The 60,948-nt window shown below is 41.0% G+C and overlaps 9 protein-coding genes across 12 annotated transcripts in view; 6 read left to right on the top strand and 3 right to left on the bottom strand.

Annotated features, from left to right (window-relative positions):
- Positions 1 to 4,745: 4,745 nt before the first annotated feature.
- On the bottom strand, positions 4,746 to 6,431 carry LOC134181618 (homeobox protein ceh-43-like). The gene is made up of 2 exons (XM_062648887.1): positions 5,843 to 6,431; positions 4,746 to 5,643 (listed from the first exon to the last, which is right to left on the bottom strand). Exons 1-2 carry the CDS (start codon positions 6,336 to 6,338, stop codon positions 5,045 to 5,047), a joined length of 1,095 nt encoding a protein of 364 aa, XP_062504871.1. The 5' UTR covers positions 6,339 to 6,431; the 3' UTR covers positions 4,746 to 5,044.
- A 645-nt stretch (positions 6,432 to 7,076) lies between these two features.
- LOC134181881 (prominin-1-A-like) lies at positions 7,077 to 20,574 on the top strand. The gene is made up of 21 exons (XM_062649164.1): positions 7,077 to 7,320; positions 8,178 to 8,535; positions 9,733 to 9,853; positions 9,911 to 9,977; positions 10,037 to 10,126; positions 10,183 to 10,397; positions 11,424 to 11,731; positions 13,783 to 13,935; positions 13,995 to 14,118; positions 14,324 to 14,418; positions 14,475 to 14,565; positions 14,620 to 14,853; positions 14,935 to 15,021; positions 15,081 to 15,134; positions 16,583 to 16,663; positions 17,893 to 17,961; positions 18,033 to 18,122; positions 18,182 to 18,306; positions 18,385 to 18,420; positions 20,007 to 20,063; positions 20,258 to 20,574. The coding sequence occupies exons 1-21, from the start codon at positions 7,077 to 7,079 to the stop codon at positions 20,301 to 20,303; spliced, it is 2,745 nt and encodes a 914-aa protein (XP_062505148.1). The 3' UTR covers positions 20,304 to 20,574.
- Positions 20,575 to 20,700: 126 nt separating this feature from the next.
- On the top strand, positions 20,701 to 25,737 carry LOC134193749 (V-type proton ATPase subunit B). Its single transcript, XM_062662586.1, has 16 exons — positions 20,701 to 20,816; positions 20,877 to 20,932; positions 20,992 to 21,090; positions 21,154 to 21,247; positions 21,313 to 21,390; positions 21,491 to 21,572; positions 22,503 to 22,560; positions 22,624 to 22,728; positions 22,788 to 22,885; positions 22,953 to 23,076; positions 23,132 to 23,282; positions 24,723 to 24,805; positions 25,082 to 25,186; positions 25,250 to 25,379; positions 25,434 to 25,570; positions 25,652 to 25,737. Exons 1-15 carry the CDS (start codon positions 20,711 to 20,713, stop codon positions 25,568 to 25,570), a joined length of 1,506 nt encoding a protein of 501 aa, XP_062518570.1. The 5' UTR covers positions 20,701 to 20,710; the 3' UTR covers positions 25,652 to 25,737.
- Positions 25,738 to 25,790: 53 nt separating this feature from the next.
- Positions 25,791 to 42,521, top strand: LOC134193728 (transforming acidic coiled-coil-containing protein 3-like). Of its 3 annotated transcripts, XR_009972102.1 has the most exons (18): positions 25,791 to 26,068; positions 26,137 to 26,298; positions 27,133 to 27,173; positions 27,241 to 27,323; positions 29,564 to 29,637; positions 29,698 to 29,767; positions 29,838 to 29,913; positions 29,976 to 30,072; positions 30,128 to 30,271; positions 30,333 to 30,425; positions 30,616 to 30,704; positions 30,760 to 30,803; positions 32,010 to 32,065; positions 32,123 to 32,215; positions 32,272 to 32,378; positions 35,165 to 35,285; positions 35,353 to 35,532; positions 42,512 to 42,521. XR_009972102.1 is itself a non-coding variant. In XM_062662576.1 (17 exons), exons 1-17 carry the CDS (start codon positions 25,868 to 25,870, stop codon positions 35,419 to 35,421), a joined length of 1,608 nt encoding a protein of 535 aa, XP_062518560.1. In that variant the 5' UTR covers positions 25,791 to 25,867; the 3' UTR covers positions 35,422 to 35,538. The 3 variants fall into 3 exon arrangements, 2 of the variants coding, with proteins under 2 accessions (XP_062518560.1, XP_062518550.1); XM_062662576.1 differs by lacking the exon at positions 42,512 to 42,521 and having other exon boundaries at positions 26,137 to 26,286; positions 35,353 to 35,538; XM_062662566.1 differs by lacking the exon at positions 42,512 to 42,521 and having other exon boundaries at positions 35,353 to 35,538.
- Positions 37,086 to 39,558, bottom strand: LOC134188230 (sideroflexin-5-like). 2 transcript variants are annotated; one of them, XM_062656429.1, is made up of 13 exons: positions 39,426 to 39,558; positions 39,123 to 39,191; positions 38,882 to 38,959; positions 38,792 to 38,818; positions 38,654 to 38,734; positions 38,537 to 38,590; positions 38,358 to 38,414; positions 38,236 to 38,301; positions 38,075 to 38,165; positions 37,902 to 38,017; positions 37,734 to 37,819; positions 37,558 to 37,675; positions 37,086 to 37,497 (listed from the first exon to the last, which is right to left on the bottom strand). In XM_062656429.1, exons 1-13 carry the CDS (start codon positions 39,471 to 39,473, stop codon positions 37,420 to 37,422), a joined length of 969 nt encoding a protein of 322 aa, XP_062512413.1. In that variant the 5' UTR covers positions 39,474 to 39,558; the 3' UTR covers positions 37,086 to 37,419. The 2 variants fall into 2 exon arrangements, with proteins under 2 accessions (XP_062512413.1, XP_062512419.1); XM_062656435.1 differs by lacking the exon at positions 39,426 to 39,558 and adding an exon at positions 39,262 to 39,309.
- Positions 41,992 to 43,612, bottom strand: LOC134193771 (ERI1 exoribonuclease 3-like). Its single transcript, XM_062662608.1, has 7 exons — positions 43,481 to 43,612; positions 43,298 to 43,414; positions 42,925 to 42,984; positions 42,754 to 42,845; positions 42,598 to 42,670; positions 42,423 to 42,522; positions 41,992 to 42,347 (listed from the first exon to the last, which is right to left on the bottom strand). Exons 1-7 carry the CDS (start codon positions 43,553 to 43,555, stop codon positions 42,238 to 42,240), a joined length of 627 nt encoding a protein of 208 aa, XP_062518592.1. The 5' UTR covers positions 43,556 to 43,612; the 3' UTR covers positions 41,992 to 42,237.
- On the top strand, positions 43,580 to 46,513 carry LOC134193759 (DENN domain-containing protein 10-like). Its single transcript, XM_062662597.1, has 7 exons — positions 43,580 to 43,653; positions 43,714 to 43,961; positions 44,879 to 45,186; positions 45,253 to 45,422; positions 45,474 to 45,512; positions 45,581 to 45,675; positions 46,266 to 46,513. The coding sequence occupies exons 1-7, from the start codon at positions 43,617 to 43,619 to the stop codon at positions 46,428 to 46,430; spliced, it is 1,062 nt and encodes a 353-aa protein (XP_062518581.1). The 5' UTR covers positions 43,580 to 43,616; the 3' UTR covers positions 46,431 to 46,513.
- A 95-nt stretch (positions 46,514 to 46,608) lies between these two features.
- LOC134184974 (mini-chromosome maintenance complex-binding protein-like) lies at positions 46,609 to 55,200 on the top strand. The gene is made up of 17 exons (XM_062652755.1): positions 46,609 to 46,686; positions 46,776 to 46,870; positions 47,865 to 48,005; positions 48,067 to 48,108; positions 48,244 to 48,342; positions 48,420 to 48,555; positions 48,668 to 48,798; positions 49,170 to 49,264; positions 50,174 to 50,346; positions 51,329 to 51,452; positions 51,515 to 51,629; positions 51,701 to 51,809; positions 52,439 to 52,590; positions 52,645 to 52,683; positions 54,499 to 54,657; positions 54,718 to 54,806; positions 54,868 to 55,200. Exons 1-17 carry the CDS (start codon positions 46,617 to 46,619, stop codon positions 54,992 to 54,994), a joined length of 1,896 nt encoding a protein of 631 aa, XP_062508739.1. The 5' UTR covers positions 46,609 to 46,616; the 3' UTR covers positions 54,995 to 55,200.
- A 2,487-nt stretch (positions 55,201 to 57,687) lies between these two features.
- The window catches only part of LOC134182659 (lactadherin-like), a 3,563-nt gene continuing 302 nt past the window's right edge, over positions 57,688 to 60,948 (top strand). Inside the window, exons 1-8 of the mRNA XM_062650096.1 lie at positions 57,688 to 57,895; positions 58,068 to 58,134; positions 58,887 to 59,206; positions 59,268 to 59,412; positions 59,717 to 60,030; positions 60,196 to 60,337; positions 60,408 to 60,721; positions 60,789 to 60,948. The exon at positions 60,789 to 60,948 is cut by the window's right edge and continues 302 nt beyond it. Coding sequence (XP_062506080.1) covers positions 57,788 to 57,895; positions 58,068 to 58,134; positions 58,887 to 59,206; positions 59,268 to 59,412; positions 59,717 to 60,030; positions 60,196 to 60,337; positions 60,408 to 60,721; positions 60,789 to 60,948 — 1,570 coding nt within the window. The 5' untranslated portion in view covers positions 57,688 to 57,787. The remainder of the gene's footprint in view (positions 57,896 to 58,067; positions 58,135 to 58,886; positions 59,207 to 59,267; positions 59,413 to 59,716; positions 60,031 to 60,195; positions 60,338 to 60,407; positions 60,722 to 60,788) is intronic.

The following is a 60,948-nucleotide window of genomic DNA, read 5'->3' as shown; positions in this document are numbered from 1 at the left end:
GTGGGCCAAGTCCAGAATTGTGACTTTTCCATGGCAAACCGTCTTTCTAGCCTATCCTGCGTAATTTTTTGTGGTGATTACGAAAATGATGTTTTTATTAGCATCAGAGAGTCCAAAGTTGACTAAAACGGCGTTTTCTTAAATTAAAAACGTTGTCATAGTAACCAATATGTAAATTTGAAAAGGGAAGTCGGATTTGCTATCAAAAACTTTTAGGTATGGTTGACAAGCTTTCTTAAAGCAGATATCAGATGTATTTAAAGAAGCTCATTTAGATGATGCTTATGCATGCGAAGAGATCTAGAGTCTCTCTGTGTTATCTAATAGTGACTGCTATAACTTCCAATTAAATATAGTCAGTAACACTGATGCTGTTTGCTGTCGCATCCAGTAAGGCACGCAACTTGGGAAGTGCTTTACACACATCTTGTAGCGACCAAGCAATATTTGTCACGCTGATGCGGCGCTTTTGATTTTTTGATTCTGTCTGCCATTTTAATCTGTGCCGGGATCTGATGTGCGCCCGAGCAGCTTGTCACTAAAACGTCACTATCTGGTGAACAGATGACAATATTATGTGAGATGCTCTTGTGTTTGCTGCATGGTTGGCGTGTAAAAATATTCGGATGTCATGCTTCTTCATAACTGCACATGCATCAAAGTGCTGGAATCAATTGGGCAGTGACAACTAGACCATCGATTTGTAATAAACCTTGAGCAGTTGCTGCGGTGACACACAAATACACACTTACCATCAAGGAGACGTGACTATTTTGGCAGCTGCATGTCATTCCTAGACAGAAAATCAACAAATGCTATTCTATTTGCTGCTGCTGCCATGAACCTTTTCTGTCACGAGGAAGCATCTGTGAGGATGCCGTACTATGATGAAACCAGGAGTGACAATTGATGCACCGCAATTTCTCTCCAAATTTTCAATTGGCAAATGCAGATAGCGATCAATCATGAAGTCAATTCGATTTCTGAAAGACGTGAAGAAGAGCCATTCCGTCAATTAAAGAAACTATACTATAGATAATAGTTAGATCAGATGATCCTGGTACAACAGGGTGATATATACAGGCCCGTAGGAAGCAAATAAAAAGTGGTACGGCCTAACGCACGCTAAAGGGCGTGGCTTTTAATTTAGTGCGCGTTAAAGCAAGAGACCAATGCTCCAATTAATAATGATTATTTAGTAAACTTTCCAAATAGTGATTCCCTGTGCTCAGACCCTGCTACGAACCTATTCCCAATCTCTGCTAAATCTAAATCATCAGTAAGGTCCTTGTGAACGTGCAGTACCATACAATTATTAAGCCTGATTTGGCTCATTGTGCTTCGAAGGTGAAACTGAATGGCAGTAGGCTGGTGAGGTGACTCACTTAAAGAAGGCGTTGATCTTGTATCGTTTTTCTTTCCAATAACAGGACATTGGCGGAGAAAGAAAGAAGCCGGATGAGGAGCTTTCGCCATTGTCAATAACGCGCGTTATCTGAGGCCAAGAAGAGGGTAGCCTCGTACCCAGGCCCTCTGTATGTCTACCTGTGTGTGTGTGTGTGTGTGTGTGTGTGTGTGTGTGTGTGTGTGTGTGTGTGTGTGTGTGTGTGTGTGTGTGTGTGTGTGTGTGTGTGTGTGTGTGTGTGTGTGTGTGTGTGTGTGTGTGTGTGTGTGTGTATGGTATATAGGTCGTCTGCAACCGTGTGGGCCATGCAATGCCTATGCCCCAATCTTCACTGCATTAGACTCCCTAGTGCTTTATATAATTTGTGAATTAATTAATATACTATACTAGTAATGCGCGTTTGGCCTCTATGCAAACCTCAAAAATTTCCTGCACCCCTATGCTTCACGACGTAAAAGTCGATCACGTACAGCTGTATTCTCGAAAAAGCCAGAAAATGACGCTTCCGGTAGTCAGTCAGTGCGTGGCGTAGCTGGGCTTCGCTGACTAGGGGGCACAAGTAAAGGCGCCATCTAGGATATAGTTGCAAACCTGTTGCGAACTATCACTTTCAGCTTTTACTAATTAAGTGTAAAATGCAACACTTTTGGTAATTGAATAAAAGCCTCTAATAGCGAAGAAGTCCACCTGCCATATTTCTCATGCGAACCTTTCTCTATCGTCTAGTTATCGTACAGTAGTGTACTAGCATTTTTATGTCTGTAAAAGTGTCATCTGCAACCGCATCATCTAGATTTTTTTCTGCCAAGTCTATTGGGACCGTCGGCTAACTTTTTTGATCTTGAATCATGCACAATCAGCTGTGACTAGATTTTGTGCACCTTGTGCCACGAGCCTGAAGACTGATTCACTCTGAGCACGCAACCTCGTAACGTAACGTATTTTATCAACGTAGGGCGATCTACGTCACGTAACGTAGCGTAACGTAACATGCCATTTAGATAGCATTACGTACAAACAGTTGCACGGACTATACTTGCGATCGTCGATATCCATCTTACAGCAGTAAAATGCGCATGCTCAGGAGAGACACCCACGCACTGCTCCGTGATTGGACAATTGCTTACGCTAGCTGGGAAAGTTGAATCCATCTCAACATCTTACCTTACGTTACGAAAATCACTAGGGTACAACAAATTTTGCCATTGTGAACGATCTTGTATAACGTAAAGTCGCCTTGTTGACGTTACGTTACGAGCTCGGCTAGTCACCGCGTGCTCGGCTAGTCTCCGCCTACATTCTTCCGGCGAGATAGGCGGGAAGGGTCTGCCACTCACGGAGTCTTCAGCGGAGGTTCCAACTGCTATCCAAACGGTAATTATATAGTGCATCAAATTATCGCACATATACGTATCTAAATGCATCATGATTATCGCACATAAGTCTATTTGCATGCCTCTATCTAATTCGTAGTGTAGTCTACGCGTACACTAATAAACTCTGCTTCGTACCTTGTTAGGGTGTTTAGTAATTAATTGTTGTAAGTTCTATTAATTTAATTTATGGTTGAATTTCATATCTAGATGAACAACTAGCCAATACGATCAGACTACACTTCATTGATTGCACGGTTTATGCTAATGCGCAGTTATTAGGAGCTATATATATTAAGTTAAAAGATAAAGCAGACAGGCTGTAGATTCTTGAGTCTCTTCCGTCTTTGGAGGACGGACGACAAGTGCATAGTTACACTCGCACAAGGAATTAATTAATTAAACCACAACCAGATACGTATATATATATATATATATATATATATATATATATATATATATATATATATCAAAAGCATTCCCGCGCGTGATACACAGCCAAGTAGAGGGGTTTCCGCGCACCCTCCATGGGTAAGTCTTTGAGGTAAAAGTACCAGTGTATATACGACTCGAGCTGCAAGACCAACAGAATTGGAACGGTATATATACGGGCACATTCGTCGCTGATTTGGCTGCGTCGCCAAACTTAGAGTTTGCAATCAATTTTATATTTAATTGCAACATTATTGACGGTACAGTTTAGATACACTTTATCTATAACACTATTACTGTGACTAATAGTCTATTTCTATACAGTCTACAAGGCGCGCAGCTGTTCTATTGAGAAAAATGAATCTCTAGGTATTGGCTTGATTTCTATTGGCTTGATTTCTACTAGCACGTAGTGACCGTAGAAACGAATCTCTCTACCTACAGCAATTTGGTTTTCGTGATCGCCATCATATAAATATTCTTCTCTTCTTACCATGCAAGTTGTGGTACCGCAGTCAGAAAGTATAGCTGCATGGATCGAGTGGTACGTCATTCTAGCGTTTACTAATTAGCTAACTAATATAATTTATCAGGTTACGATTGCAAGACTCGACTAGCAATGACACCGTCAATCTCTTTCAATCTATGTCCATGTTTGATAATAATGCAATGGGGGAACGTGTTCTCACTACAGGGACTGTAGGATATAATTATCTTTTAAGTTGTATCTACAATCTACGATCTAGACATGTTTAGAACTTATTATGTTTAGTTGGAAGCTTAAGACAAGTTAAACAATTCTTGCTAAACCTAGTTCAGAGGTACAGTGTAGTTACATTTGTAGTTATCACGTGATGATAACGCGCGTTCCGTTAACGGTGACTGCTGGAAGTGCTCTAATTAGATACACTCTTATGGGACAGTCTGGAAGAAAAGCGCCTCAGGCAGTCCGAGGAACGAAAGAGAGAGTTGCTGCAACGTAGGACACAGCGGTTTACTAGCAGGTCCCGTACACGTGAGAAAGAACCACAGCTAGCGCCACGGCAATTAAACAGTATCCGTTAGCGTGGGTAAGTATAATTAATTAATTGCGTCAATTAGCACCATCGAAGGACGCCATTTTTAGAAGGTCGCGTGGTCCTTTCACTCTAATAATAGAGCAAATATTCAAAGCATCGTTTACGGTACTGTACGTATTCACTTTTCGAACATTTTCAAGCAGAAAAAACAAGAGGGCAACGGCCATCACCAGTGTGAAAACAGGGTGACACGTACCGCACGCAACCGCATCAAACAAGCAGATGATCACGATGAGTGCTGGACAGACTGAGCAACTATACTACCGAGCGCCTTTTCCGTACCCATCAGCCTTGTAGACACACTTGTGTTGGATTTACAAGCGAGGTAGACCGTCAATTATGCGCATGATGATGATAATTTGTAGGCATTCTTAGCTACTGCTATTCTGGACTTGCGGTGGACACAATCCAGTAGTTCCAACTGCGTAATGAGCTCGTGCACCGATAATAGCGCTTCAACAATCTATTGTGGTCATGGTCATGCAAATACATCCAGTAGGTCTGATGCAAACTGAAAAATTGCGGTAAATCTACTGCAAATAAGTAAGTATAAGTGCCTGTCATTGATCTGTAGTTCAGACTAGTAACAGAATCTCACTATAATGCAAATATCTTGACAATGTTACTGCCAGTAACTATAGTCTGTAGTCGCAGAGGTTGAGTAAAAGAATTTGCGGTAGTCTAATAGCACGTGGAACATGCCCAACTGAAATTGTCTCTACTTTGTCGCACCTACCTTTCACAGGAACTCGACTTCAAAAAAGATGATCTGCACTCGAAGTTGGAACTGCCCTACTCGGGTAGCTGTGCAGTTGTGTTGGAATCGGTTGAGTCATTGCTGCTCCCACAGCTACATTGCTTGGCCTCCCTATATAGAATTGGTGGGGCACGAGTTGCTGTGGTTGTTCTGTTTGCATTGGCACCTGTTGTAGCTGCACCTGACTAGTAGGAATAGACGACATCTGCATCTGCTGCTGGTCGTGACGTAGAGACGGCTGCTGCGACTGGTAGTGTCCTTCTGGCTCCAAGTGTTGTTGCTGCTGCTGTTGGTGTTGCTGTGTTTGTTGATGTTGCTGTGCCTGCAGTTGTGCTTGACGCTCAGCCTCGGCTTCTCTCAGTCGCTTGGCCTTCGCTCGACGATTTTGAAACCAAATCTTCACTTGAGTTTCAGTAAGACCCAACTCTTTCGAAAACTCCGCTCTCTCCGTCACCGAAATGTACCGCTTGTCTCTGAACTTCTTCTCCAGCGAGACGAGTTGCGTGCTGCTGAAGGGAGTTCTAGGTTTTCTGTCTTTTCGCTGCTTTCTCAATCTACACACCGTCTGACCGAGTTTAGCCTGACAATCGAGAGCATCTAGAGAGAGAAAACATCGAGATGCAGCAAATTCACAAGGTGGTAATATGATATTGCAAATTGCTTCTCTATTGCGATAATTACCGTAAGTACAGCAACATGCTGCAGACCCCAACCAAAACATGCACACACAACAAAACTACAAGCGTCCGCGCACACACAAACACACGCACACGCACACACACACACACACACACACCACTTTCTAGAGCAAAAGCCGGTGTCGCGGCATAGTTCAGTGAATTGGCTGGCTGAAATTGAAGTGCAAGGTCGGCACGCTGCAGACCGTCGACGAAATGTCCGGCTGCAATCGGTGCGCCAACGCCCGCCGCCGTCTGCGGACGAAGAGGCACGGGTCGATGCGGCTCGGCGTAGCTGCCCGAGAAGTGGCCAAAACGCGGCTGAACGCGAAAACCTCCAACGCCGACTTGATGCGGTATCGGTATGGTACTCGGATATACATTGTACGGGTTGTCAACTGTTTGATGGTGATAAGGTATCGTAGCGTTTCCATACGCCGACGATGCGGACACGGGTTGAGAGGCGACGACGGCGCCGGCTCCGGCCATCAGCGACGTGATGCAGAACGGACTCGCAGTCGACGACGACATCACTCGACGAGTGTCGACGGCCAACTGGCTTGCGTTTCGCTGTCGAGTTCGATGTCTTTCCAGGGGTCCAGGCCCGCGGGGCATCGACACTAGTGGCTCGCGTGACAAGCGCGTAATAAACAAATAGACCAATAAATTAGCAACAATGTCGATTGCTGATCGGTTCTTTCTCTTGCGTTTGTTTACTCGCACGGTAAGATGCGATCTCCATCTGCTTACAATCTGCTGGTAATCGACGTCAAGAGTGCTGCTGGAAGCGCCGATCGCTTGACAGCCTACAGTTGTTTATTGCTTGCATGCAATCACCAATTAAGTGCTATTGGCTAGGCACGCCCCGAAACTAGCGAATTAGACACCTTACAAAGGCGCCGACACGACGATAGGTAACACCTGTGGTTAGCTACAGCACTTGACTCGCAAACGGACGGCTTTCTTCTCGTTCTTTTACAAAAAATCCGGTTTACTGTTTTATCTATCGAAACGAGCGCATAATTTACGAGCGCGCGGAAATGGTACGATTGCTTACGACTGAGTTCGCTAATTATTTATGATTGCTTGACCTCGTTTATCTCAAGTGGCATCTCGCACGTGCCGCGCTAGAGTTGCTCTTCGCTTCTCTGCCGTTCTGTCGGCTACCTCTAGAGACCGAAACGTTCCGATTCTATTTTCGAACTGCAATGAATGCGTCTACGTCCGTACGATTTGCATTCGAGCTTTTCGTCTTCGCAAGTTACCTCGCGATTGCAAATTGCCAATTTGTAGGTGTAAGACACGCCTCTAGGTTAATCCTGCGCATGCGTCTTGTCAGTCGGGTGTGACATAATGAAGGGTGGTGTCAGTCCGAGTTGTTTGACAGTCTTGACAGTCGCGACACTATTCGCGAGCGTCGTTCGTACGGTCACCGCTCAGGGTGAGACGATCGTCAACGGCAAGATCGAGTTCGGACCGCTGCCATCTCGTTCTCCTCCTCTCAGCAGCGCGACGTACGACGACGGCGGTCTGCAGCCGCTCGTCGACGTCGCAAACAGCTTCGTGAAGACGGTAAAGAGCGACGGACCTCCGTACGGTGAGTCAGACGCGAGAGAGGAAGCGTTGTCGCCTATCGGTATTTTGGAGTTTGTAGTTTCGTCACGTCGCCTTTCATTTCCGGGTAAACCGGCTGTACAGTAAGTACAGACAGTTGACGTAGGAAGAGAATCGCAATACAAAAATACGTACTGTACGGCCAACGTAGCTGCATACGTGTAGATTCCGTACGCTGTCTAGGTATGAAATGTGAGAAGGCTTGGTTGCTAGGGTTTTCCCATACGTGCATGTGTAAGTAAATTAACGCCCTGGAGTGTCGAGTGTCCTGATGTTTGGGTGGAGCGATACGAATCGGCTACTCGTTGCTAAAGTTTACTGTGAACCTGTTTTGTTTGGTTGAGTTGTGCAATGATCGTGGTGATTGGGGGTTTGGTGATTTCAGTGGACACACCTCTAGATGTTTATCTGTTTTTGTGGGTGTTGTAAGGTCTATGTACCTATAGTATACCTATAGTGATAGACTCTCTTTACAAAAACCATGAAAGACAATCTGTAAAGTTACTTGACTACATTACACTTTACAGGAGATACTAGTGATATTGTACAGTATCGTTTTACAGTAGATTTGCTTGCTTTATAGATTCGTTCTTCTTAGATTTAGATAAAGGGTCTTGTTGTAGTGTGTGAGGCAAGAGTCTTCTGTTAGAGATTTGATTGATAAATAAGAATAAGAATTAGATTGATAAATAGAATGTTTTAATTAGTATGTGAAAATTAGCATATTTACTTGGAGTTTGATGGACTTTGTCTAAAAAGTGTGCAGACTTGGCATACAGAAATATTAATGTTATAAAATTATTTTGAAAATTGATTAGCTAATAAAGTTTTGTACAATAGAATTAATCAACAGACACTTGAAAACTCTGGTTGACAAAGACAGCAACAGAAGACGTCGCTCGTCAACAGAACACGAAGCACACGAACGTCAACGTCGAGCTACATTTTTGGGTATCTCATTTGGTGGAGATAACGAGTCACTCGATGATATCGTATCATATGAAACGGACTTTATTGTGGCCTTTGCCATCGGTCTCGTGTGGGCTCTGCTAACTGTCATCATCGGTTCCATATTCGGTTGTTGTCGTTTGTGTGGACACTGTGGAGGCAGTCTTCTTTACGATGGAGATGACAAGCATGCGAGTCTCAAGCGATGGTTGCTCATACTTTTCTTGACCGTGTTGCTGGTCTTTGTGTTGTAAGCAATCATGTTTGTTTTAAGTGTTGGTGGGTTGAGTCAAGTAAGGAGTTTGTAATGCTTGTTGTTTTATTAGTTGGATTCGGTATGACCCATAGTTGATTTTTATATATACCCATGGATATATGGTGTACAGTACCCAATCTAGATTTTTTTGAATGATATGAGTTAACGTAAGTCAGTTGACATGCCACTACACTCCCTTGTCTTAGACCTTGCGTACAGAGTCATACTCTTTCATTACTCTTGTTGATTATAATTATAGTAACTGTTAGTGTATGCGTAGTATTTCATTGCTCCAACAAGATTTTTAAAGTTTGTATTGGAACAAATTGCTTGGTAACAACTGGTTGTGAGTGGAAGTCAGCTGCTTATTGGTTTAGTGATACAGAACAGTTAATTGAGTTATCATTTTGTATGTGTTTAGGGTGCACTTTGCACCTTTTACACCCTAGATAACAGAGTACTTCCTATCCAGTGGTGTGATGTCATAAGCACATGATATTGTCCTCACTACTTATATTGCTGACAGAGGTCTAAGAGTTCCTACTCACAAGTCATATTATGATTTGTACTCACAAGTCATATCATGATTTAATTTATTCAGCTTAATGCGTTTTATAGACAGTACCCTTCATTGTTCTATTAGTTTCTCCACCTTGTGTTTGCAAACTGGGTTTGGTCTACTTGATAACCAATGTTTTTACTTTTGCTCAAGTGTGGCCATTGCTTTTCTTTGTGGATTGTTTTAGAGTTGCCCAGCATTACTGCTTGTGAACAGTTGTTGTGTATCTCTATTGGTCATCATTTGGTGTGCGCATAAATTTTAACACAATCACCTCAATGCATCATTTCTTGCATTGTTGTGGTGGTATATAGTCATAACTTGTCTTGGATTCTGTTTCTATTCCTGCCTCTGATCCTTTATTGGGATTCTTCTGGTTGTTGTGTATGGAATTTGTTATATACAAGTTGCCACTGGCAGTGGTTAGTTATTGCCCAGCACATCTGGAACTTTGGAGCCAAGGTGAGAGTTATTGCTCCTAGCTCATAAACTATTCCACGTCTACCCTTTGGGTTGGGAATGAGGTAGTGAAAACTTACAGATAGAGTAGGGTCAGTCAAAATACTGAATTGTTAAGCAGGTGGTTATGATGTGGTCGTTTACTAGTTTTGCTCTTTTTTCGGTTCTCATAGTGCTGGATGTATATGTGCGTTTGTGAGCAACCAGCGCATGAGCGACAGTGTAAAGCAAGTGAATGACGAAGTGCAACACACGATATCTGATATCTATAGCTTTGTCGATGATACAGTTCTGGTATAGTTACTAGTTGCTGTGCTTGTAGACTCTGTGTATTACTGATTTATTCTCTAGGAGCTACAAGCTATCACTAATGAGAAGTACCAATTTGTGGCTGATACATTAAAAAATGATGTTCAAGGTCTGTGTTTTATTCATCTTGCCCTGTCAATTTTGTTAATTTTTTGTGGTGTGGTGTAGGAATAGCACAGTCTCTTGGCGAGCCTATATTGAAGAGATTTCGTCCTCAAGTGCACCCTGCAATTGACAGCGTCCTGCGAATGGCAGACAGTCGGTTATGCTCTATTTTTAGTCCCTCAATTTTTTCAAGTAGAATTGGTTTACAGGAGTGGATGCAACACAGACTGCCCTAGGTGATGTCAACAGGACAGTTGAAACATTGTTGAATTATGGAAGTGACCTGGAGAGCGAATTGAACGTGACCAGAAGGAATGTTACCAGATTGAAGGCAAACTGTCAAGCAGGAGCCCTCATACCTAATTCTATTTGCGATATGCTCCCCAGTGAGGACATTTTGCAACTTGGTGCTGACTTCACTCAGGTAGACAATGACTGGTGCAGATAGTGTGGCTGTGGGGCACGTATTGGCATGGGAGATTATTAGAATTACATTGCTGTTATGCTACTGCTGACACCTTAAGCCACCATAATAGCTTGAGTCTTTATCATAGCAGATTGTTAATTATTAAGGAGAGAGGTGAGTTGTCCTTGCTAAACGTATTCCTGTTAGTCGTGCAGTTAGCCTATTAGTTCATTCATGTTGTATTGACTTGAATGAATTGAACAAATGGTAGAAGAGGCATGTTACCAATGCTGGTAGCTACAGTGCAGTGCTAGCAGCATTTGGTTGTTGAATGATTGAATTTATTAATTGTTATATGGGTTGATGACAACCCCTTCTAATGTATTACTGGTCAGCTAATGTGTCACAGGTTGTTGCCTTGTTTTTGTAATCAATTGTTGATACTGTACAGGGAAAGGCAATTAGTAGATGGCATAGCCTTTGGTGCTTATCTGCTCAATTGGTGTAGCAGATGCAAAGATGCTGTTGTGCCATTCATGTCATCATTATGTAAGCTAAAGAGGCTGAAATCGTTAGCCTTCAAAATGGCAAATGAGCCTGGTATTGTAATTTCTTTATTAATTTTTGTGAAATTGGATGGATGACTGTTTACTGAAAAATTTAGTTCATCATTGTTGACTCAGGCTGTTTTGTTGTGTGATTGTATTACTAAGTTTCTTGTTGCCATATTATGTCTAAGTTCAGTTATTTGGCGACTGTTTGTTTGACAATAGGAGCGTGTATGGGGAGCATGCTAGATGGTACTCATAGTAGAATGAGGTTTCTTGCCAAAATTGGTGTGTGTGTGTGTGTGTGTGTGTGTGTGTGTGTGTGTGTGTGTGTGTGTGTGCGTGCGTGCGTGCGTGCGTGCGTGCGTGCGTGCGTGCGTGCATGCATGCGTGCGTGCGTGCGTGCATGCGTGCGTGTGTGTGTGTGTTACGAATTGTAGTAGTACGTACTTGAGCTATTAGGTCACGAGAGAAATGTGTTGCATGTTTTTCACAGGTTCCTAATATTGGCGAAGAGATAGGCAAGGTGAATGATGTTCTGAGCATTGACCCTACACTAAGGGAGCTGGCTGCTCAAGGTAACCAGACATTTGAAGACATTCCGAAAACTGTCGAGAACAAAACTGCGGAAGTTGAGGCCACAATTGACGATCAGACTTTGGAGTTTCAAACCACTGTGAAACAACACGTCGCCAATGTCAATGAAACAGCATACAGAGTATTGAACGACGACCTTTCTTTGGATGACATGCGAGATCATGTACGTGATGGCACTGAGAAAGCAGTAGAATTCGATAAGTACAGGTTGGTGCAGTACTGATATACGTGTAGGTAGTGCAGTTAATGCTATGTTTATTTTATATCACGTTTTATTGGAGTTAGATCAACTGAAATGTGACACTGTTTGTTGTGCTTTGAGCATTCACTTGATATACTAACTGCAGTACAGTAGCTTAACTACTTCTGTTCATTTTGACGTAGCCAGTTTAGCAAAGAACGTAGGAAATGTTGGTAGTTATTTGTCGTTATGTTTGTCTATGTTGGGATGACCCTGCCAGGGTTTCTTATTTGTTGAGCAGAGAGCGATGAGAGAAATGGTAAGTTTAAAGCGTTGTCACTTGCAGTAAACAGTTTCCATGAAGTTTGTATGTCAAGGTCTGGATAATCGAGGATGTACTGTATGTACATGTGACACTGAAAGTCAACAGGCACAGCTATTCAAGGAATACAAGAGATCAGCATAGTGGTACTAGACTAAACGTCCTGCTTGGAGATCCACACCAATATAACTTGTGTAGTTGAGCATTCTGTAAAAATTGGACAGAAAGAAGTCAAGACATACAACTAACGTGCTCTGGTTGTATTGCACATGCACATTACATGAATAATGGCGTAATGGTGCTACCAGTGTGGCCGATGGGGGCGGGTGATGAGAAACAGACATGCAACAAATAAGGGCCTGAAGCTCGCTGAATGGCAGTCACTTGTATACATATACATTACAAGTTGATTCATGTTTATCCTGGACCTCAATCATCTGGGCAAATTCTTTGTACCTCGACGTTTTGTGTTCCCGGATAAAGGAACACACACACACACACACGCATGCACGCACGCACACACACACACACACACACACACACACACACACACACACACACACACACACACACACATATAATATATCTCGAGCTCAATTAACATGACAAGAGAGAGGCTTGCTTCGCTTGCAAATATATACATGTATATATATATATATATATATATATATATATATATATATATATATATATATATATATAATACGCTGTAAATGCAGCCTCTCACAAATGAGCGAGTACATAATGGAGAACGTAATAATCTATTAAGGGCACGTTTGATTGGGCTCTTTCAGCCTCTTCCAGAAGAGTCTGGAAGACATGCCCCTCTTTCAACTTCTACCTGCACAGGAGCTGGTAGAGGTTGGAAGAGGGCCGTGCTCTTCTAACAAGCAGCAGAGTCGATAGCGTTGGCTCTTTCGACTATAGCGGCAGAACTGTAGAAGTTGGAAGAAGGGCGTGCACACGGAGCCTCTTTTGGAAGAGCTCAATCGAACGCACCCTAAATGACTCTTCTAGTGACATGAATGTACAGTTAAGTGTAGAAGCAGAGTGTGGTCTTGTACAGTGGAGGAAAATTAGTGATTTATCAACTTTTGATTATAAGTGGAGCTCCATTAGGTCCCTATTGTTGCATGTTGGTGTCTCATCACTCAGTCTTTCTTAAACTGATGCGGGTGGTCAAGCCCATTATCCATTACAGTGTACCCTTGATTATCTGGACTTCTCCGGAGACAGGTTAGAAGTCCAGATAATCGAGTGTCCGGATAGTAAGGATGTTTTCATTTAGTAGAGCTTCAATGGGTCTGTCGTGACTTGTAGTGGTTGTGCACAAGTGCTTGTTCTTTTAGCATTAATTAACTGTACACATGTACTTGTACAGTATACTAATGACCACGTTCATTTATTTGTATGTGATCTACAGTATTATGTTTGAAGTGAGCATGATGTGAGTGTACGTGTAAGCGTTTATGTGGAGAAGCTTCTTAGTTGGGGTTGTTTCCTTAGGCTCTTGTTGCTGCACATGTAGAGACTTTTTCACTACTGTAGCAAATTCTCATGTTTCATGTATTCATAGTTGACAGGAAAGTTCAAGTGTTGTGTAACCATACGCCACTTTATCTTGCAATTATTTCAGATAGTAATGATAAAATGTCCTTTGCTGCATTGTATGTCTATAGATGGTTTGAAATATTAATTACATTTTAGTGGCATTCAGTGGTTGTAGTTGATATGGTGTTGGTGTTGTGTGCACAGGTATGGTGTTGGTGTCGCTTTAAGTGTGATGGTTCTTCTTGTTGTTGTTTTTGGTCTCCTTGGAGTCACTTGTGGTGTTATAAACTATGACAGCGAAGCACACCCTACTAAGCGTCCTCGTGGATCACATCAGAGTGGCACTTGCTTGTTGATGTACGTGTGCACAGTGTGACAACTATATGTTTCTATTTATAATATTTTGTTGCTTTTAGAACTGCAGGAATGGTTGTGGCTTTTTCATTCTTTCTTCTTATTCTTGCGGCCATTTGCTTCTTTGTGGGTGGCAATGTAAAGATTATCTGTGACCCACTAATGAACCTTGAATTTTTTGAGAAGGTGTGGTATGAATGTTTGCTATGATTCATACTGACTGTGTATTAGCATGTTGCAAATTCCTAAGTACAGCATGAACATAATTATTAATAATTTTGAGTTTGATGGCTTGTTGTGAAAGACATGGCATGCACCAATAGCTGCTGGCTGATTACAGAATGCATAGGAATGTGAATCATATTGACGACATGTTCTGTCTTGCTTGCAGACAATAGATGATGCCACTGTGTACGATGGATATATTCTGTCTCGCTATGTATTGGATAATGATACGGTTCCTCTCAAACTCAGCAAAGTTTTAAGGTTTTTGAGTTGTGCTTTGATAGCACACTTACTGATTGAACATTCATTTATATTAGAGACTGCCAAGACGATGCTACACTGTATCGGACTCTTATGTTGGATCATCATCGCACACTAAACATAAGCAGAGAGCTCGACATTGAATCAGTATGTTGCCTGTTTATGACTGATGATGTGACATGAGACAACTTGTCTTTGCAGAAAATTCCTGCACTAGATGGCAGTTTTGAAGACTTGACTGTTAACATCGACGAAGTAAGCATCCTGCCGCAGGATGCAAGAAACAACTTAGTTAACTTCAGCAATACGGGAGTCGACAACATTGATTTTGATCGTTACACGGATGAAATAGAAAAGAATCTCGTTCTATTTGATGTCGACAGCACTGTTAGAAATATTACCCTGATGGCAGAAGCTTTACAGCAGATTGGAGAGGTAAATTAGTACATTTATGTGCAGACAGACAACTATGCACTATCAATGCAAGCAAGTAGCGTGTTGTGTTTGTGCCTGCAGTATGGTCTGGGAAATGATTCGTTGGAGATTGCTGGTCAATTATTACGGATAGATAGGACTATAATTGTGCCAGCTACCGCTGAAAAGGTACTAACCCTGTTGCTTGCTTATCTGCTTATATGCTTTGAATTACTTTGTTTACCTAGGATGAACTGAGTAAAGAAGTGGCCGCTTTGAGGACTACGACCAATTCTACAAAGGTTTTACTGATTTATTGTCTGTCATGTTAAATAATACTGTTGCCAATTAGGTATGCTCTCTGCTTAGATTAATTTGCTTTTATATCATTAATTAAATTTTATATTACATGATAGTCAGTTTGAGTAGTAAGAGCGGCGGCTGTCAAATTGCAAGACTTTTGGTGGTGGTGGAAAGCGTCGAATAAATGCTGTTTTGTTGGCATGCCACAGATGATAGGGCACAATGAGTTCATGCTGCTCTTGTTGACACTCCACAGGGTCATTGACTAGTTTGTTTGGGTTTTGATATGATTTGGTGATGTTTGTCTCTACACGATGAACTAGCGAGTGATTTTATCTATTTGCAGTACACTACTACCTACGTAAAACAGGACCACGAGTTAATTAAACTATGTCGTCAGCATGTAATGCTAACATTAAGAGCTTTATTGTTAAGTTCTCAGTGGGCACTGGATATTTGGGTTCTGTCAGTGCGGCATGATGACAGACAGACAGAGAGACGGACAGACACAAAGACAGACAGACAGACAGATAATTTATTCTCATACAAATTGTACTTGTACATATGCTAGGATTTTAAAAATACAAATCAGTCCTTGCAAACAACAAAGTCATTAACTAATGGACTTGACAGACAGACAGACAGACAGACAGACACAAAGATACATACTCGTACATACAGACAGATTGACAGACAGGCAGACAGACACAAAGATGATATATACAGACAGATAGACAGACACACAGACAGACACACACACAGACAGACACACACACAGACAGACAGACATGGCTATAATTACTTTCCTCCGTGCGAGCAGTTGTGGCTTAAGCACCTTCTCCCACGTGCGAGCAAGCGAACAGCAAGTGAGGTCGCACAGTGAGCAGGGACTGGGACGAAGGCTTGGCTTGCGAGGCTAGTATGCCTACTGTCAGTCTATTATTTGCACCCTGCAAAGGCCCGTAAGTGTGATTCTTTATCCTGGATGTGAAACATTTTGATGGACAGTGCGAAGCATGTCCCCGAGCAGCAGTTTATATTGCAAGTTCCTGAAGGAAATTTCTTATGTAGCTGTCAGTCTTTTGAACGACGGCCTTTAGTTTGTTGCGAGATCTGCGAAACCCACATCGTGTCTGCTCAATAGCATGTTTTTGTCTTCCTGTTTTGCTTGACAAGACACTTGATCAAACGCATACACATTTTGTTGCAAGCAACAGAACACATGTAGCCACTGTCTGCAAGGCATTAGCTTACAAGTGAGCCTGGGCTGATGCAAGAAGGGACGAGTTCTATCAAGAGTATTATAACATGGTGCTATGATTTTGCTTTCATACTCTAGTTTTCCTTTTGAGTTGTGAGTTGCTAGCAAGTAGGAAGTCACTTCTGCAGTGATTAAGTACTTGCTTTGTTGAATGATTATGATTGGTTTCACTCGGTTTTATTTCAGGTTGCTGTTGATAACCTACTTGCTGCTATCAAGACACTGGAAGACTTTCTGCACAACAATGGATCAGACATTATCAAAGAGGTACAGTCATACAGAGAGGCAAGCTGTGTGATTAGTCAATAGTCGTCTAGTTAGATATCTAATTATTTATTCATTTGTATTGTATAATATTTACTGACCTGTGGATGTGCTTGCTCTAGGTCTTTGCTTAGGTTAAAGTCAGTTTTTCGTTTCACATTGTCACTCTACTAGTAGTTTCAATTAATTAATCTGTATCTTTGCAGCAATCCCAACACGAGCATACTGAGCTTTTTCGTTGTCTTGCTGTGAGGATCGAGTCACCATTACATTGTCTAGATGCTCTTGGTTGGCTGCTTCTCTATTTGTCACTAGAGTAGATACTTCCCAGAGTTTTGTCATTTGTAGCTGCCTAATACTAAACCAAGTGTATTGAAATAGGCTGATCTATAATCTGTATTTTAGCTAGGAAATATTTGTGTATAACTATATGTTAGGTGAGGTCTGCCTCCCTCTTTACTTAGTCACGTTACAATAGTGTCCTAGCAATAACTATAGGTATTATCGTGAGGGCTATATCCCCACTGGGAGTGCTGTTAGAATGCTATCATACGATAAGGAGTTTATATCATGGTCACGTGACGTGTATACTCTACTGCTCCTAGTGTTTTTCGAGACTCATTCTTTTCGAGACTAATTCTTTTCGAGACTCCAAAAATATTTTAGAATTTTTTACCAATCCTAGTTTTGAGGTCTTGATGTGCAATACTAGTCATTTTTTGATTTAATTATTTGTTTATTTATTCTTTCAAACTGATTCAATTCTCTAAACATTTCTAGTTGGCATCTTGAGCTGCACGTTTTCGTCTAGCAGCCATTTTTGACGATGTTTCATGTGCATGCACAAAAACCAAACCCGGAATAGACAATTTTTGAGACCAAAATATTATTTTTTATGTTATCCTATTATTTTTCGAAGACAAGTTTCGAAAAGATTATTACTCAAAAAATATTAAGAGCAGCAGGGTAGATAAGCAAGAGAGCGATATTAACGGAAGTAACTTATTACACACTTGCCGTGCAATACGTCATATACACCATCCAAAGATGGGCTCGTGACTGGTCGCACGTCACGTGACCATGCTTTAATTTCTGTTATTACTAAAACTTTTAACACAAGTTTGTGTAAGTTTTGATATATAATGCTAATCAACTACAGTATATACAGTATAACTAGCTCAGTTTGTATCTGGCATAATACCCTGACTGACTTGTGTTGTTAATTAATTTAGGAGGTCGATGACTTTAAAGATCTTGTATTGGGACGAGTGAGAGACTTTGCCGATCAAGCATTGGTGTGGGTAAGAGATTTGTGTGGCAAGCACCGGACGGCGAATATGCCAGCCATTTAACTGGTGTCTTGTGTCAACAGATTAAGAATGATATTGGTCGTTGTGAGAATCTTCGCACTGTCTATGATTCGGCTACCACGTTCATGTGTAGAAATGCTTTGGATGGGCTGGTAAATAGCTAGATTTGTATCGTAACCTTAAAACGTATTAATTGTGTGTTTGTGTACAGAATGGCTTCTGGGTGAGCATTGGTTGGTGTTCGTTCTTCATGTTGTTTGTGCTGGTTCTGTCTGTCAATCTTGCATACCACTTCAGACGGTTACATTGCAATGCGGGATTTGATTCTCAGGAAGGGTATGCATCTATGAATTAACAGACATTGTAATCGTATTATACATTGTTGAGATTTATTATTATATTGATTATTTGCAGTGACTTTTCTGGTGTTCCTATGGAGCCACGTGGAAAGTAAGAAGCACTCGACATCTGTTGTATCTACAGTAGTGGACAAAAGTATTTGCCGAGTAGTTTTGTTGACTTTTCATCATATTCTGGCCTATAGAATGGAAATAAGTGCTGATATGAGCATAAATTGATAAGTTAAGTTGTTTTCAAAGATTGGGATATTGTTTGCATTGAATATGCTTTGATAAGTTGTAATGTAAACTTAATGGGCATTTAACTAGGTTGTAACGGTAATCTTAAATTGCAACAACCAACTGATTTAGACTCAATTCTGTATCAATTAGCACTATTGTGGGTCAAAATGTCCAATTTCAGTCACTATAGTAATCATAAATGGCATTCTCTGAACCGGTTTCAAAAAACTGTATTGAGTCCTATCACTGGCAGAGAAATATTTCGAAGTATTTCATATCATTTTGTTCTCAGATGTTGGTTCTAATTATTTGTCAGGTTACTACTGACCAACGCAACTACAGTAGGTTAAAACATAAAACATCCTGAAAAACCCTTGAAATTTCTTGCTCGGCAAATACTTTTGTCCACTACTGTATATACTCTTGTCTGTGTCTGTTTGCATGTGTGTGTGTGTGTGTGTGTGTGTGTGTGTGTGTGTGTGTGTGTGTGTGTGTGTGTGTGTGTGTGTGTGTGCATGTGCGTGCGCGTGCGTGCGTGCCTGCCTGCCTGTGTGCGTGCATGCATGTGTGTGTGTGTGTGTGTGTGTGTGTGTGTGTGTGTGTGTGTGTGTGTGTGTGTGTGTGTCTGTGTCTGTTTGTCTGTTTGTGTGTCTCTGTTTGTCTGTTTGTTTGTATGCATGTTTGTATGTTGACGCATATCTCCAAAGCGGAAAAAATCTAATTCGTCAGGTCACTACTGACCAACTAGGTTAAAACACAAACATCCCGAAAAACCCTTGAAATTTCTTGCCCGGCAAATACTTTTGTCCACTACTGTATACATACTCTTGTCTGTGAGTCTGTTTGTGTGCGTGTGTGCGTGCGTGCATGCATGCTTACGTGTGTGCATGTGTGTGTTTTTGTCTGTTTGTTTGTATGTGTGTTTGTATGTTGATGCATATCTCCAAAATGGTGAGTTGTAGCTCCACCAAATTTCGCTTGTGCACTCCGATTTGACCAGTGAAGGTGTCCTTGTCTTCCAAATTTTTGTCGGAACGACGAGATTTTTTGCCCATCAAACCACTTCCACTCGTGCTGGAATTTTTCTAGAACGCTACATGCATCAAATCTCCACTGAATCTCAAATGCCTATTCCTGAGCTTGGGTGGTACACACGGACACATGTCGGTTATCCCCAGCGATGCGGGTAAAAGCAAGATTTTTTGGTGTATCTCTGGGTTCTTGAGAAAAGTGTCTACCTTTGTTCTCCTGTTTATGTGCATCGACTGCCACATTTAGTACTCGGTGCAACTGGCAGCAACATATTTGAAGTGACCACGTAGAATGGGAATGTTGAAATAGCTGCAAGATTAGACATGTATCCGGGATTTTGTGTTGTATATGCTGGTACTAAACCATTACAGAATTAAATTGCTGATTTCACTAATTTCTGATGACTGCTTTGTGCATTGCTAGAAAACCAGTTACTGACCATGTATCGGCAGAGACTCACCATTACAAACAAGCTGCAGGGTTAGTATGCACCTGATGTTGTTTGTCCCTGTACTTGTTAGAACACTTGCCAGTCATCCGCCTCAGCAATGTGTGGTGGGTCATGAGGCAGCTTTATATAACCAAACGGTTGTTTGTAGGACTGTGTTATTTTGTATCTCTGACATGTAATAGAATTGATGCTTGTGGGTGACGTGGTATTGTTGTTGTTGCAGGTTTAATAGCTTGACTATACCCAATGCGCCTGCGCAAGCTTGGTGATGCTCAACTATAGTTGCTTTTACGATTGCATTTTTAGCAAAGTATTTTGTGTAATGTATATTGTAGTATGCTGGTTTGTCATGGATTGCTTTTGATAGAGGCAGAAGTGGGAACGTCTGTAGATACATAGATAATACAGTGCGCATGGAGTACCTGCAGTGATTGTTTACTACGAGTGTACAGTACAGTACAGTATTTGAACTAGTAAAATTAGAGTTCTGTTTGTTTTCGTTAGTTTACTTAGTACGAAAATGAATCGAAGTCTCAACTTGTGTTTCCGTAGTCCGTAATTTGCCGTAGCAAGTCGATGTTTACTTGTTATCATGCACGCGATGACGGTGGCTCAATATATACGGGAGTTGTCACCGGTTACTTTTCACGTGATTTCTCACGTGAATATCTCGCAAATGGCCGCTGTGGATCTCCTCACTCTTGACGCTCCTTCCAACGTTGCAGCAGCTCGTGAGCACGCTCTTGCTGTCACAAGAGACTACATTTCGCAACCCAGACTCAGTAAGTATCAGGGAATCCCAAATAGGTACGTTAGGTTGACTGTTAGACTATGGCATGTAGCATACAAGACGGTATCAGGCGTGAATGGTCCATTGGTCATATTGGACAGTGTAAAGGTGAGTTTAGATTTATTCCATTGCTTTCTGTCTATTGCCGTTCACTCTCTGTTGCTCAGTTTCCAAAGTATGCCGAGATTGTAACCCTGACGTTGGCCGACGGTTCAAAGCGAAGCGGGCAGGTGCTGGAGGTCAACGGATCGAAGGCTGTTGTGCAGGCACGGCAGAGATGCTGGCGTTTCGTTTCGGTGTGTGTGTGTGAATGTTCGGCTTGTGTTCAGGTCTTCGAAGGGACGTCGGGCATTGATGCGAAGTACACGACGTGTGAATTCACTGGCGACATTCTTCGTACGCCCGTGTCCGAAGACATGCTGGGTCGGTATACACCTGACTGTCTTGAGGTGTCGATGGGAGGTCTGCATGCCGTTCTATGTTTGTAGGGCGTGTGTTCAATGGATCAGGCAAGGCAATTGACAAGGGGCCAGCCGTTCTTGCAGAAGACTTTCTTGATATCCAAGGTGATGATGATGTTCTAGTCTGAATGTTCGCAAATATTTTTTAATTTTCTAGGTGTAAGGTGTTGAGTTGTTGTGTTGTTGATATTGCAATGTATTGTAGGTCAGCCCATCAATCCGTGGTCTCGAATTTATCCTGAAGAGATGATCCAGACTGGCATCTCTGCTATTGATACAATGAACAGGTAATGCTTTCTTGTGGAATGACTCTGGCAAGTCACATAATGAATAAACAGGCAAACAAATGGAATTTTTTTATTACACAAGCAAACTTAACAGAAAGCTGTACCAGGGTCGATGGAGCAGGGTGGGCCAGGTGGGCCATGGCCTACTCAACTTTTAAAAATGGGATTTCCGCCGACAGGCTTTTGGCGAGAACTTCTGGTTCAAGTGATTAAAAAATTAGCTATTTTTATGTTTACTGTGGACGGTGCTTGGCCACTCAAGACCTGGCCCAACATCTGGAGTGCTCTGTTGGCCCTGTGCACAAATTGAGAAGTGATCATACAAAGTTTGCAAAGATTACTGTAACCTGTTATTGGAATCTTTGGTTATTCTGAATTTTCGTTACAAATCTGTTATTTATACTGTTATTGAATGAAGGAGATAAATGTGCTAATCAAGGCAACCTAGCTATAGGCATTTGAGATACTGAAGAACTTGCAGTTGTCTGAATAACATTGTAGACATGTGTAGACAGATGGGAAGATGAATGAACAGACAGAATTAACTACAGCATACTGGAGTGTGTTCTATATTGTCATTTATCCATGTTATGGTTTCAAATATGTTTTTGATAGACAGACAGACAGACAGACAGACGGATGGACAGATGGATGGACAGAGAGACAGATATACAAACAGAGACAGACAGATAGACAGACGAACTCACAAATAGACATACATACATACATACATACATGCATGCATGCATACATACATACATACATGCATGCATGCATACATGCATACAGACAGACAGACAGACAGACAAACTCACAAATAGACTGTAAGACATACAGACAGATGGACAGAGACAGACAGACAGACAGATGACAATGCTAGACAGCTATTAAACATATCTTAGATACCATATGTGATTGTGTGATTACCAGTATTGCTCGTGGGCAGAAGATTCCCATTTTCTCGGCTGCAGGTCTTCCTCACAATGAGGTAAATGCCAACACATGTATTTGCAACACGACTGTGTAACAAACTCAAGCTGATAATATCTAGATTGCCGCTCAAATCTGTAGACAAGGTGGCTTAGTACGACAACCAGGCAAAGATGTGATCGATTCTCACGAAGACAATTTTGCTATTGTGTTTGCTGCTATGGGTGTCAGTGCCATACCTCACAGTTTGCCTCTCATCGTTCAGACCGTAAGTTTCTGTTGCAGGTAAACATGGAGACAGCGAGATTCTTTAAACAAGACTTTGAGGAGAATGGCTCAATGGAAGGAGTTAGTCTTTTTCTCAACTTGGCAAATGATCCAACGTGTGACAAGCTATCGGGTTGTTGTGAAAATGCATTTTGTGTTATTATGCTGTTATGTGTTGCTTAGCATCGAACGCATCATCACACCTCGTATTGCTCTCACTACTGCCGAATTCCTTGCTTATCAATGTGAAAAGCACGTTTTGGTTATTCTCACTGATATGAGCTCGTACGCTGAAGCTTTACGAGAGGTCTTGTTTGTGCTGGAATTTAGTAGTCGTGTGACGTTTTTTGTTTGTTATTTAGGTGTCTGCTGCCAGGGAGGAAGTCCCCGGTCGTCGTGGTTTTCCGGGCTACATGTACACGGATTTGGCGACTGTGTATGAGCGGGCCGGTCGTGTGGAAGGTCGTAATGGCTCTATCACACAGATTCCGATCTTGACCATGCCGAACGACGGTTAGGTGTTTGTGCTGTGTTGTGTAATGGCAATTTGTTGTGTGTTGTTGTGTTGTCGTTGTGTGGGATGTCGACAGGTTGGTTGATGCCGTTTGTTTATGGAATTTAGAGAAAGATTTGTATATGTGTCTGACTGCCCGTAACTTTTGTTTTTTCAAATTGTTAGGAGTGTGTGTCTTGTTACTGGACGTAATCTCTTTTTGGGCAATTATTACTGACGTGTGAAACACTAAGTATAGTAGTGTAGGCCGGTCACGTGACATACAACGTATGTATGTACGTACGTACACCTGCTAGACAACCGCATAACACGTGACCAAGTAAATGTCCTGTATGTTTAATATGAGATCAAGCTGCCTAGCTATGGTACGCGGAGGGTTTGCACTGTAGTGCTTCTTCATTGCAGTTGTACAGTAGGATCTCGGGTATCTCACATATTCAAACATTCAGTGGGCTTGCACAGTTATTGTCAGCGAACGAATGGTCTATAGGTGTCGATAAGTTGTAGCTGTGTAGGCCATTAGACGAGTGGTGCAGTTGTTTCTGGGTGAGATGTCTTGGATAAGTAGTTTCTTACTATAGTTATAGTACTGTTACCAGTTCTAGAATTACATGGTGTAACACTGTGCGGGTCTTGAATCTACTATTGAAACTGCTATATGAAAACAATGTGTAGAGGTTTGAAGAGTGACAGGAAATGCAAAGATGCATGAACTAGCCAAACAACATCAAAGGGCTGTTTGGTGTAGTTTATGCAAACCATGGTTTTATTTCTCATTAGGAAACTCTGTGATTTTATTTAAGACAAGGGTGTGTGTGTGTGTGCGTGTGCGTATCCGTGTGTGTGTGTGTGTGTGTGTGTGTGTGTGTGTATGTGTGTGTGTTTGGATCAATTCGCTACTGTACTAGGTGCGACTTACAGACTGTCATAAGCACTACGCAGATACTCTCTACCTTTATATTATGTCCATGTTACCTGGACAATGCCATGTCCCTCTTCTCATGTATACATCTATGATTTATGATTGATTGATTACTAGGGCCAGTGACTTTAGCATAAGTCGGTGTGGTGTGCTTACAACTTCCAGTAGCACTTAGTGATTACATTAATAACTTTTATTTTATATATTGAATTCCCAGTTATTGTTAAGGATTTTGGCTAAGACCTTGCTAAGGTTTTATTTGAGTTTTATGAGGACACAGATTCTCGAGGTATTACAGTACATTGTAACAGCCGTGGTGCTACGTTTCATTTTATAAGATTTAATCCATATAGATTTGCTACCTGTTATACAATAATTATATATGTAGTTTATATCAACCAACAGGGACTGTTTGGTTTTGATGCCATGATAGTTGACATCACGTGACGTTACATGCATACAGTTGTGTGGTTTACATGTACACGATTTTATTGTCAACTGTTCTTGTTCTTTGTAGACATCACCCATCCCATTCCTGATCTAACAGGCTACATCACAGAGGGACAAATCTATGTCGACAGACAGCTTCACAACAGACAGGTTTGTTATAATGGTTGGAATCTATAAAATTATAATATCAGAAATCTACCAATCAAAACCAGATGCTGCACACACGTCTGCAAATATATTCACAGTAGAACGTACACTGTAACCTGTCATACTGAACTTTGAATGTCAGGTGATTGCACACATGGCATTGTCACCCCCTCCCCCGTGCTTTCATTTGTTTTATTGATCATACAAACGTGTGGCTATTAATTAAACGATTTTGTTGCTTTGCTTAATTAATAGCAATTAATGATGCTTTATTGGTAGATTTACCCTCCCATCAACGTGTTGCCATCACTCTCTCGTCTGATGAAGTCTGCTATTGGAGAAGACATGACTCGTAAAGATCATGCTGACGTCTCCAACCAATTGGTAGGCCTTCGTAGTTTCACTTGTCTTCACCGGCATTCATTTCTACTGTACACGTCTGTCTAGTATGCCAACTATGCTATTGGCAAGGATGTACAGGCTATGAAGGCTGTCGTCGGTGAAGAGGCACTGACACCAGACGATCATCTATATCTCGAATTTCTCACCAAATTTGAGAAAACCTTTATTTCACAAGGCGAGCGATGCTGTTAGTGTAATCGTAATATCGGTTTGATGGTGTGTGATTTAGGAGTGTATGACAATCGGACTGTGTTTGAATCGTTGGATATCGGGTGGCAGCTATTGCGTATTTTCCCTAAGGAGATGTTGAAGCGCATACCTCAGGATGTACTAGCTGAGTATTACCCTAGAGATGGTCGGCATTAGGTAGAGAGATGATATGATATGATATTGCAATAATTGTTGATGTTTGTCAACTTTGTCTGCTTTGTTCGTATGTATTTTCAGAGTTCTTACAATAAAATTGGATTGGCTTGTGATTAAAGAGGTATGATTGAATGATATTTGTACAATATATACCTGCATTACTCTAGTATATGACGTCACTGGACTCCCGTATATTTGGAATACGCGTGCGCGACTTTTACGCGGTCCGATTCGTTCTTCCTTTGTTCATTAGACGTTTTCGTCGAGCAAGCTCGTTCGTCTGTTGTTGTTTTTCTGATGACCGGTCGCAGTTTGAAAGAGGAGAATAATTTTGTAGACCTACTGACGGGCGATTTGACGAGGACGAAGGACGTCGATCTTCTCGGCTCTTTGCCTGCGCACGCTAACACACTAACGGCGACGTTGCTACCCACCTCAATTTTGAAGCCATCGCAGCGAGAAAACAAGTCAACTGCCGCCGATGTGGATAAGCGCAAAGTTAGCCACAAGTGCTAGCTAGTGTCACTGGCTTGTGTGACGTGCAATGGATGTTGTGACTTGACCAGGTAACATTCAGAGAGGATTATTTCAAGAGCGACGAAGTCCAGGCTGACGTCGAACACTCCAAGTGGGGAGACATACGAGAACTAGACGAGCAAGAGAACTGGGCGGAAAGAAATCAAGTCGTTACGAAGCTAGAACACGAGGCCAACTGCGTGAGTTGTAGGGTAAGAGAGAGATGAGCAACAGAGTCTTCATGTGCGCCTGTTTCTTGAATCATAAAGAGTAATCTCTCGCACTCAACTTGCACCATGCACTGGCACTGATACTTACAATAAAGGCTGAGTAACACTTGACGTCTCATACCCTCACTTTGTTTCTTCTGTAGACTTAGTTACAGTACTCTCTTCAATGTACTCCCAAATTACTCGCAATCATACATGGTTGTGATGTACGTTTATTGCATACTTTATTTCTTACTGATAGGCAGTGTTATGTTACTCAGAGTGGAATATGTAAGGCAAATTTTTAGTCGAACATCGTGCTCTAGCAAACGAGGTTGAGTGATATTTTAAATTTGGGCATTCAGTCTTACTTGATTTCACAGTCCTTTCTTGTAATTATCAACATCAACTTTTAGTTCAATTTCTTTATTTGTTGCATCATGCTCGCTACTGTAATTATTTGATATCGAAATATAAACTGTTTTACGGTATTACACTGTAACAGTGGTTATTCACGCATTTGGACATCATCAATTCTATAATAGAGTTGGTGGTTGCTTGGGTTAGTTGTACAGACTTTGGTCGCTCAGTCATTGATCCCCTAGTATCCATGCAATGACTATTACACCTTGACCAATCATGTAGGTATGTCTGATCAAAGCAAAATTGTGGTCGGTCAACACCAGTTGATCAGTCAATGATCGATGACCGACTGTTATATTCCACTCTGTCATCTGGTTGTTCTCTTGCTATTTCAATAATCCAGTCCTTGCTCTCATTTTTCTTTCAAAGCCATGATTTCTGACCATAAGTATTGTATATATTGTTTTTGTTTAGGAAATTTTGTTAGACTTAGTCAGCAAGTTGCCAGCTTTCTTGTGAGTCGCCACTTTATTTATAACAGTACAACAGTCTTTGATATTTATGACATTGTAATCTTAATAGGAAGGACAGAAGCATGCAACACACGAGTGATGAACAGAGAAAGGAAGACTTTACCGATGATGAATTTAGACCAGCAAGTGAAGGTACACAGTAGTTATGTCATTGCACAAAGATATAACCAAAATCACTGATTTAGTTCACTTTAGACATTCTACAATATTGAATCAACATTATAACGTATCTAAAATTGGTTAGAAATCTTTGAAAACGTGTACATATCATGCACTTAAAGTCGCACTCCATTGTTCAGCGCTAATGTCCCCGCAAACTTGATTACATACATAGCTACGCAATCAAGATAGAAGGTTGGTCTGAACTACAGGCAAAACTGGATATGAGAGCACTAAATATTAGCAGCAAATGGCGTGAAAACAGAGCGCATACGATGGTCACGTGCAAAACATTCTGTGACGCGTTCTAAGCTAAGAGCCTCGCTACCATCAAAATGCTAGAAGTCACTCGCAAGACGTTGAGAAAATGTGCTTGTGGGTTATGAAAAAACGGGCATGGATGCGCATGCAAGGCTGAAGGGACCAACTGCACTACATTTGTGTGCTTGTACTTATCATGTGACGTACTTTTTGCTTACCACGTGGTTATCGTATGTGTTCTGTTTTCACGCTAATTATATGTAGCGATCGCATGTTCACACCCGGTTTCCTGTAAAATTTCTATTCGGTGCCTTTGACCTGAGGAAAGATGACGAGTTGGTTTGTGTGCGACCCGAACTCAACTTCAACGATGAGCTTGCAAACTTGCTCCCGTACACATTTTCCTTATTTGTGATGGTAACTACGCTTTGATATCCAGTTTTACCTGTTGTTCAGCTCAACCTTCCAACTTGATTACGTATAGTGTGCAATCAAATGTGCAGGGAGGCGTAGCACTAAACGATGGAGTGCCCCTTTAAGAAATCTTGTTATAATTTAACTTAATTAATTTAATAAATTTCTGTGTGGCTTGTGCAAACACTTCCATTATTATTCTGACATTTATTGAATGCTCTACAGCGAAGACTTCAAGTGATGATGATGTATGCCAACAGCTAATTACACAGAGCTCATTATTACAGCCTGTATTGGCCTTTCGCCAATCACATTTCTAAGTGGTTGACAGGCAGTTAGTAAACCAACTGAAACTCAGTCACACAGCAATTTCATAGTTTGCTGTACAGTGGCTTTCACATTTGGTTTTTAAGCTTGATTGATTAATGTCAGTTTGTGTTGCATGTCAACACAGGATTGGTGTGCTATCATCACAAGCTTATCAGACTTGTTCTGAACATCATTGATGAAACTCTGACAATCATGGACAGAAGTTGTACAGCAAGCTGTGGTCTCAGGAAAAAATGTCTATTCTACCAATTTAGTAGTTATTAGTATTATTATTATTGGTGGCTTAAGACTGGTTTACAATATGACACTGATGACGCTCGTGAAGACGATAGGAAGAACGCTGGCGAGGACGCTCAGGCGGGTGTCATATTGTAAACACTTGCATGTCACATCATGAGCGTCATCAGTGTTGCTGATGCTCAAGTTGATTCAAGTTCAACTCCAGAAGTGCTCTAGCGTTTACCGGAAACACGTGCTACTTATCGACAAATTAAATATCAAATCTGGGAGTAAATGTCCGGAAGTACAATCTATGGAAGAGAAACTTATCGAAAGTGTACATCTAGGTACAGCTGCTTGTGGCAGATCAAGTCACAGGAGCACACAGATGCGAAGTGCAAAAAATGTTTGGAAAAAGATCGAAAGAAACAGGGCTCCCAGCAGCAGACTGGCAAAAAGTGTAGATGCGTCTTTGTGACAAGTTTGTGTGAGAGAAAAAGAACCAAATCACAGAATTTTGTATTCATGGTATGCGTAGTGGCTTGTCGCTGACGCTCATCAAATGGTACAGAGTCAGTATTTTGACACCTACTCAGTGTCTTCTCCGGCGTTCTCATTAGTGTCCTCACGAGTGTCCTCAGCATCATACTGTAACTAACCTTTAGTGTCAATGTCTTTGATGTAGTTGAAGAGTGTACTTTCTGCATTATATTTGTTGATGTATTATGTACATTGTAGGTACAATGGGTATACGATATAGCTGTGCAATGAGTTTGTTCTGCCAACAGTAAATCTGTGTAGTATGAGACGATAGAGTCTCATCAATCTGCAGCGGGTGATTCAACATGAAATATGATAAAGTGATTGAAATATGTTTCTTCATTGTTTTAACTATAATAGCAGTTCTCTTAACTTTGTAATCCGATGAAATTCAAAGTTGCTAATTGCTAGAATCGTCAGGAGATAATGATAACGTGTTTCTGTTTCAGTGTTTGGAACAGGAGATGATGATAAGCAGTTTGAACTCGACTATCTGGAGTCGCTTCACTCTAGTATCGAACCTGTAAGTTTATGAATTTGCAATAATCTTGACTTGTTGAGCAGCGTCTCATTTTTTGAGTAGACGGCTATTGCACTTGCTCGCCAATCTTTATATGTGAAGTTTGACCCACTAGTGAAAGAAGAAATGCCTGGTAAGACAGTAGGGATTATTAATTTATGAATACTAGGATGGAAGGTTGGTGGACGTCATGTTCTTTTCAGATGGAGCTGCTTTCTCTCTAGCTATGGGAACTTCGTCTCCAGATGTTGAGTCTCATTCTGCAGTTAAATTGAAAGAGTGAGCATTTGTATAACTTGTCTTCAGTCTTGGAACATTGCAGTTGGTTGTCTGTTTTCCAGCAATCTACTGCAACTGAATACTCCAGAGAATACATCTGTTAAACGGCGTGTGCCCAAAGAGTCTATTTTGTCTCGTCAAGTGTTATCGAATACAAAGGCATTTGTCATCTTTTGCTTTGCAGTAACCTTGAGTTGTGGAGTTTTTTGTGTAGGACCCAGTGTCGGTTGTGGAAGGAAGTGAGCGTCTGCAGGGCGTTGATCAACTTCTGTTTAATAGTCCCAAGGTTACGTCATCAGAAGAGACAAAGGAGAGTGCAAGAGACGAACCTGTTGAGTCGGAGTCTGGTTTAGTCGAGGTAATGTGGATTTTATCGAATCATATTTATTATGAAAAGTATCCTGGAGTGAAATTTGAAGGTGCTGGTGTATACTCAGCTGGACTTGGAGGAGAGAGTTGATGCAGCTGTGAAGACTGCAGTCGAAAATGCAGCAGAAAGTCTGCAGGCACATGTAAGTAAGGCAAATTGTTACAAGGCAAAGAAGTAAGATACTTATTATATATAGAACGTACTGCATATTTATTTGGAATTTATTATTAATTAATTTAATTAATAATTGATTAAGAAACTGCTCTTTACGGAGTATTTATTCTAGAGTATTCTCTCAACTAACATGTTTATTGATATTTGCGTGTTTGTAGCACGAACAAGAGTTGTTACTGATGCAAGCAGAGGTTACAAGAACAGACGAACAAGTTGTTGCTCTGAAGAGAGAAAATACGGAGTTGAAGTACGTGGAATGCATGTGAAGTAGAGATGGTAGGACTGATCGCGTTAGTGTGTAGAAGTATGGTTGCAGATCACGAGAAACATGCAGCACAACACAGAGGTAAGTTAGTTCGGTATTGAAATCATACTCAAGTAGAACAATGAGGTGGCAAGAGAAAGTCGGCTGCTACATATTTGTCACGTCAGACGGTCTGCGTGTAACATGTCAATCAAACATAGATCCGTGCTCTACCAACTCAATTTAGGAAGCCGACATTCTGGCTTGTGTTTTTGTGTTTTATGTCTTTGTCTCGTGTCCTGTTTCTTACCGAAGCATAAAGCTGTACACGTTGGGATGTCTTTCTATATTAGTGTTATTGGTGTCAGATGTCTTCGATCTGGCCATTTACACTTTGTATATTTCCACACTAATGTACACAATCGAGAGGAGGTCACATCATACAGTTATTAAGGCTGGTTTACAGTACCTTAAGCAAACCGAGCGTCAGCCCAGCGTATAATGTAAACATAGTCAGATGCTGAAACTTATTGATTTACGGTAACTTGTCTGAGCGCAACCCAGCAACGTTTTATCAGCTGTGAAAGTGTCTGGCGTCGATCACGTGAGTGAGAGCGTGACAGCCGATTGGTAGTTAGAAACTGGACTATTTCCGGTTTACGTTACATTGATGCTTGAATAGAACTCGGGTCTAATCTATTGCCTTGCCAGAACGTAGCGTCTCAACGAAAGGTGTTTAACTTGTTTACAGTAGGACGCTGACATTAGGTTGGCATTACGCTGGGCTGACGCTCTGGCTTGCGTAAGTTACTGTAAACCAGCCTTTAACTTAAAGATATTTAGCAATACACATTTGTGGATATTTTTCGACATTATTGGTGCAACTGCAATGAGCACCATGGTTGGTTCTATACAGTCAGTATGATTTTGACTCTGAGACCAGTTGATTAGTCTGATCTCAATTGGCATATTACACTGTAGCTATACAGCGAAGAAACAGGCAGACTGACGCACACTAAGTCGTTACTTGGAAAGGGCACAGGAACATGTGTAACACACTTCACCTGGTTTGAGGAGGGTTTCACTATGAGTAGTTGCAGTAGTTCATTGTCAGTGTCCGATTGAAACCTAATATGTCAGTCAATTGTCAAGTTGGCAAAGTGATTTGTTTGGCTACTAGAAACTTTGCATGTTGTAGTTTGTCTCATGGGTTGACGCCTTCCGGTTGAGTGTATAGGGAAGTTGGCAGCATGATTATTGTTGTGCTTATAATCAGTTATAACATAAAAATATAAATGTGTTGCTTAGATTTGAGTGACTCTAAACTAGCTGATGTGGCAGAAGCAAGACGAGAGCGAGACGTGGTAAGCTATGCCAATGCCCGTTCTCGTGTTCTTTACTATACACAGTGTTTGGCTTAGATGCTTGTAGACTTCAACTCGATCGAAAGAGCATTTGCAGACCTGCTCAAACGATATGAAAGAGGAAAAGTGATTAACGAGAAACTAAAGAAAGTCAGGGAATTGCTGTGTTGTCGAATGGCTGAGATATGAAGACACTGTGGTGCTAGGACTGTGAAGAGAGAGACAAGTCATTAGAAGAGTGTAGAGACAAGTTAACTCGAAGTGAGCAGAAATATAAATCTATGAAAGCCCAGGCCACAGAGAAGATTACAAGGTAACGCTATGGTCTATTCTTTATGCTATGCTCTATTCTGTCTCGTTCACTTTTCGTATAAACGAGTCAAGGGTTGGAAAGCGGTATCAGTGATCATAGGACTCATAACCCCAGGTGCTTTAGATATTATCAGGCATGTACATGATGGGGGTTTGGGGTTGCAAGCAAGCCCCCTCTGACAGCTCTGCGCTCTCGTATGGCCATTGGGGCATGTGTATATGACCTATGGCTATGCAGTGGTTATTATTACTTTGGACGTTCTATGTGAATTGGGCTCCTGTTAGGCTTGTTCCAAACTTTACATGCAGGTAATGGACAAGACAAAGGCACGGGAGTCTGGAAATGAGGCAAGCCTCGTGTTACCAGAAACTATTTACAACATCTGGCACTTCCATTCCGCCAGTAGCAGTCATTCTTTTGCTGTCGTTTAGGGCAACTCATACTACTCGTGGCATGATAGCTCATGAGCCTTCTAGTTCCAAGCAAACGTTATATGTCTCAGCCAGAGCAAACCCTCCTTGTCTGACCAGCTACGCCCCTGATTATCGGTTTTCACTAAACTGTTTCCATGTTGGCAGTTCAAGGTTTGCTATTGTGTGTCGAGGACTCGGCAGCTTGTCTACTAATCGCTAGTACAGGGCTCCACATACGTTGAAAGAGTTTTGTGGCGAGTGGCGACCAAAGCAAAAATATGATTGCCGATGATTGTACGGCCTTGGATTAATGGACCACAGCGAGTTAAAATGCGTTGAAATCCCAGACATAGGCCGTGTTTCCACTAGCTGCACCTTAAACTAGTTTAGCTTAAATGTGTTTAAAACCAAGAAAGTGACTGTTTCCACTAGGAACTTGCACATTCGGGATGTGCAAAACAAACTATCTAGGAATGCCTTAGTTTGAAGTATTGGGCTGCTCTGTTGCTAAGTCAGGGCAACTGTTGGTTGTAACTGATTCAGCATCTGGTAGTAGGAATTTGCATGATGATGACCAAGGACACCATCTTCTCTCTCTCTCTCTCTCTCTCTCTCTCTCTCTCTCTCTCTCTCTCTCTCTCAGTAGCTGCTGATATCCTTCCCTTAGTTAACGACCCTTACATCTTTTAACGCAATCCTATCCCAGCAAAATAGTCAATATCATCAAAACGACGTTGTCAGAAGCCATCTAAACAAGCGTGCTACTGTCACGTGACAGTTAACCTAAACCACTTTGCTAAACCTACTTTGAAAGTGGTTTAGGTTTAAAATATAACTGGTACAGTGCAAGTGGAAACAGGTCAATTCTTGAACCAGTTTAGGTGCTAGTGGAAACGCGGCCATAGCTGCACACAACAGCACCTACTGTTAGAAGTTGTAGAAAGCTAAGCATTTAACATGGACTTACAGTAGTACTAGACATAGAAGTTAAAGATACAGTCGAGTGGAGCATCAGTGGGATAAAGTGATCTCGTAATGACGTCCACGGGAAACTATCTTGCGCTGGGGTTGACGAGCTGACCAGGAACGAACGACATGATGTCAGTGATGAGAAGAGCAGACGACAAGTCGGCTGCAATTACATTCAGAGCGCTACACCTTTTTAACTATTGGGCAATTGGTTAATTAGGACTTCCAAGTTCAATCAGTAACTGAGTCATGTGAGTGTAATCACCTGGATTGACCGAAATACATGCAGGATGTGTCCTTTTATGAGTGTATTCGTTTGGGACCTTTCTAGAAACAGATAGAGTGGAAAGACCTGCTAGCGTGTTCGATTGGGCATCTTTCTCTTTCTGGATAGAATGAACAGTTTCCCAAACCATTCCATAAAGGGATAGACTGGAAAGGTATTTACGCTGTTCGATTGATTACTTTTTTGTTTCTGAAAAAGGATCAAGCGGATAGACTTTCCGACCTCTCCTGCCATTAATACGTTAGAAAGGATAGAAAAAGCACCTAGACATGAAACTTGCGTCTCTACTTGCTTGACCTTCCAAATCTACACGCTCACTTAGCCTAGCATTCCAGACCAGTATGTGTGCTTATTCTGAGTTGCCGCGCAAAAGTTTCAAAGAATGGCAGCTGATTTCTTGTGTTTGGCAGAAGGAACTCCCGAAGAGTTAGTAGACGTTCTAACAGGTAGAAAAGTAGATGAAATGGCTCTGACAAAGAACACGTACACCTGGGGTGATTCTGACACAAAGGCACTAATTCTCCTATACGGCGAATTTCCCAAAAAATTCAGATGTCCAGGAGATATGGGAGTCAGTTGCAGCTAGAATGTATGAGACGGCATTTCCTCTTACTGCTCTACCATATTGTCATTGTTTGTGTTCTCTAGTCAATAATCTTACAATTCTTATTTAGAAAGGATGCTACGCTACGCATGCATATACCTCTGTTACCGTCTCATCTATCTCGTTTTGGAAAGGTTATGTTCGATTGGTAAACGTTCTTGTCTCTTTCCACTCTATCCAACCTAGCCTTTACCAGAAAAGATTGTTGCTTGAACAGCTTTACCACTTGCGTGCAAAGCTGCAGTTGATAGCTGCAATTGAAGGCAAAGCCAAGCCCGACCAAATAAGAGTAGACTAGATTGCCTCTGGCGACGTATGAGCGACCAGTTACTCACCTGCCGTACAAAGTGATCGCATTGGTGACCAAATTTGTCACATCGTGGAGTCCTGTACTATTTGTAGACATTTTAAACACAATCAGAATCAACTGGTAGCAAAGTAGATTTCCACTGTGTCTGCATCTGTGAGTCATACGGCACGGTACCGTACATGTATAAGCTCTCTCTCTCTCTAGTGCCCAGAATGAAGTTTCGAAACTCAACAAAGCAAAGCAGCTTGAAATGGCCGCAATGCAAGCAAATATGAAGAAAGAAAGCATTCGTGTAGCTACTCTTGAAAGACAGCTGCAGGACAAGGTAAGGCAAATTGCAGCGAGTAAATTGTATTTTGATTTTAATCGAGTACTCGGGAATGTTGCGCCAGGGAAAGGAGATACAAGAGTTGTCTTCTATATGTGAAGACCTCATGAAAACGATGAATCAAAATCAATGATTGTGACTGCACTGAGTGTAATGCACAATTTAGGTTGACCGATAAACATGCTCTTAATTACCGTTGTGTATATATAATTGTGGTGTTTGAATGGTGATAATTTGTTTTGCATGTTGATCTGGTCTGAATTGTTTTGCACCATCATGTCAGTTATTGTGTTAGATATGTACCGTACTGGAGCTTGAGTACCAGGATGTAGTAGCTGAGATAGAAAGTTTGTGATGGTGCATGTTTAAATGCCTACAATTTACTGTAGAAACCATCAAGTGAGGTGAGGTGAGATGAGGTCAGAAGTGGTGTTGCACAGAAACGTTTACTTTGACATACATGTATATGACTGGGATTTCGGATAAGGAAAGATGACGAGGGTGGGTTAGGATATTTGATTGGGATACTTCCTATTCCAGAGAGCTTGTAAAGGCTTTCCGTCCTTTCCATTCTCCATCCTGGAAGGACAGAAAGAAAAGTTGGAAAACAGAATCACGTACAGTCATTTAAAACGTTCTGGAAGAAAATCGGAAAAAGTCAGTGAGCAAACTGCAGTCGAGAGGAGCCAATAAGCATCTAACAGGTGGTGCAGTACAATGGCCGAGTACAAATAAATGTGTGGAAGAATGGCTTAGCTATATTTGTGATTCTGCAATGCTAGCATTCTGATTCACTCATTTGCCTTTATGGCATACGTAAATGTATGTATTGACGTCATCGAACAGTAACCCTATTGCTACAGCCGCTTGCATCATTGTTTTGCATGTGTGTAATACATGCCACTTTTCCTCATTCAAACAACTTACTGTTCTCTCTATCTGGTCTTTCTTCCTTTTTCGAGAAAGCCCCAATCGAATACGTCCTTTGAATGGAACCTAGTTCTCTAATGTGCTCTTGCACGTGTTTGTCCACATTTCCTGTGTCTGGAAACGATATACGTATACTACTAGTATAACATGTTATTTTCGGTGTTATTCGGTAAATTCGGTGTGACGTTTCTTTACTTAAATTAAGATAACCCCTAAAATTTTCTAAGTGCTGTACTTCACATGCAGAAGGTGCCGATAAAATGGAAGTAATCTGGATACATCACAGACTCTTGGAAGTTTTGTTGCTCGTAGTAATGAGAACTGCTTGCTTGGAGGAACGAGTTACCTTAGCAGCAACCCACAAGCAAGAGAGCTACCTCATCCCCGGGCATTCGCCTCGCTCCTCCACGTAGTGCTCGTGCATCACATGACTACTTATGTAGGCTGTCGGATCGGGAGAACGCCTAGTCATGTGAAGCGCGAGCGCTGCACGGAGGAGCGAGGCGAATGCCCGGGGATGAGGCTATGTTCATGACACCATATGTAGTGGGGCAAGTGTGTACTAGATCTCATGTGTGGCCCAAATCTCCTACTTCTGCCACACCAAATCTGCCTTGTCTTACCGAAATTATGTTACACTGAAAGGTATTTGCTTCTGAAATACCGATATTTTAAAACGCCAAAATAACACGCTAGACAGTAACTTGGAGGCATGAAGGCACGTAATTGGATGGGTATCAGTTAAATCGCAAGTACTTCACAGGAGACAAAGACAAACGACAAACTTGTGACAACTTATCTATTGTTTGTTTTGCAGACTAGCTAGGGTCAGGTGTTAGCATGTTGTATATAGTACCCGAGTTCCAATCTATTTGTGTATTCAATTAATGCACCGACGGTGTACAATGTCCCATCACAAGCAGGATGTGTTTGTACTACATGTGGCAATGTAGGACAATAGCTAGACAGGCAATCACACAATTTTGTAAGCTGGGGCACAAATATGGCAAAATACTAAAATTTCAGACACTGATTTGGCTAATACACACTATTCATTTAATTAGTAATTGTAAATTGAGAGCAGCACCTGTAGCTAAAATAAGAGCCCCATGCTCGAATTGTGCTTGCTGTAAGTCCAAGTCAATGACACAACAGTATCCCATTGGGCTTTATTCATCCAAATACGGTAGTCATCTGATCATCACAGACCTTTATTGTAATAGAGCACGTCATCACTGCATTGTTCTCGAATGTTGTCCTCCAGTTGTGATCTCCTGATCTGAAATTCAGACAAACCTCACGCTGCACTGCAGTTAGTCTAAAGCACATACTCGTTTACCTGGCCTGTTTGTGGAAAGAGACTGATTGCCAACGGCAGAGCAAGGTAAAAGGAAAGACCGACTGCTACGGCATGAAATGGCAAGTCGAGTTTTGGATATCGGCGAAGCAGTCGAGTTCTAAGAAAGCAGAATCGACATTGAATACAAGTTGCAGTCTTGGTAGACACGAACGTACCTGTGTAATGTTGTCATGATCAAAGGAGTGAGCAGCAGTACAGGTGCAGGCAAGACAGCTCGAGTGAAAGCAGTCTCTCCGAGAGCCTTAACACAACAGACTCCTCATCGATCAACTTCATAGCCACAAGACTGACTGAAAGTCAGAGTGTAGTGGTGTTTTTCTCACTTTTCTTGCGGCTGCCTTTGACAATCCCACTGCCTTTCCCTGACCATCCATGACTTCAATGCCTTGGAAGACTTCGTGATACCTCATCAGTACCAGGTTACACGTGCTTGCCAAAGCTGATTGATACATGAATGTATACTTGGAATATAGTGGCACGAATGATGCTTACTTACAGACAGCAGGAAAGGGTATAAATCGCTGAATGATGACTCGTGTTGTTGGTGCCATGCGCTGCGATTGTCTCACTAAAGCATTTAGTGATACCTGCAGCAATAGAAAGAGAAACACAAATGATTCAAGTTGCACTTGGGGTCGATTATTGTGTTTTATGCACGGCAATTCCGACTGATGTCGTGGTGGCTCCAACGTAACCAAGAACTAGCTTTGATGTTGGTGTCGGCTAGTGCAAGAAATTGTACTGCTACATGCCAAAATTGATTTCAACATGATACCTACCTTGCTCGCATTCCTGTTGGCATAATTAACACCAGCATTGTGACTTTGATTTATCCACTACACACACACACACACACACACACACACACACACACACACACACACACACACACACACCACACATCCACAAGTCAATCATCCTTACAGAGAATATCGAACGATGCAACTCATTGTGTTACCTGCCAGAATGCGATGCTAGCTAAGCCTTGACTTGGCAGGAGGAGTCCAACAACCTAAGTGAGTATCCAATGTTTACTTACAGTCGGACAACAGCAGTTAGGTAGTTGGCACGTTACGATGGGTATTCCAAATGGCACAAAGCCAGACATTCTAAAAGGCATAAAGAGTTCCTCTCCGGTGTCTGGGTGAATGATCGCCTACATAAACAGAGCGAATAGCAATCGGTAACATTATTGTCTGTAACTATGATCTACCTGGACGACTTTCTGGGCCTCCCACAGCTGCATTCAAGAAACATGTTTGCAAGTGAACACTCAGATAGATGATGAGCAACATGTGTACACCTCTCTGTTGGTCACATTTGGACCGATGCTGTCAGCCCTGTATTCCTCAAGCAAACTCCTGCATTCTGTCAGTTTTTTCTAAACATCACGACATTTAATCAACATTAACTAACAAACTTAGGTCCTAATATTGAGGACAGACATCCAGATGCAACTAAACATAACACAAAGTATAGTTTATGTGTTATAAAGTATAAAGATTAAAATTTTTATATTTTAATTTTAATTCTTTTTGACTTACGTCGCTAGTGAATAGCGTTCTAGGGTCGATGATATCCAGAAAGTGCCTGAACCGTCCCGCAAACGATGTCTAGAAGACGAGTAAATTACTAAAATTTTACTTGAACGTCCACGTAATATGACATGAGCAGTTCACACACAAAATGATGTGAGACGTGACCGGACAAGTTTGGGCATGCAAGGTCTGACTTTGACTTGGGAAAATGACCTTTACGAGAGCGGGCCACCCGTGCAAACAAATACAAAACGGTGGAGAGTCCCGGTGACTGCACCCTGGATCGTTCCTGAAGCAGACTGCTCTTACCTGGTCGAAACGAGATCCGCCGAGCTGAAATGGTGGGTACTCGGCCATAGCAACTCAAATGCGCACTTGGGTGACCGTGTGTAGGCGGAATCCGAGGTGTGATTTCGATCTAAATTTGGATTGACAAAAATCTAGAAGGCACGTGAACCTCTAAATTAATTAAATTAACATAAATAATACTATTACCTCATTGGATATTAAATTAACATAAATAATACTAGTCTACCTCATTGGATACTGCAAAGTGAGATTATCGAGAATCGTAATTGTGCGGTACGCATTTGTGAAACTGGCAACCACAGCACGTCCGTTTGCGTGGGAGAGAACCTGGATAATATCTTGACGTGAGCTCGGTTGCACAGACCGGTCAGTAGATGCGACTCTGATTAGCTAATCAATAAATAAATTTTGTGGTGCTGAGAGATGTAGCTATAGGCTCTTTAGTTAATTAAATTAACTTGATAGATATAAAACGAGACCCCCTAGGAATTAATGAGCGACTGCGTTTGTTAATGCTAATGTACCTCCTAGAGATAATAAATGTTCGTTATTCAAGAGTTTTGCACCATTGCTGTGCCAGTGTGGTTTTTGCTTTCTCTGACTACTCCACCCATGCCGTTCCCCCGTATGGTGCACGTGACTTTGAGTGGAGAGATCTTCAGCTATGACCAGCATTTAGAAGGTAATTAGCTACGAGCGTAAAAGAAGGACACCACAATAAGTGGTGGACTGCTTCGCGAGAAGCTCACTCTAAACGGGCTGAATTGACTTCCGGTCTGTCTGTCGGTATGTCGCTATGTACCTACCTATGTTTGTATGTTTGTAAGCGTGTGTCACTCTCGGGGAGTTTGTCGAGCCAATCAGCAATCGTTTTGGGACGCGAAACGTAGGTGACGTAATACCAGCTTGTCAGCGTGAATCACTCTCGGGAATTTGTTGAGCCAATCAGCAGTCTTTTGGGAGACCAACAATGGGTGACGTAACAACCCCGCGCATTATGACAGAAAAGCCGAGATGTCGTAAACCTCCATTTTACGGTCAAACCGAGAAGCGCAGAGTAAAGTTCAGGTAATAGTTGTATGCGTTTGTTACTTTTTACAAAAGAATCGCAAAACAAACGAATTCATCGTTCTTCAAAAAGCCAAGCGAAGGTCTCATGGACCATGCATCTAGCTAGGCACCGTTGCATACGCACCACCAACATGTCATCCACGATCTTCAAGAGAGAAATATGTTCTAAGTAGGACTGATGATGAACGATCGACGTCGTCTTGCAAGAAAGATTCGTAGGAAACGTTGACGCTGCTTTCTTATGGATCCGGTCGCTAGATGTACATGATGTCGCTTCACAGTATTTTCTATGCAGCTAGGAGACGTACACCGATCTCTAGCTACAACGAATTAGCGGAACGAAAGATGGCGACGATTCAATAAAAGTATGATAATGATGTCCATCTCAATAGTTAATTAATTTATTAACTTCCAGTGATGCAAGAGCGCTATACATGCAGAATTGAGAATTAACGTGGATAACAAGATCGCTCCGTGCAAGAGTTGCGAAGCTGTGTGAATTGATGGTATTTAGTTAATTATCTTTAATCACATTGATAAACCCATGTGTTTTCAAAGAACTACCGTTTACGTTCTAGCAACAATTAAGCTAATGATTAAATAATGATAATAACAATAAATAAACAAAATTTAATAAATATACATTAATATTTACAATAAATACACGCACACGGACACACACACACTGTCACTTCTGTCACTTGTGATGAATTCGAAGTATCTATAGTGTGAGACATTGATTTAGCTAATTATCTTTAATCACATCAACGCATCCCTGTGTTTTCAAAGAATTATACATTCTAGCAACAAGATAATGATTAATTAATGATAATGACAATAAATAAACTAAAATTTAATAAAATTTGCATTAATATTCACAATAAAACACACACACACACACACACGCACGCACACACACACACACATGGACACACACGCTCGTAGCTCTGAAGCGACGGTGTAAACACAGCTTCGTTTACTAGTAGTGTAAGGGGATTTGTTTGTGCTAATTTGTCTTGACACGTTCCTCTTCTAAATTCTGTAAAACCAGAACAAGTTTGCAGGTAACCCTAGAAATGTATCAATCCTATGATTTCATGTGGCTGTTGTAGTCAGATATGACATCTGCTCTCACATACATATTCGAACTAGCAGAGTCTCTTATTTCTTCTTGTTTGGCATTTGTGTTCTTATTGGTGCATTTCTGGTGATTTCTGCATTTTACTTTACAATAATACCAGTATATATATATATATATATATATATATATATATATATATATATCAAGCAACAATCAATCTTCTACAGACTCACTATAGAGTGCATAACTTCATAAATAAATTAGAATAGCCTTGAAGCAGCTTGGAAAGCGCGTACAGACACCCCTTTGTTACAACATGAGACGCTTGACCGAAGTATGACAAGATACTGGAGAAGAAATCTAGACAACGTGGTACATTATAGCACCTTCTAACTCTCTTATAGTACCAGGTAGTTTGAAAGCTTGTCGTCTGATGTGTCAGACTCTGCCCATTTATAGAATGTTAGATACACACAGACACACACAGACACACACACACACACACACACACACACACACACACACACACACACACACACACACACGTATGCACACTTGCACCTGTAACAATCACTATTTAGTTCTCACAGTGGTATACTACATGAGAACCAGCCACAATGTAAATTTGATCACCGACCGACCACTGCATGCACATCTCAATCATTTCATTGCTGCATCAACTTCAAAAGGTGGCAACGTCATGGTTTCTCTCAAATTGACTCCCTTTTCCAAAATTTTAATGAGAATTTTGGCGATGTTCTTGCTGTCATCTAAATGGTTTTCATTACTTGAGACAAGATAACACAGCACCAAAGCAAAGCACTACAGCATGTACGGTACTGTACCTATTCCACTGTGATGCCGGCCATCAAGCTGCAAGCCAAGATCATCCAACATTGGAACCATGTCTACTAGTTTTGGCTTATGAAACGTTCGTTGAAAAACCTGCTCAGAATGTGCCCAAACACATTCAACCAAATTAACACAACAAAGCGTATGTCTCCCATTGATAATTATAACCTTTTTTATGTTTACCCATTTCCTGAAGTAGTCTGGAATGGAAAGCTTTAAATAAGTGCACAGGGATGGAAGCCTTTAAGGCAACAAACATGTATGTAAGTAGTACATAATATGATTATGAATTGATTTATTAATAGTGTACTGTACTAAACTCACATTGTTTTCAAGTCCCAGTCGCCACAAGTAACAAAGCAGCTCTTCACAGATGGATCTAATAAACCATGACTAGCCATCCATTCATGAAACCTCTAAAAATTATAATCTTGAAACAACAGCCCTTTTGATATAAAAACAACTGCAGCTAGATCACGTGGTCCATGTCCATACCTGCATTGTTTCGTGCAAGGTGGGTTGGCCATCCACTTTATCTTGTGTAATTCCTGTTAGCTAAATTGAGAAACAGTCCTGAATCACACACACACACACACACACACACACACACACACACACACACACACACACACACACACACACACACACACACACACACTCACACACCACACCACACCACACACAGTGTAAAGTTGAATCAATTAAGTTCAAGTCTTTGCGTTGCGTTGCGATTGTGCCCTTGCGTTGTGCTTGCGTTGGATTAAAGCTTTACGCTGGAACGCGCGTTACCCAGAACATAATGCTGATGGTATTTTTCCACCAGAACTAATTAATTAAGTTAATTAACGTACCAGATACGTGTACTCACTTTAGTGCAGAATGCAGATAAACGGGGATGTACGGTAGGTGTTACATACGTATGGAAAACGTCTTCTGTAGCAAAAGTACGCGCATTGAAGAGCAAAACTGGAAACTCGATAACTTCCTGCTCAATCAAACGTCGTGAGAAGAAGCATGCGCGGACAGAAAGCGCACAACAGTGATCCCATACTTGAGGATAAACTCTGACTTTGTCGTCACAAGTAGCTTGAAAGTCAAGAACCAAGAAGTAGTCGTAATACGGCATCCTAAAAAAACAACTTAAAGTTTGACATTGATATCAAATGTCATAGGTCACGTGTTTTGTTATGGACGTTTCTGATTTGTTTGCGGCCGGGTTGATTGGTACGTTATTTTGTATGCAGGCCATTGTCATTTGTGGTACTGGTATCTTTGTTTTTCTAGAGAAAGACATCAATTCCGATGTGATATGGGTGTGGTCGTATCCTACTATTGAGGATGAAGTTCGTGAGGTAATCATGAGGAAGTGCTGTTTGTCATCTAATGATCGGGAGTCGGCGGATTCTTTGGCTTTGATTCCCTTCACGTTCGGCCATTTCGGACGCACCTGGTATTATGTGCACTCTAGAGCGACGGAGAGTGAAGAAGTACTGCAGAAAGTGACACATGTGGCTCTTGTTCTGCTAGCCAAGGTGAATGCATCATGTCAGTTAATGTAGATTAATTAATAAAATAAAATAAACATAATTCTACTAAAATCATTTATTGAATAAATAAGTTAGCAATTTTCTACATAATTTCATATTCTAGGCCTACATTCTTGCCATACAGGGCATTCACATAGACTACCCTCCCCGCCCCGCCGTTCCCCTGATTGTCACTCTGAAGTGGGGAGAGACTTTAGTGGACCGCCTTCTTTTCCGGTGCAATTAACTTTGAAGAGGTCATACTTCTAGCAGACATGGTTACATAAACGGCTCCTGGGAGCCGTTTAGTGGTCGTCACTTGTATCATAATTTTGTGATTTGTTAGTAAGTGGTATCCTCTCGACAAGTTAATTCTTCAATTTCTACGGTGTATGTAGGCCTATGCTGTAAACGCTTGTTGCTGCCATACATTCCACGCATGCTGATGATGCATTGTCGATAATTCCGTCGAGCAGCCTACAGCTAGCTGTCTCTACTCTAAATACATTGTCAGTCGCTTTGCTGATCTCCTAATGGTTGTGAAGTACTTTTGTGACACATTGAAACAACTCAGACAGCCAATTATGAAGGGGTGTGTAATGTGCCCAAGACAGTTGCCATGCGATGTGCAATAATGGAAAGCACTTGGTGACGTCAGTAGGTGATCCAGTACCAGTCTCTCTTTGGTGAGGATTGACAATCTGGGAAATGACGAAGGCGTGGAGAGACTGACTTCGAGTCTAGGGCATTTAAATATGTGGTTGACATGTAATGGCACTTTTGGACCAGCTCAGATTTGTTTTGGGGTATTAATTTTTTAAACTGGTTAATGTTGTGCATATGTTGTTGCTGATTCAAGGGTAGTGCTGTTTTGATTATATTACTGGTCGGTGTATCTAATTGGAAATTATTAATTGCTGTAGGATTTTAATCCAGAGAAGTACGAAACATTGTCTGGCATATTGCTTCATAACTACATGACTACTGGCAATGCATCTCGTGTAGCAGAAGGCTTCCTCAGCGTCTTTACAAGAGGAGTGTGTCCTGATCCTAATGGAGAGCAGTTCCAAGTGAAAGCATTTGATATACGAAAAGCATACATTGCTTCATCGATCAAAGACGTGATCAATGTATTTGGAGTTGAAACAATACTGATTTACACTGCATTACTGCTAAAGAAAAGAATTGTCGTGTTTCATCCTGATCTTGTACCGTTACTTCGAATTGTCAGGTAGGTGCTAGAGTGAGTATGTCTAACACGTTGAGCTAATCTGTTTTATTATTTGTTACTGAAAAGAGCTCTTCCTGTGCTGGTCTGGCAAAGGCAAAACTGGAATATTGTTTATCCACATGTTGAAATCAATGATGTCGAAGTGGCAGATTTGAAGTTAGCTGCTCCATATGTTGCTGGTTTCACAGATCCAGCTATCGAGAGTCACACTGAGTTGTATGATGTGTTTGTTAATGGTAGGCTATGCATGGCTGTTGTCTGCTGTTATTGTAGTTTTACTTTTTTAGTTCCTGGTAATTCTATTTCTGTGGCTCCACATGCTAAAGGTTTGTATTTTCCGATAGTCTAGTTGTGAGTTTTGTACGTGTTGAGTGTTGTGTATGTAAATGCTTAGAATCATTTGGAATGGGAAAAATACACAAAGAGATTGCGATGCAAATGGTGCAAGCTGCTGGAGACGATGCAACAACAGAACAAAGTCTTATCAAAGTGAGGAGAATGTTGTGTGTTAGAGAAATTGTTATAGTGGCATTGGATTATGCTGAAGGCTTTACTTGTAGTTTCTATACAGTAGCGTATGGTGACTTAAAACGTTTCAGGAGTCACGGAAAGCATGATCTACTTAATTCAGCAGCTATAAGAAAGCATAGGATCAATTACAATAGTTACATGTATCAGGATAATAGCTACGTTCAGGTAGAGATGATCATGAGTTTAAATCGACTTGGAATCTATTTTTACAGCAACCATCAATCTGTTTTTAAGAATTGAATTGTTTGTTTGTTTTTATTTCTTACTAGCTGGCTTGTTTGTTTTTTGCCATGGCATATTTATGATATCTGAGGTTTTGCTTTTCTTCAAGTCTGATCTCTTTGCTTGTCTTTTGCGGATTTGTCTTTTGTGTACCTTACTCTGCAATCCTCCATGACGTTACATTGCGTGTTAGCATTGTTGACTGTTATAATTCATACATACATTTATACATTTGACTAAATTTAATATAATTATTACTATTAGGTAGACTATCAATAAATGTTGTTGTTCGTGTTTATTTTAATGGATGATGTTGTATTTGGAAGGAGCTGGCTGTGAAGACCAGAGAGATTATCAACAATTTGAAGTCATTTGCTGATGGAACTCCTCCAAGAATTACTCTGGAGTTACTACGTACTCGTAAGATGACTCCAGCCATGGAGAATTTCTTATTCAATCTGGCATCCGCTGAAGGTCTAGTGCAATTGTGAAGCAGTTGTCTGATGCTTTCTTGGTTACTAGTATATCGAACTGGTGTTTCATACTTATTAAATTCAAAACTATTGTAGAGAGATATGGGTGCTAACCCTGTCTTAGCGCGAGTCTCACCGAGGCGTGGTAGTAAAATTTGGCGCGAAGCGGCAGCTATCCCGTACGTGATACTGTCTTGTCGCTCGATGAGTGAGATGCCGTCGGTTGGAGAAGATTGGCAGCTGCAGCCATTGCTTGTTGTCGATCGTCTTTTTGGTGAGTTTTCCGTCTCCTATCTTTGTTCATGGTTCATGTCCTGGCGTACATGTTTTCGTTTGCTATGCGTCATGTGCGATTGGTTGTAGAAACTGCACGTCGTGAGGGAACGGCATCACAAGGAGACTGGAAGGTCGAGCAGTTCTTCGCTGATTGGTTGACGAAAAAGGACAGCTGGAGTTGGGTGAGGATCGCAACGACTCTACAGTCACTAAATGTGTAGTGATTCATTCGTTTGTGTCCGTTCTGACTTCGTCCGGGCAATTTCTTAGTTTCGGGCGGTAAGATAGTGAAGTATAACTGAGGTTTGAATCGTTGGCCCTTGGAGTCCCCGTTAGCAGCGCGGGAGCTTTTGCCATTTTGCCATTTATTAGAAAACTGGCTAAAGTTTCGCAGGACGGTAACAATATTTTTAGTAAGTCTGTTTTAATACTCAGGTTATTGCATTGCTGGCTGCTGAGTAGGCTTGTCAAGCATCAACTTAAATTAATTGTGTAGGTTGTGACGTCGTTGCATTGAAGGAATGAAGATCTAGCCGGGAAATCACTTTAAATGGTATTAAATGAGTTAAGACAAAGGTGTGGGTCATCTTTCTAGATGTATGCATGCATTGATAATCTACTACAGTTTGTAGTTCCAGTAGTGGAGACTGTTATAGCATATGGGTTTATATGGCAAGAGTCGGCTTGATGATTGCACATTTGGGTTATAATTGTGATTTGTCTCTACTTGATTTTGGAAACCAATCAAGTTAGGGACCATCTAAAAATGTTTGCACTTTTTAAATATAACTCTTCATATAGAGAGTGAAACTCTTGCTCCCCCTGTATTCGAAACCCTTTTTGCGTAAATGCACAGATTTGTACATTGAATAATATGGTGCCACATGCTAGTGTGTAATCTGTGTAGCAGATGCATATTGTGGAATGTGATAGAATGTACGTCGTAGCCACATGACATAAAGTTTTAATCATAACCAAGATAATCTACAGCCACGCATGGACAGTAAAGACGATTTGTTGTGGCATTTGTTATATTCACTAAGCCATGTATTAGCAGACGGGTAAACATGGGTATAGTTGATGGGTACAGTAGAAGGAAATGTTGGTAGTGTACTGTATATCAATAAGCCACTCATATAGCTACTTGAGTCTCATGTTTAATTGACACATGTCTAGGTTCCATCGCTGAATGACACACCACTGCATCTTCTTAAACCAGACTCGTTGGTACGATTTCGGTGCATGGTTCAAGACATTTTTGACTCTGAGTTTTATTTGGGAATCTATGAGGCAAACAACTCGACAACCGGAGAGAAGGCTAGCCATATGTTTTACACATCATCGTCAGTATGGCAAGTGACTAAGCTTATAACTGCAGGTCGTAAGAACAGGAAAATACAGAGATGTGGCAGACAGTCGGGTTAGTATTTCTATTTTAGTCTACTGATGATTTGTGGAGTAATGCTGGTGGCAATGTTGTTATTGGTTAAGATGGTTTACTTGGTAGTCCATGATATGGCATTGTATTGACATGTAGTGGTGTTTTATTCTATAGGAAGAGTCTGTTGATGTGGATGCTGCTGGCAATGTTATCTTTGAAAGGCAACCCTTGTATTGTGTTCCAATTCCAGGAGAAGCTGAGTGGGCAAAAGAAATATCTTTACTGTTATGTTGTGTGTAGCTTGTTTAATGTTTATTCATTTGGTGTTGACGTTCTTAACTGAATTCCAAGCATATAGAAATATGTCTAAGAGGTCTCATGTTGAAGGCACAGCAAGTCTCGTTTCTACCACTGGTAGGGAGAAGAGACGGTTGGATGACGAAGAGAGTGAAACAGAAGAAAAGATGGAAATGGAAATGACACATGGTTGGTATCATACACATGCACCCACTGCACACACTCACACACGCACACACACACATGCACACACACTTATTTACTTATATTGAATACCGTTTCACATGTTTGGTGGTTGTAGACGATAGGAAAGAGAAGAGAATAAAATGTGAGAGAGGTGAAACCCATGGAGCATCCGCTGACCATCCCAGCCGTCTTCCTGACTTAAATTTTCCATTATCAACAGACAGAGGCCCCGCTTGTCTAGTTAAGGTAAGAAATCATGTAATAAGTGATCTTATTTCCACTTGCAATAGTGAGCAGCAAATTTTTCTAAAGACTAATAGCAGTCTTATGGGAATAAATTTCTTTCTATTTGTCTCTGCTGAAACGATGGAATGTTAATGGTCGTAGAAAGACATCTTTTTAATTGACCTTTTAATGCTCTAGTCTTTATATTAAAGCAATAACTGTCAAGAGGCACATGTTAATTCATGTGGACGTTTAAATTACTATTGTAAGCATGTAGCAATATTGTGAGCATGTGGTGTGTTTGTATTTGCATGCATAAATTTGTTAATTTGGACATGGGCATTGTATTTTTGAGGTTGAGTATGTACCAATGATGTTGTTATGTTTCTTAGATGTATGACCATCGTGATGAGTACAAAGTGAATGATGTGTTGGAGGTGTTTGGTATTCTCTCTGTTGATCCTCTGATGGCACATCTTCATGACGAGTAAGGAAACTAGTAAATGTTTGTGTAACATTGTGTCTATTGGCAAACAACTGTATGACTTTACTTAGTTGTGTAGCATAGTCACGTAACAACAATTTCTGACATGCTCACTAATGCGGGAACTCGGATATCAAACTTAACTCTTCTTCTAGTATTTCCTTTCCACTCTTTTTGGCTTTTTCACTCTCCTCTTTTTCTCAGTTTACTTAATCACTTACTGGAGTGGAATCAGGAGTCACCTCACTCTTCTTGCCAAGAAATTTCGATAGAGTTGACCCCTCAAGAGGGTAGTGCATGTGTTACCAAGTTGAGATTGCTTTTTGTGATTTCACGTATTCTCTTTCAACTACACAATTTAGGTTCCTTGTAATAAACATAGTGGTCGCATAATTCTGCACAGGTGGTTTAGTTTCTTGAAACTGTACAATATTGAGGTGAGTTTAAAGCTGCCTTGATTCAATGGCACTTGAAGATAAGGATGAAACAAAACAAATTGCAAAGTCCCTTTGTCCTAAGTGTGATAGAAGTACTGTAAGTATCCCTGAAGTAGGTGTGGTTACAGCTGAGTTAAGGGAGACTTTTGCTAAGTAGGAAATAAGGCTACTTGATTGGCAGTGTGAATCAAGGGCGTCACGTGGGTCTCAAAAGTGAGGGGCTCATCAATAAAAGTTGAACAAGTGACGTCATAAAGAACGAGTAACATGTCAAAACTAAGAGTTTTAGGATTGCTTGATCCTTAAACAACTTGAGGTTAAATACAATAATAATTTTAATGAACCACGCTCTCAAAAAGTGGGGCTAGTGCCTATCCTAGCCCATAGTACGTGACGACTTTGTGTGAATGCACCATTAGACCTGCATAACTGAGCACTCTTACAGTAATCTGAATTTCTTGTGTTTGATATATAGTGAAGCAGCTTGTGTTGGTGACCCATCTGTTGATTCAGAATCATCAGAAGAGAGACTGGCTCACAACTTTCCACCATCATTGGTACCTCGTCTTCATTGTGTAGTTGCTCGACGACTGGATGTTACAAACCCTCTTATTCCATTGCCACTCACACATCCAGGACACAAAGCTGGTATTACTCTATTTACATATACACTACACTCGTTGTGATAACTATTACAACACACATTTACACAGCATTGTACTAGCTAAATTCATAAATGGTAGGAGTTTGGTTGGAGATAATCTTGTCAATGACGGAAACTGCCCTTTGATATTGTTTCATTATTTAAATAAGTAATATGATGTTTAGTAGCTTATGCTTGTATTTGTTTCTTGGCACATAGTTACATAATTTGCTTTATTTATTAGTTTGCAAATTTAGTTTGGTGACAGTCATTGCCATAACAATTGTCTCATAATTTGGCTGATATTGCTCATTAATCGCTATGGTATCTCTTCCTGTTACATTTGCATGAGATGATGCATAGATCGGTATGGATCTGCAAGTGAGCATGCTTTATGATGGTTTTTGGCAGTACATTATGTCAAGTCAATAAGAAGTTCAACAATGAAGATGATGAAGGGCAGGCTACTTGAGACTACTTGTAGAGGGTCATTTTTGTAGGAGTGAAAAGCTGGTTAGTAATGTGATAGTACTTATAGCAGTGGACAGCATGTGAATGACATAATTTCTGCATGCAATCAATAGTTGTCTGTTGGTGTGGGCTGAATTTAGTGACTCATGATTACAATGGTGGAAACATGTAGAAATACATGGAGGGTGACAATACTAGAGTAGTGCAGGTGGTGTATTGTATTGCTTGTGATTTGTACAGTAAAGGGTACGTAACTGAGTTCTCTTGCATTCACACTCAACCATAATGAATGTAGGTATCTGGGTCATACAAATTAATTAAAGTCATTTGTGTGTGTGTGCGTGTGTGTGTGTGTGTGTGTGTGTGTGTGTGTGTGTGTGTGTGTGTGTGTGTGTGTGTGTGTGTGTGTGTGTGTGTGTGTGTGTGTGTGTGTGTGTGTGTGTGTGTGTGTGTGTGTGTGTGTGTGTGTTGAAACAAACATTTCTTATGTCTTTATATGTTTGTATATTGATGCAGTTGTAGAGAGTATCAAATCTGAAGCAAGTGCAATTAGAAGTGAACTACTGTCTTTTTTGTCTTGCTGCTGTCTTGGCGACGCACTCTGTGCTGAGTACTTGCTTTTGCATCTTCTGTCTTCAGTGTATGGAAATTGCCTTAGTACCCTTACAGTTCATGTGTTGTTTTAACTAGTGTTTATAACAGGTATGCAAGAAGAGATATAGTTGCTGTTGGTAAATATTGCCTCAATATTTGTGGATGTCTTTCTGGTGAATGGGCACACCAAATTGCAAACGTTGTTCAGGAAATTACAACTAAGGTGGTTTGTGATTGCCCTTTGTTGTGTTTGAGTGTGAAGTGACTGTGAGTGTGCTTGCATTTAATTGACAGAGTTTCTGCTTTCCATTGAGTCTAGAGAATTTGAACTCGATTAGTTTGGTACCACAGAAAGACTACGTCGCAAACAGATTGAAGTCAGGAATTCTGCAGCTGTCTGATGGTAAGATGCAGCGGCTTTGACTTTGAAAAATTCTGGTACGATTTGAAATGGTACCATATTGTCAGAGTGAAGTTGTAGATGTGATAAGTGAGAACGCTGTGACAATCAAGAATTGTATGGCACAACTGTTTTGAGATGGACTCATAGCATTTAGAGAGCATATAACTCCACCGTGCTATTCTAGGTATTCCAGCTACAATTGACAATCTGTTGGTCTACATCAACACATCAGAGCGTATATTCTATTGTCATTTAATAATAGACTCCGTCACTAGCACGATGTACTTTCACTGGTTTCTGATGTGGCTCATGGTTGGGTGTCTCAGTTATCGCGTTTGGTGTGCAAATAATTTTTTGATTACTGCAATTTTTTGCAATTAAACTATTTAGTAATATTGATTATGGATCACTGAATTTTGACTATTATGATATTATGCACAATTAGTTATTAATGTCACTGTAAGAGCACTAAAATATTAGTTGTGGGTGAATGGACATGTTCGTATTATTGTTATTATTATTGATACTACACAACGACAAAAATTTATTTCAAGTAGAAAACTGCTAAACTCCCTTACAAACATACAATGGTTGTTTGCGCCATTCTGTATTGTGTGTATAATTTATAGGAACGCACTTGGTGCTAGATGAGACAGCGATGCTGCCCGGTCAACTTCAAGAGCAAGGTGTCAAGAATGTGAACGCTCTCAGTGATCTTATACAGTGGCAGAAAGTGCAGTACGATTTTAAGTATCATACAGCCGAGTTTCCATGTAACATAGTAAGTGGCTTTGCACTGATTTGTGATTTCTAATTGTGATTTGTGTTATTGCAGCCGGTTCTCATTTTGTCAGAAGGCCAATCATTACTACCGGTAGGTGTGTGCTGTTTATGAACATGCAATTTTGTTGTTATAATTAATTTCTGAATTGTATAATGCAATAACATATGAAGTTGTACATCGTCTGGTATTTTGGGCACAACATGGAAAGAGGGCAGCTGAGAGTTATGGGCTGCATAGTCATTGTGCTTGGAAGTTTAAGTATACCTGTAGGCTGGGGGTTCAGATAAACAGTCTGCTCAGCTGTGTCAGTCTCGATCCAATGTATTGGCACGTATAGTACACGATGTTCTATATGTTGAACTTGTTTCTATTGTTTTATGCAATCCCTACATTTATCTTCATTTTTATAAATAAGTTTTCATTTCTAGTATAAATATACATAATTTGAAAAATCCAAAAAGACCACGTGACTTGTTTGGGACATCATGTGTTCGTTTGGCACCCCCACCTTGTGAAGTCAGGACATTTCATAATTACATATGTGAGTAGAACAGATAAGTGAAAGTTTGGAGTTCCAAGCAATGTTGCGTCTATAGATTGAAGTGCAGTGCCTTCTACAGTATCTGTTGTGTCAAATGATGTGTGCTACAGTGTCATGACATGGCTTGGCATCATGCATTATTTAATATTCATATTGTTCCAATAGTTGACTGACAATAGATCTTGTACCATCATATCCACAGTGAGAGTTTACACTTACACAATGCAAGTGGTGCATTACCTCAATTCTGATTTGAGGTGAACATACAAGGCAACAATCAAATTAGGGTTGAGAAGAATAATTGTTTGAAGATAAGCAACCAAGACAACTTGTACCGGCCAGTACTTAGATGTGGACGGCATTCACAATTGTGGAGCTTTATGCTAACAAAATGCAATTTTTGAAGCTTACTTTGAGACAAATGTAGAAAACAGTTAGAGATGGAGTGGCAAATTGTTTCAAGAGGCTTTGGAATTAAGGAGAGTAAAGATAGGCAACTCGATTCTATTTGTTTTCAAAGTCGGTGTGTATACCAGGAGCGTAGTGTGACCTCTAGAAATGGGGGACTAAACTTCAGGATCCTATGGACACGCCCACTTTTATTGACTTCTAATTGATTGATGCGGTAGAATCAGTGACAGATGCAGACTGGAAAAAGTGTGGTGTATATACTACATACAGCTTTGGTCCTCACACATATTTACAGTCCACAATTTTTATAACCACACTGATGGGGCTATAGCCCAGTCTAGCCCATGCCACGCTACGCCCCTGTGTGTACTGGATCCTGTTTGTGTAATATGGCTATAGGAAGACTAAAATTGTGTATCATGCAGTCTCAATTGCAGTACTCGTGTTCAACTCTCATACTATACACTTTAGTATACATATTAAGGAGAATTTTGAGCCACCATGCATTAATTGATTTTATATTATTTTGCTTAGTGTTATGCTCATCTTACTGGGGTGTGTTGCATGGATGCTGGGAGACATTGAGGCAGTCAGTCACTTTAATTTAATTGAGATAAAAGTGCAGGGAGGACAGAAAATTGTTTGATAAATTAAGTAGGGTATGTTGCTGTAACAGCTAGTATACTACCGGTATGTGTGTTAACTCTCTTTTCTTTGTTTCTCTTGCTGCTGAAGCCTTCAGTTGAGCAAATTAAGTGTAGTATCTAATTTTTCAGTAATCTGTGATGGAGTGATGGAGTTTGTAGCTCTCTTACAGTACAGTCACTGTAGTTTTGATTGAACGGTTGGGAGTAAATGCTTAAATAGTCAGATACGTCGTTGTTGCATTTTTGATTCACTCTGTGTCTCATGCTTTTGTGTGTGCTGTACTCATGAACATGTCGTTATGTCAGGCTGACTGCAGAATTTTTCTACATGTGTCACTTGACACTCCTCTGCCTTCTTCTTCAGCCTTGATGGGTGCGATGTCATCTGGTATTATAGAGAAGATCAGACTGTATTTAGACATCATTCCTTGTTTGAATTACAACCTTTCTGAAGATGCTCAGAAAGTAAGCGTCCAGTTAAGACTGAGGATTAAAAAAATATGGAACCTTTAGCTTTGTTTGAAGATGGTACAGGAGGATTTTGTTGCTATGCGTCGAGCTGATCCTTCTAATGTTACAGCTGATACCCTACATCATTTACTAAACATTTCAAGGTTTACAACTCATTCAATAATGTAAGCATTGTTTAACAACAAATAGCTGTGTACTATACAGGTTATTGGTAATGAGCTTTGGTCAAAGCCATCTGACAGCAGAGATTTGGGAGATAGCCAAACAACTGGAAACAAAGAAACAAGAGAGACTCTCTAGTAGAAGCCACCCATCAGGTTCTTCATCTTAGTTTAGGTTTGATTAACTAAATGCGGTATCTTGTCTAAATTTTATCAAATTGTACGTACATTTGGATGTGAGCATTGGTATCTAGAGTTTCAACGTGTAGGCACGTCAGTGCTTGCTCAATTGGAAGCTTTACTTAGGACTGATAGATCAGCGTGTTGAAATGTTGTAACTTAATTTGTATTGTCAACAAACTGCGCTCGATCTGTACCCTAAAAGGCGTCACAACTATATATATAGCTAGCTGCCTTACCATAATACACAAACAGAACCGCAGACTGACGTATCTAGAAATTAAATCGCCAGTTTACTTATACAGAACGACGTATTAATTAATAAATTGTGTAAATTCAACAAAATTGCAGTATTTTTGGATTGCAGTTGCACTGGTAATTTGAAATAAAATGTCAACTCGTGGACTCTAGAGTCAACCCAGTCTCGCTCCGACGTCTTACTTAATTCTCGGATTGTCAATTCTTTGCGAGGACACACACACACACACACACACACACACACACACACACACACACACACACACACACACACACACACACACGCACACACGCACACACACCACACTCACACGCACACATCTCCAGGTTCACTATAAAGTTTACTTCTAATTAGTGAAGCATTTACCAAACATCTAGACTTACTACGAAATACCGTTTAGGATGAAATATTGGCAGGAGTTTATTTTGGCGGTTGGACTGGATAATTGATGTAGGCGTCGACCCTAGTCTCCACCCACTTGACACGTGGCCGTCATGGGAGTTTGCAGTTGACAGCGGTAGCTGCATTCATGGCCATCACATTTCTGTGGCTTCGTGGTCTCCAACTATTGATGAAGAATTGCTGTGTAAGCGTGAAGAACAGAACCCACATGATTCCTATGCTGTTGCCTAACTGGCTGTTACCATTTTTTTGTCACCATTGTCAATGTGGGTGATGACGTCAAGATAACGTCATACCCGTATCGGTGACCAAATTATTGGCGGTCGCTGGGAAATTCGCCAAACTAAACTCTCCGTCAACATTTCATCCTATACGGTACGTATAGTCCGTGCTCTACTATATAGGTTCGCGTTCACTGTGAATCTGGAACTATGTACTGAAGCACCTGTGTTGGTCTAGAAACACTTAGCTAATTGCCTGTGACCTACTACGTGATTAGGACATCAATAGCTTGTTTACTGTAACTCCGGATTTATTGTTACACAGACGTGTTTTACTGTGACTTACAATACCTGCAAAACACGCGGCAAAAAAAGAAGAAATTTCTAGAAAAAAGACGGGATGCAGGAAAGACATCATGGAGAGCTCTAACATCACAAATGAGATAGATGACGACTAGGAAGTGACGGAAGTTGATAGTGATGTTACATTGACCAGCCAAGCCCAGACGACCAAGCATTGCTGAACGCATGAAGCTTTGCACTAAAGTAATTAATAGTAATGAAGTAATTGACATGGCATCTGCTTACGTAACCACTTAGCCCGGCAAACTTGATTCACAGTTTAACGTCCCCGCCCGCATCATATTCTGGGAAAACAAAATTCGTTTCATTATTCATTATATAGGACACATGACACCTCGCACGTGCCTGTCTCGTGTAGCGCACGTTAGTTTCACAATATGACTTCCTTCTAGGCGTACACGTGTGCACTGCTAAGAAAACCCTGGTTCCCTGGACTGTTTTGTCGCTGTCTCCTTCAAAAACCTTTGAAGATCTGCTGACATCAGTCCAGGCCGGGCGCTTCTCTATTGTGAAGATGTCTAACGAGTTGTCGGCGGCCCTTTTGACGTCTGTCTTCGTTGGCAGCGACAAGTTATTAATTAATATTATTATTAAAATATTAAATGAATAATGAATAATGACCGTCCGCCCGCATGCCGTCGTGAAAAAGGCTGGACGTTAAACTGTGAATCAAGTTTGCGCGGCCGTATCTGTAATCATATCGTAACCATAACGTTCTAATAGACGATGAACTTTGATATGCAAAAACCTTATCCTCCTGGGTGTGTCTTATTTACATGCTATGTTTAGCGTCTACAAGAAATCCGGGCTCTTGCGCTTTCGAATGATGCCAAGATCGTCGCTTACCGACAAAGGACACAGGAGTTATAGCGATTTTTGTAAATACACAGTGAACGCGAACAGAGAGTAGTTGAATCAGCGGAGTTTTCGAATGACGCTCGCCCAGTCGGCTGCATAATTAACTAATTAAATTTCGTTGCGACTCTGCAAAGTTCTAATTAGTTTCTCCAGCTGCATTACGTAAAGGGTCTTTCAAGACGCTTTCGACTAATGTTACCGTAATACGTATACGTTACAATACGTACATCTCATTTGTGACCAAGGATTCTAAGCGAAACAGCAAGCAGACACGTCGGCAAAAAGAACCTCTCGGTTTTCCGGTTACTGTACCACTATTGTGGTTTTCAATTAGTATCTGGCGTATGTTAGTGTAAAGAACGTCACTTCCTGTCATTTCTAATGAGATTTTGGAAGCTACATGTATACAGAGCTAGCAATACTTTGGAACAAGTGTGGACCGACAAGGCGCTAGAGTTTACATGCGTTTCTAGTCTAAGATCTTTCGATCAGTTTCTCAGAGTCTGGGCACACGTCGGTGTTAGCTAATAGCCATTCCCCAGCTGCAGACTGAAAGGACGTTCGCCATGACAACCGTTTACAGGTGCGGCTTCTACAATGTGAACAAAAGCAACCGGACGTCGAGTTATGTATCATATTGCCGGTTGTACGGCTAACATACGTAGACCAGTCGGCAGGACATGCAGTTTGTGGGAGTTTCTAGTATCTTTCTCGTCGAGCTTTTCAACGTTGTCACTCTCACGTGGTCGCATGCTTCGTATTCGATCGCGAACGGTCCATCACCGCAAGTATGTCGAGGCTTCTAGCATCAGAGCGACTTTCCAACATGCAGCTTTGCGGCTGTACAGTAGTCTACTACATGTATACGGCAGTCTTGCATCTGAGAACGAGCATCGCTCGATCGTATCTCTGAAACAGACTGGTCATACGGTAGGTTATCTTTTTTGTTTGTGTGTGCAGGATCTAGCTGCTGCTATACTACAAAATCAACAGTGCATTGGCCAAGAACCAGAATATTCTCCTGAATGTGAGTGTGTTGTAACGTATTGCGTAGTGTGTAGTAGTCGTGCACCTCTCTAGATAGCTTCCTCAGAAAACACGTTTGTGGTATGCTATGTCTCCTATCCTTAGTACAGTACATGGAAATTTCAGTTAGAAACCCTGTGCATATTGCTTCATTGAAGACTGTCAGTGGCCCACGCAGGAAGTATCTGGTCATGCTTTTTCTCTAGTGGCTATTGATCGACATATTGCTAGGTAGGAAAGCGCCAATTTTGAAATAGAAAAGGCCGAAGCTGGGGTTTTCTAGTTCTTGCTGTGACCTACCTATATCGGAAGTTGGAACCTCATAACGGGAAACTGTTAGGGCCCGGATAATTGCCCCCTAGAACCAAAATCTTTTTACGGTGTACCCAAGGAGACCAGAGACAGATACCACACACACACACACACACACACACACACACACACACACACACACACACACACACACACACACACACACACACACACACACACACACACACACACACACACATAGCGTGTGTGTAGCAATTATTGATTAATATATAATTATACGAAATAAGCCATTGCAATGGAATGAGCTGAAAGCGCAGTAAAGAGCAAGAACTATAGACAATATTATACGTATACCTTTCAAGTTCACGAGTTTAACGAGCACACCTAGATAGAAAACTACCGGTACTAATTAAAATGTCTAATTATTTTATTTATTTTATTCACTAGTAAAACTATTGATATATGTATTTGATGCACTAGCTGGAATTCAGTGTGATCTGCCTTTGGGCTTGTCAACGGGCTTTATCGCACGGAAACAAATCACAGTCTCCACTTTTCTATCTAGTTCAGACGAGAGTGCTTCCCGTCTTTTGCGTGCAAGTGGCACTCTTTTTGCTTGGGTACCAAGACTATCAAACACTCAGCAATACATTCAAGTAGATCTACTTCGTGTCACCAAAGTGACGGGAATTGCCACACAAGGAAGTAGCAAAAGCTCTTTTTGGGTGACGTCATACAAAGTGCTTTACAGCAACAACAAAGTCACGTGGACAATTTATAAAGAAGATGGCCAACCTAAGGCAAGTTTGGTCATCTAGCGATCTCTATTGTAACAATCTATATTTTTACTTTACATGGCAGGTATTTGTAGGAAACTACGACCAAAACAGTGTCGTGAGGAATTCGTTTACGTCTGGCACCGTGTCTTGCCGTTACATCAAGATCTATCCTCTCACCTGGAATACGCGGATTGCACTGCGTTTTGAGTTGTTTGGATGCCAAGATGGTACGTTGTGTATTACAAAACTTTGTAGACATTATTCTAATGCCGTACCGATGTCGTATAATATTATAGTATTATAATATAATATAATATAATATAATATAATATAATATAATATAATATAATATAATATAATATAATATAATAATATAATATAATATAATAATATAATATAATATAATATAATATAATATAATATAATAATATAATATAATATAATATAATATAATATAATATAATATAATATAATAATATAATATAATATAATATAATATAATATTATAATACAGTTTTTTACTGCCGACAGTGTGCACCTCTGCATATCTGGTTAGCGGTGTAGCTGATGGCACTCAGTTGAGTGCTTCAAGGCAAGGGGCGAGCCATTTTGGTAATAAACATGGCGGACGTCTGTTGACTTTCACTACTGGCTCTCGCTCGTGGGAGTCAAGTTCGAAAAACCAATTTCAGTATTTTCAAGTGGATTTGGGTTTGGTGACGACCGTGACGGCAGTGGCAACCCAAGGCAGGGACGGCTTTAATGCCTACGTGAAATCATACCGACTCTATTACAGCAATGATGGAAACAGTTGGACGGCTTACAGTGAAGGCGGCACAATCAAGGCACGTCACGTGACAGTGTGAATGAGTTGATAGCATCAATTCTGAAGTCCATGTTGCGTAGTGTGTGTGTGTGTGTGTGTGTGTGTGTGTGTGTGTGTGTGTGTGTGTGTGTGTGTGTGTGTGTGTGTGTGTGTGTGTTTTACATTGATTCTATCACTGTTTTAGACATTTACTGGAAATACTAACTTTCGTGATGTTGTGACGCATCAACTCACGCAGCCATTTGATGCTCGATACGTTCGTTTCAATCCGCAAACGTATCAGACTAGAATCAGCATGAGAGCTGAAGTATTTGCTTGTCCTCGAGGTAGAGTCGTTAGTACACCAGGTTTGCTATCTTGTATGAATTCGCTTGTTGTTTGTATATATATCTATAGCTTGTGATCTTCCACTGGGATTGACCACTGGACTGATCGACGTTGCTCACGTGTCGTCATCGTCTGATCTTAGCGCTGCGACTGACGCTCAAAGTGTCAGACTTTTGAGTTACACATCTGGAGGCAGTTGGACACCAAAGCACAGAAACGAATTTCAGTGGCTTCAAGTTAATTTTGGAAAGAAAATGCGGGTGACAGGAGTGGCAACGCAAGGTTCACGACTAAGAAGTTACTGGGTGACTACGTATCAAATAGGTTACAGTAATGACGGAAATGGATGGACTCTTTATGGCGTAGTACGAGGCTCTCCCAAGGTCTAGGACTACATACAGAATGTCGGTGCCAGTTTGCACATGCGTAATCTGTATGTTGCTGTTTTAGGTGTTTCTAGGCAACAACGATCAGGATGCAGTTGTGAAGAACGCCTTCTATCCAAACATTGTGACACAGTATATTCGGTTGTTGCCGAAAACGTGGCAAACGTATCCGTCTCTGCGCGTTGAATTTTACGGTTGCTCGATCGAGTCCAACAAGGTATGGC

The sequence above is a fragment of the Corticium candelabrum genome, chromosome 1 (assembly GCF_963422355.1).
Source record: "Corticium candelabrum chromosome 1, ooCorCand1.1, whole genome shotgun sequence".
In the NCBI taxonomy this organism is placed as follows: Eukaryota; Metazoa; Porifera; class Homoscleromorpha; order Homosclerophorida; family Plakinidae; genus Corticium; species Corticium candelabrum.
This window is presented reverse-complemented; position numbering and strand designations above follow the sequence as displayed.

What these genes read in the sequence shown, in the direction of transcription:
- LOC134181618 (XM_062648887.1), bottom strand. Translation starts at nt 6,338, where the DNA reads ATGCCCCGCGGGCCTGGACCCCTGGAAAGACATCGAACTCGACAGCGA. An exon ending in GGCTTTTGCTCTAGAAAGTG is followed by an intron (nt 5,644 to 5,842) that starts GTGTGTGTGTGT and finishes TTCTCTCTCTAG; the next exon opens with ATGCTCTCGATTGTCAGGCT.
- LOC134181881 (XM_062649164.1), top strand. Translation starts at nt 7,077, where the DNA reads ATGAAGGGTGGTGTCAGTCCGAGTTGTTTGACAGTCTTGACAGTCGCG. An exon ending in ACCTTGAATTTTTTGAGAAG is followed by an intron (nt 14,119 to 14,323) that starts GTGTGGTATGAA and finishes TCTTGCTTGCAG; the next exon opens with ACAATAGATGATGCCACTGT. An exon ending in GAAATGCTTTGGATGGGCTG is followed by an intron (nt 18,123 to 18,181) that starts GTAAATAGCTAG and finishes GTTTGTGTACAG; the next exon opens with AATGGCTTCTGGGTGAGCAT.
- LOC134193749 (XM_062662586.1), top strand. Translation starts at nt 20,711, where the DNA reads ATGGCCGCTGTGGATCTCCTCACTCTTGACGCTCCTTCCAACGTTGCA. An exon ending in CATTTCGCAACCCAGACTCA is followed by an intron (nt 20,817 to 20,876) that starts GTAAGTATCAGG and finishes TATGGCATGTAG; the next exon opens with CATACAAGACGGTATCAGGC. An exon ending in CTTGACCATGCCGAACGACG is followed by an intron (nt 23,283 to 24,722) that starts GTTAGGTGTTTG and finishes TGTTCTTTGTAG; the next exon opens with ACATCACCCATCCCATTCCT.
- LOC134193728 (XM_062662566.1), top strand. Translation starts at nt 25,868, where the DNA reads ATGACCGGTCGCAGTTTGAAAGAGGAGAATAATTTTGTAGACCTACTG. An exon ending in AGCAAGTTGCCAGCTTTCTT is followed by an intron (nt 27,174 to 27,240) that starts GTGAGTCGCCAC and finishes TAATCTTAATAG; the next exon opens with GAAGGACAGAAGCATGCAAC. An exon ending in TTCACTCTAGTATCGAACCT is followed by an intron (nt 29,638 to 29,697) that starts GTAAGTTTATGA and finishes TTTTTTGAGTAG; the next exon opens with ACGGCTATTGCACTTGCTCG.
- LOC134188230 (XM_062656429.1), bottom strand. Translation starts at nt 39,473, where the DNA reads ATGGCCGAGTACCCACCATTTCAGCTCGGCGGATCTCGTTTCGACCAG. An exon ending in GAACGCTATTCACTAGCGAC is followed by an intron (nt 38,960 to 39,122) that starts GTAAGTCAAAAA and finishes CGTGATGTTTAG; the next exon opens with AAAAAACTGACAGAATGCAG. An exon ending in CTAGCATCGCATTCTGGCAG is followed by an intron (nt 38,415 to 38,536) that starts GTAACACAATGA and finishes GTGTGTGTGTAG; the next exon opens with TGGATAAATCAAAGTCACAA.
- LOC134193771 (XM_062662608.1), bottom strand. Translation starts at nt 43,555, where the DNA reads ATGCCGTATTACGACTACTTCTTGGTTCTTGACTTTCAAGCTACTTGT. An exon ending in AAGTCAGAGTTTATCCTCAA is followed by an intron (nt 43,415 to 43,480) that starts GTATGGGATCAC and finishes TTGATTGAGCAG; the next exon opens with GAAGTTATCGAGTTTCCAGT. An exon ending in TATCTGCATTCTGCACTAAA is followed by an intron (nt 42,985 to 43,297) that starts GTGAGTACACGT and finishes TTCTCAATTTAG; the next exon opens with CTAACAGGAATTACACAAGA.
- LOC134193759 (XM_062662597.1), top strand. Translation starts at nt 43,617, where the DNA reads ATGGACGTTTCTGATTTGTTTGCGGCCGGGTTGATTG. An exon ending in CCGTTACTTCGAATTGTCAG is followed by an intron (nt 45,187 to 45,252) that starts GTAGGTGCTAGA and finishes GTTACTGAAAAG; the next exon opens with AGCTCTTCCTGTGCTGGTCT. An exon ending in GTATGATGTGTTTGTTAATG is followed by an intron (nt 45,423 to 45,473) that starts GTAGGCTATGCA and finishes TTACTTTTTTAG; the next exon opens with TTCCTGGTAATTCTATTTCT.
- LOC134184974 (XM_062652755.1), top strand. Translation starts at nt 46,617, where the DNA reads ATGAGTGAGATGCCGTCGGTTGGAGAAGATTGGCAGCTGCAGCCATTG. An exon ending in TTTCTGAAGATGCTCAGAAA is followed by an intron (nt 54,658 to 54,717) that starts GTAAGCGTCCAG and finishes CTTTGTTTGAAG; the next exon opens with ATGGTACAGGAGGATTTTGT. An exon ending in CATTTACTAAACATTTCAAG is followed by an intron (nt 54,807 to 54,867) that starts GTTTACAACTCA and finishes TGTACTATACAG; the next exon opens with GTTATTGGTAATGAGCTTTG.